Raw genomic sequence first — 72089 nt, forward strand, 5'->3', positions numbered from 1 at the left:
TCACTAAACTCTAGGCTTCTGGTCATTCCTAGGATATCTAAGTCCACTAAAGGAGGGAGGGCTTTTTCACATTTAGCTCCTAAACTCTGGAATAGTCTTCCTGATATTGTTCGAGGTTCAGACTCGCTGTCCCAGTTTAAAACTAGATTAAAGACGCATCTCTTTAGCCAAGCATTCACATTATAATTATCTTTTTATACAACAGTTAAACCGGATCAAAAGCATTAATATAATATTCTGAACAGCAGCTACGCTAATCATTTCCCATCTGCTTTTCTGTTGTTATCTCGGGACACTAGTCCCGAGGTAAATAGTTCATCAGCTCCAGTTTGTATCCAGCCTCTCATGGAGACTTCGGATGCCCCGACACCTGTGATGAGACGACTCGACGCCTGTGAAGAGACGACTCAACGCCAGCGTTGTTATGGCCTAAATTAATACACGATTGATTAACTTTTTCGAACATTATTCTTTAACATTGTCTTTCTAACATTTTTACTGTACATCTATGAAATGCACTTTCTGTAAAGCTGCTTTGAAACAATGTGTATTGTGAAAAGCGCTATACAAATAAATTTGAATTGAATTGAATTGAATTGAATATGTGACCCTGTCTGTGAAAACCCAGCTAAAGTCATTTTTTTGTCATTCGCTGTTTTATACATAAAATCATCCTACATAATGTAAAGAACATTCTGTGAAAATATAACCTTGATATCTTTAATATTGACTGAGTAAGATCATGTCAAAAGTTAGCTGAATTTCGGCCTCAGAAAATCATGATTTTGAGAAATTCCAAATATAAAATCAAGCTTATTTTTGAAACTGTAAAACATTTTAACCATTATTATTCTGATAATGTGACATATACCACATTAAAGCTAAGATTCTCCCATTTTCAGTGATATAGGACACATTTATGGGAAAATTCTTAGTTTTGTAAAACAAGGCTATTTATTATGATGTGCATGTCCAAAAAGCGTGAAACATTAAAACGAATGGGGGCACCACAAGAGCTTGATTTACCAAGTCAGTTCACTCTAATGATTTGTAGGCTATAACTTTATTAGTAAAATGAAATCTCAGTAGAAAATGTCATTAATAGGCCTATATATATCCATTAATATATAAAACATCCATAGAAAATCTCACTGTGTAACATTTGGAGTAAATCCAGGACTAGGCCTAATGCCCTAACAAGTTAACAGGTCAGTCTCAAACTTTGTGCAGATAGTTAGTCATAACTGTGAATCTTCACTTGTCTCACAATTCGATTAGATTATGATTCATTAGGATTTTTTTATGGCTAATTGTGCTTAATAACTCTTTTAGCCTACATAAAGCACGTCCTGCACTTTATGTTCTCATTCATGCATGTTCTATTCGTATAGGTTTACAAACCGAAACCAAAACATCAGACGCAAGAGCTTTGCTTCCGAAGGACACACGCAACTTTTTTATATTAATATATAATATGGGTTCTTTATTTAGCCTACAAAAAAAGTAGGCCTATATTAATCATTATTAATTAAACTATCAGCTGTTCTGTTCCTTGCACTTCACTTGCCGCGGCCGCCCTGTCAGAGAGCGAATTCATAAACCCAGCGCATCAGCATCAAAAAAACAAACTATTTAGACACTTAGCAGCCATTAAATGTCTTTAAAATAAGATGGATGTATAGGCAGAAGGTGGAGTTAGAAAACAAATAAACTGTTCCTGAAATTTCGGTGATGACACGAAGAAATCCACACAGAAATCGGAACCCGGCTTAAGTCGCCGTTTTCTTGCCTTTCCCGACACTGATCTGATCCTTGGTCGTGCGGATTGATATTATGGTCTGTTTGCACTTTGTAATTGTAAAAAATATGTTTCTGAACCGAATGATATAAGAATCAGCAGTTGTTTCTGCGTCGAAAGTAAACAAAGAGACGATTCAAATCAATATTTAAGAAGCCCACGTCCGGTATTTTTTGGTGCAAAATAATAAAACAGTAGACTCGTTCAAATCCATATTGACATACGCTGCTCTTGCTTTACCAGTCAGCAAAGGGATTAAATGCCAAACCCAATCGGTTTCAGTACACCTACAAGCAACAGCAATCCTTTCAAAAGTGACAAGGAAGTGCTCTACGTCATCAGTGTCACTCAGTTTCTCCAATCAAGGTATCTGAGATAATGGCCGGACTATATTGTCCTCAACCTGATTAACTTCCTGCTGACAAGCTGAAGCCACAGAGTGTCCATCTGAAGCTGAAGGATCCATTTTGGGCCTTTCACGGGCCTCCCGGTCATCATCAGGTAAGTGAAGATTAGGAGAAGTGCATGCTTGAACCTCCATTTGCAAAAGACTGAACTGGTGCTGGAGAGCCTTAAATCTTCTCTCCTGATCTGCATGCTCTTGCTGCTTTACAACCTCTCGGCCATCAGTCCTGGCCATATGGGCTCGAAGCAGCCATCTCAGTCACTAAAACTTCTGAAAACATCCCACCGCTGTCACCAAATGTGAGGGACGAGAAGTCAGGAACAAGGAACAGCTTTCCACTGAAAAATGGGTCTTTATTTGAACCCAAGAAAAAAACTTTACAAACGCATACATTTCTTAACACAAAAAAACTAACAGAAAATAAATTCAGACAGACAGAAAACAAAACCAACTAACTAAAACGTTTCGGTTACTAACGTAACCTCGGTTCCCTAAGATGAGGGAACGAGTATTGCGTTTTGCTAAAACGCTATTGGGGAATTCCTTTCCTCGAGATATTGAAGCAAATTTTTATCCAAAAATACCTTTTATACGCAGTGCAGCTGCACAACTCTCAGCAGGAAGCAGCTGCGTGCTGATTGGCTGTGCCGCTGCAACTGCAGCAACCTTAGCGAGACCGTGGGGCGGGACGGGACGGACCAATCAGGTCCTTCCAAATTCCCGCCACAAGGGGCAACAGAATTTGCATAGCCAAGGGTATATAAGACCCACTCTCGCAAGGTTAGTCAGGTTAATCGACTGAAGCGACTCCTGAGCAAGTGAGCAAGCACGGCAAGCAAAACGCAATACTCGTTCCCTCATCTTAGGGAACCGAGGTTACGTTAGTAACCGAAACGTTCCCTTACGAGAGTACTCTCGTATTGCGTTTTGCTAAAACGCTATGGGGGACCAATGCAAAACGCTGTGCTTGCTTAACGGCTCTAAAGCCGACGACACCAAACCCAGGCCAACCTAGGTGGGCCCGTAATATGATATCAATAATTCAGAATGAGCCAGACCTGAGTCGGGCCCTAATGAGAATGAACACGATATACGTGCAATAATAAGTATATACCAGCCATAGTCGGGTCAGGAATAATGAGTGGCCAGATAATTCGAGCCGTATAAGGAATATGCTTATGACTTATACAATATTCAACCCAGGCCGGACTTATCGAGCCTTACGGGGTTAAATCTGTTTACACAGCAAGAAGCCCAGCTTGTAAAGCCGGAACATCTAAATTATAGAATCTGATAAAAGTGGACGGGGAGGCCCAGCCTGCCGCCGCACAGATATCATTCAGAGAAATGCCAGTAGACCAAGCCCACGAAGAGGCCATGCCTCTAGTAGAATGGGCTTTAATGCCTAAGGGGCAGCTGAGATCTTTAGACTCATAGGCCAGTGAGATAGCATCCACTATCCACCGTGACAGGGTCTGCTTTGTAACCGCGTACCCTTGGGTGCGGCCGCCAAAGCATACAAAGAGCTGTTCAGTTTGCCTGTAAGCAGCGGAACGCTCTATGTATATTCTCAGCGCTCTGACAGGACAGAGCAAATTAGCATCTATTTCATCTAACTGTGATGAAAGTGCCGAAAGTGAAATGACCTGTGCTCTGAACGGAGTTGAAAGCACTTTAGGTACATATCCATGTCTTGGTTTGAGGACGACTTTGGAGTCGTTTGGCCCAAATTCCAGACACGAGGCGCTCACAGAGAGCGCGTGCAGATCACCCACTCGCTTAACTGATGCGATCGCTAGCAGAAAAGCGGTCTTTAGTGACAGGAGCTTTAAGCTCACTGAATGCAGAGGCTCAAATGCAGAGCTCTTCATGGCATCCAGGACCGTGGACAGGTCCCATATAGGGACTGAAGGGGGGCGAGGTGGGTGAAGCCTTCTAGCCCCTTTAAGGAAGCGAACAATGAGATCAATCTTTCCTAGCGACAGTCCGTTCACTTGAATGTGATACGCTGCTATAGCAGCCACATAAACTTTGAACGTGGAGGGGGAGCGACCCGCGTCCAGAAGCTCTTGTAAAAATGTAAGCACCTCTGACACTGCACAATCATGTGGGGTCAGACTTCGCGCTTTACACCAGTCTGAAAAGACTGACCATTTGCCTGAATAGAGCCGCCTAGTCGTGGGGGCTCTAGCTTCAGTAATAGTATTCATTACGCTTTCAGAAAGGTTCTCATGTACCCGTTGATGGGCCAAACATGAAGCGCCCATAGATCGGGACGGGGATGCCAGATCTGCCGTTCCGCCTGCATGAGGAGGTCTCTCCTCAGCGGGATCGGCCACGGAGCTGTATCTGACATCTGACTCAGCAGTGAGAACCAAGGTTGATTTCTCCAAAGCGGGGCTATTAAAAGCACAGCGCATTTGCTCTCCCTGATCCTCTCTATGACCTGAGGTAACATTGATATTGGGGGAAAAGCATAAAGAGGAAGGTTGGGCCATTCGTGGGCCAACGCATCTTCATGCTTGGAGAAATATATTTGGCATTGAGCATTGTCTTGTGAGGCGAAAAGATCCACTTTTGCCTCTCCAAACTTGCCCCAAATTGTCTGAATTATATTTGGGTGAAGAGACCACTCTGCTGGGGACACTTTGCCCCTGGACAGCATGTCCGGACCCAAATTCAGAATGCCTGGCACGTGAGTCGCTCTCAGCGAGCTCAGATTGTGCTCTGCCCATATTAGGGCTTCTTCCGCCATTGAGTGCAGATCGATAGATCTCAGACCGCCTTGGCGATTTATATAGGCTACCACCGACCTGCTGTCCGTTCGGATCAGGACATGGTGGTGTTTTATTTACGGAAGGAAAGCTCTTAGCGATATCGTGACCGCTTTCATCTCTAGACAGTTTATATGAAGGCTCTTCTCCGAGTCTGACCAGAGACCGGAGATCGGCCTGCCCTCGTGAAGGGCTAGGTTGGATGCATCTGTCGAGATAACTTTCCACTTCGTAACAGTGCCCAAACTCACGCCTGTCTTGTACCAGACGGGATTTTTCCAAGGAGCCAGAGCTAACACACAGCTGTGGTCTACCTTGATTTGCAATCGGCCCGAAAGCCATGCGTGAGCTGGAACGCGCGATTCAGCCAGCGCATGTGCAACAGACCCAGTCTGAGAACTGGCGCCGCCGAGGCCATGAAACCCAACATCCTCTGAAAGTGTTTGAGAGGAATGTGTGCACCGGACCTGAGGGAAACCGCTCGGTTCCGAACAGAGAGCGCGCGCTGTGACGTCAGCCGCGCGCTCATCTGCAGTGAGTCCAATACTGTTCCCAGAAACGAAACTTTCTGTGTGGGAGACAATAAACTCTTTGACACGTTGATTCTGAGTCCCAAGCATTGTAAATGGTTGAGAAGCCAAGATCTGTGGTTTAATAACTGTATCTCTGACTGAGCTATTATGAGCCAGTCGTCGAGATAGTTGAGAATTCTCATTCCCCGAAGCCTCAGCGGGGTTAGCGCCGCTTCCATGCACTTTGTAAACGTGCGGGGGGCTAGAGATAGACCAAAAGGTAGCACCTTGTATTGGTATGCTTTCCCCTCGAAGGCGAATCTCAAGAATGGCCTGTGATGGGGGGCTATTTGTATGTGGAAATAGGCATCCTCTAGATCCACAGTGAAAAACCAATCTCCCGGGCGAATGTGCGCGAGGATTTGTTTCATTCTCAACATTCTGAACGGGCGCTTCATAAGGGCTTTGTTCAGATGTCTGAGATCTAGGATGGGTCTTAGACCACCGTCCTTTTTTGGTACAAGGAAGTAACGGCTGTAAAAGCCAGAGTCGCTCTGTGAGGGGTGTACGGCTTCTACCGCTCCCTTTATTAACAGTTTTGATATCTCGGTTCGAAGCACGTGACTTTTGTCGCTTCTCACCGTTGTCTCTTCCACGGCGCGAAAGCGCGGTGGTCTGCGAGCAAACTGTAGTGAGTAACCTCGTTCTATTATGTTCAACACCCATTTCGAAATGCCGGGAATGGCCCGCCAGGCCTCGGCCTTCGAAGCCAGGGGCTGAATTAATCTGTGGGGCGAGTCGCTGAGTAACAGGGACTCGGTGGCCCGATAACCTTGCGCTAAGTTGGCGCTTATGAGGGAAATGTTTCCCGCCGCCTGAGTGCAGGGGGCCGGGGGACATAGAGTATTGGTGCTTGTGTACAGGCGAGCGCGTTTGAGTGCGGGCTCGTTGACTGTGAGAATAATGTTTCCAGCCACCTGAGTGCAGGGGGCTGGGGAACATGGGGGAGTGCTTGAGTGTAGGGGTACATGCTTTAATGCTGGCACACTGCCTACAGAGAAAAAGCTCTTTTTGTGACTCATATGGGTCGCCGTGAAAACGGCGTTTGTGTACAGGCGAGCGCGCTTGCTTGCGGGCTCGTTGGCTGTGAATGTGGCATTCCCAGCCGCCTTGAAGGGAGCTGGGGAACGTTTTAGAAGAGAGCGAGGCGGTGCACCGGCCGAAGCGGGCACTATCCGCCTTCTCTTCATACCTCTGGCTAGGACGGCTTCGGAGGCTCAGGTTTCGACACAGTGCTGGGTCGTGGACCTCGACGCTCCGGCGGTCTGCTGCGGCTCGTAGAGCGGGAACGCTGACCGGGCTTGGAAGCCGTGTGAGGCTGGCGAGCTGAAGGCGGCACCTTGGTGGGCTGGGCTGGTCCAGCTTTAGCGTGCCGGCTAGCGGAGGAGCTGGAACGCTTAGGCAGGAAATGTTGCATTGCCTGCGAAGCCTTCTGCGCCTCAGTGAAGCGCTCCGTGAACCCAACCACGGCGGAACCAAATAATCCTGAAGGCGAAATGGGCGCGTCCAGGAAAGCGGTCTTGTCCGCGTCCTTCATCTCGGTTAAGTTAAGCCACAAATGGCGCTCCAACACCGTCAGGCTGGCCATACATCTGCCGATCGCCTGAGCATTGGCCTTGGTGGCGCACAGGGCCAAGTCAGTGGCGCCGCGCAGATCCTTCAGAGCCTCGTTGTCAGGAACAGACTCGTCCAGGGAACGGAGGAGTTTGGCCTGGAAGACTTGAAGCACCGCCATAGAGTGTAGCGCTGACGCCGCCTGGCCGGCGGAGGCGAATGCTCGACCGGCGAGGCTGGACGTAGTGCGCCAGGCCTTGGAAGGGTGCACAGTCTTTGACTGCCATCCTCTGGCGGAGGGCGGGCAAAGGTGTGCAGCGACGGCTTCCTCGAGGGGAGGAAGGGCTTGATATCCTTTTTTCTGAGCATCATCGACTACCGAGAGCGCTGGAGAAAAGGAGGATTTGGCGCGAGAAGAAAATGGCGCCTTCCATGATTTTGTTAGCTCCTCGTGGACTTCTGGGAAGAAGGGAGCGGGTCTTTGAGCGGTCGGTTGACGGCGGTTTTCGAAAAACCACTCATCCAGTCGGCTTCTCGTGGGCTCCTCGGGCTGAGACCAGTCAATGCCGAGGTCGTCCACGGCCTTGGTGAGCAAGCGCATAAGCTCAGCACCGACTGAGGTTATAACGCCGCTAGCCGTCCGCGTCGAAGTGGCGTGCTCCGAGGCGGCATCCGACCACCCGCTTCCGGATGCAGCAAGGGAAAGGCTGTCATCCTCTTCCTCCTCCGGTCCGCCGAATGAAACAGCAGCAGCCGCCATGCGAGGGGAGCTGTGCTGTTCGTCGACGAACAACACGGGCGATGGCGAGGCACGCAGGGAAATGCCCGGTGTGTGCTCGTCAGAGCGCTCCGGTGGCCTCTGGTCGCGACGTTTTTTTCTTCCGTGGCTCGAGAGGCTGGGAGCAAGGGACGGGATCCGAGTCGAAGCTGGCGAGCCGAGCCCGAAGGGTCTGCAGCGTCAGCTCGTCGCACTCAGGGCAGCCGCCCTGGTTGAGTGCAGCCTGCGTGTGGTCTCGTCCGAGACATGACACGCAGATGATGTGCCGATCCTCGTCCGCGATAAAACCTCTGCACGAGGCGCAGGAACAAGACATTTGAAACAACGTCTCGGCTCTTTTTGAATGTGTAAAACACAGTAAGGTGTGAAAGGATATAGTGCCGGATGGCGCAGCTGGAAGGCAGGCTGAAGGCGGAGAATCCGACGTCCTCAGGCTGCAGTGTTCCGCTGGGTGCGTGTCGACGGCAGGCTTCGATCCAGAGCTCAACGATTGCTAGTCGCTGAAGAAGAATTAATCTGACTAACCTTGCGAGAGTGGGTCTTATATACCCTTGGCTATGCAAATTCTGTTGCCCCTTGTGGCGGGAATTTGGAAGGACCTGATTGGTCCGTCCCGCCCCACGGTCTCGCTATAGGTTGCTGCAGTTGCAGCGGCACTGCCAATCAGCACGCAGCTGCTTCCTGCTGAGAGTTGTGCAGCTGCACTGCGTATAAAAGGTATTTTTGGATAAAAATTTGCTTCAATATCTCGAGGAAAGGAATTCCCCCATAGCGTTTTAGCAAAACGCAATACGAGAGTACTCTCGTAAGGGAACTGACCTCCTCAAATGAACAAAAGCAGCAGCTTATACAGGAAAGGATGGGCCCATTACAAATTAAGAGTGAAACAATGAAACTTTACATTGAACATATCAAATCAAGTAAATCAAAATGTAACCAAACAAAGAGGCGAGGCGGGGTGGGGCGGAGGGTGTGTCAGTACTAGGGACCGCAATCGCGATTTGGTTTATGTGCGAATATGAAAGCATAAAGGCTGCGATTTTTATGAAATAAATATACACCCAGCGTGTTAGTGAAGAGCGGCTCTGTGATCAGTAGGAAACGCTGCTCCGTCTGAAAGCACTGCGAGTTTGAGTCGCTTATAATGTGCGTTTGACAAAAACAAAAAAGACAACATTTAATAACATGTTTTAACTCACTTCATATCGTCAGCCAAGTGTTTGAAATTTCCTTTTTGTGAGCTGACGTGGCTTCTTATCACAGAATGAGGCAGACAATTAATTATTTTGTAGTATTCTATACAGTAATGAAGTCTGTGTCGGTTAGCACTGCATAATAATATACTTTATTATTATGAAAATACCCAAGAAGGCTTGGAGAACTAACATACACCATATATTGTGGCAGTCTTCTTGTGTAATCAAAGCATTTCTATCTTCTTTTAATTCAAATACACAGCATTAACTTCACATTAGGGATTTCAGGAAAACTAACTTCATTATTACTTCTCTCTGTGGCAAATGTGGCATTTCTGCTCAAGGGCGCCCTCTGGCCTCCAGTATGAATGAAACATGAGTGTGTTTAACGCCCAGCAGTGCTCACTCCATCCTATTTTGGGTTAAAAAAATAGGAAAAATAATACTTATGTATATGACAATCCATATGTTTTTCTCCAGTGTACAGGAGTTTTTTTCCCCACAGTGGATGCATAAGAGACTCATATTTCATATTAAAGACATAGACTCGTTCTTGATTTTGACATAAATTAAGAAATTGATATCACAGATTTGTATAATAATAATAATAATTATAATAATAATAATTATAATAATAATTATTATTTTTGATAATAAATCCTTAGACATTTCTAGTGATTTTTAGTCATAGGCTGCCTGCATGTTAACAGGTAACCCTGCAGCTTTTTGTAAAATAAATAAATAAATATGCGATAGGAGTGTGTGTGTGTGTGTGTGTGTGTGTGTGTGTGTGTCCAGAAATGGGATGATAGTTTCATCCTTATATCTGTTATATAACACAATATTTTGTAGTGCAGAGATTGTTGGACACTGCCAACTAGCGGTCTGCATGTGGAATTGCACATTGACGCAGACAAAAACGCAGAAGTATAAATGAAAACCAACGCGCAACTTGCGCCGTAGAGGATACGGCGTAGGTCCGACGCAGAAGTATAAATCAGCCTTTAGTCAGTACTGTCAAAAGTGACAGTAAAGAGTTTTTCTTTTGAACTTTCTATTCATCAAATAATCCTGGAAAAAAATGTCACAACCATTTTCAACATTGATAATAATAAATGTTTCTTGAGCAGCAAATCAGCAATGACTTCTGAAGGATCACTTGACACAGAATACTGAAGTAATGATGCTGGAGATTTATCTTTGATCACAGGAATAAATTATAGTTTACAATATATTACAATAGAAAATGTTTCAGGTTATTTGACTGTAACCCTGTTTCCTGAAAAAGAGGGAACGAGATGCTGCGCTGATTCTAGCGCCATGGGAACACTTTGCGTGTGACCGGCTGTGTGTAAACGCGCCACTGAAAATGGTCTTGAACTTGAACTTCATTAATGCGCACTCGTCAGAGGCTACAAATTCCTTTCAGGTATCACTTTGTCTGAAGAGACGTCTAGACACATCCTCAGTTCGGCAATGAAACACAGCATCTTGTTCACGCTTTTTTCAGGGAACAGGTTTACAGTCAAGTAACCTGGGACATTCCCTGTCAAAAGCTTCCCTGTTAAAAGCTTCTCTCTATGCAAACTATAAAATCTTATGAATGTATGCAGAGAAGACCAGCCTGCCGCATCGTATACTTGTTGCAAGGGAGCGCCTCTTGCCAAAGCTTGGGAGGAAGCAACCCCCCTCAATAATGAGCCCTAATTCCTAGAGGACGTTGTGTCCAGACCCAGGGGGGCTGGGTGACTCAGAGAGAAGTAGAGGGGACATTGCGTGATGTCCCTTGAGAGGCATTTGTTTAGTAGAATCCTTTCTGAGATTTGTTTCATGGAAACTCGGGGTGGAGTTTCCATTCCCCATTCGGTACAGTCTCTGTGGACAGTAAAGCTGCTCCCACATTGAGATATCCAAGGATATAAATCTTCCCTGAGGGACAGGAACTTGTCCTGAGCCCAAAGCAGAATCTGCTGTGCTAGCCTGTTCAGGTGGCGTGAATGAAGACCGCCCTGGTGATTTATATAGGAGGCTGCCACAGTGTTGTTGACCCGCACTAGGACATGGTTGCCCCTTAGCTGCTGGAGGAAGTATTTCACCCTTTTGTGAGGGTGCTAGGAAGGAGCTGGATGATGTAGTTTTATGTACCCCATCCCAAGGGGGGCCACCCCACAGACCTGGGCGCAAAGCCACCAGGACTTCTTCTTGGAGATGATAGTCCTGACATCAGGTCTTTTATGAGGCTGCTGAGAGCAAGAAGCCAGTCCCGAATCTTGGCCACTGGCATGGGCCATCTCTTTAGTCGCACAGAGAGACAAATCCGTGGCTCGAAAAAGCTCAGAGAACAATTCTTCTTCGATCAAACCTCCCGCACTCAAATCCTTTAGCAGGCCTGGTATGCCTGTAACACCGTCATGGTGTGCAACACAAGTACCAGCCTGACCTGCTGCCTGAAATGCTTTCCCCACAAGGGGAGAGTTGTTTTCTTTTGTGATGATGCAGACTTAGGGGAGAGATAGCCCATGAGCATTTCTTCATTCTAAGGCATCAATGTATTATGGTATGCCTTCACACCCACAATAGCCGAATATGTTGACGTTGAAGGCACAAATACATGCAATGTGTAAGGTTTCCCCCATGAAAGAGATAACTCATTATCAGGGTCCTCAAAGAAAGGGAGAGACCGATGTTGAGGTCCCTCCTCCTGACCACTGGACTGAAACCTGTCCTCTAGTTTAGAGTGTTTGGGGGGTTCTTGTGTGGGGGGCTCTCCCGTGGCCAGTCTTGTTGTAATCTGGGCACTGCACAAGTCACCACCTCGAGTAGTTCCTCTTGCACTTTGTCATCACAGGAGGAATGCTCGGAGGCGGCGAACTCAAATTCCATGCCAATGGAAACAAGAGATTCACTGTCCTCCGTCCAAGCCGAAAAGGTGCCGGGGCACGCTTCAAGTTCAGGCAAAAGGACATCACGGACCCATCTCTCGCTCCTCAGCCAGATCGACACATGAGCCCCACAATCTCATTGTGGGTACTAACCCTCAGAAGTAAGCAAGGCGAGCACAAAGCATTTTAACTGTGATCGATTCACAGTGCAATCGCCATGCTCCAACTCAAGGGCAGCATGCTCTTCCCCTAAACAAACAAAGCAAAATTAGCGTGTGTTGTATACAGGCATGCGCCGTGAACACAGAGGCACACACCGTTTACCTTGGATGATGCTCATATTTCACAGGTCAGCAGCGACAAGATCTCAGAAGCAAATGCAGTGATAACAGCTTTATATGGGTCTGTACCAACAGATCCTCAGCACAGATCAGCCTCAACAAAAGAGCAGGTAAGCAACAGCTTAGATGAGCAAAAGAGCTCTAAACGGGTACCACCAACAAAAGCACTGACCAAGTCATCATCTTCTCCAAGGAAAATGACACCTGGAGAAATCACGTATGGAGGAAAAAATACTCCCCATGGCTGTACATCAATGAAAGCAAAATTGGATGTATTGCATGTAGAAATGTAAAATTAATGTATAAAAACAAAAAAGGTGTTCAATTGGAAGAGGAGTGAGCTTTAGGTCCAAGCAATGAATGTACGTGCCATGAGAAGAAAAAAAAATACAAACACCGGGATTGTCTGGCCCACCAGAGGGATCTAGAAATTGAAGCCCAGAAATAAAAAGACATTCTCCCCGCACTAACTAGAGAAGGTTAACAAAACTCTTGTCAGAGAAACAGCCAACAGTCTAAGAACAGTCTTTGTGGCAAAAGAGAGATTACCATTCAGCAAAATGAGCAGACTGGTTGTGCTACAAGAAGTCAGTGGAGCAAAAATGGGCCGTTCATACCAATCATATCATACTTGTATCGCCATGATTGAACACATTGCAACTAAAATGAAAAAGTCAATGATATCTGCATTAAAGTCCAATGATTCTTTTGTGAGTTTGACAGTTGATGGTTGATGGGAAAGTTTTTAAGGCGAGACACTACAGGTAAATAGGGATTTTTTTTTTTTTAATTACAAGATATCACTGTGAAACTTATCCAGTTTATTACTAGCATAAACATAAGGAAAAAATGTATTACAAGCTTTGTGTAAATTAATGTTTTAATATGCAAATAGGAGCCTTATATACTTAAATATACGCTCATTTGCATACATTTCCAAAAACAAAATCTGGAAATTGGAAAAGACCATGTTTCTGTCAGGACCGCTATCGTCAATGATGATTAGTACATTAGCATATATTAGCATATAGCATATACTATTTAGCATATAGTTTGGATTGCTGGTATGGTTCTGTTCTGGGCAAGAACTCCCTGCGCATCCATGCAGCCTAGCATGGATAAGAGCAGGGAGAGCAGCTATTACCCCCCCCCCCCCCTATCATCATTAATGTTTAAATGTACAAGTATTCAGGAATTTAGTCTGATTCAAGGGAAATCAGAATATCAAATCCTGACTGACAAGTGGAGTAGCTGGGGGTGGAGGAGGGTAAATGAGCTCTGGAGAAACGCGATAGCAGCTGAAATTACTGAGGAGCTATATATATGTATCTGGTGATAGACGTCGTATCCTTATAGGTAGACATGATCAGGTGACATACAGCTGATGCGAGTTGACTAACGTGATCTGCCAGAACTGATGCTATGCTTGATTTTAAATTCTTGGTTCTATTTGTTGACATTTTAGATGAGAGGGCTTTTACAGAGGGGATTCTGGATATCTTATTTTGTGCTTTAGTAAATTAGAGAATAGTGACAATAGTTTTAAATGTTTTTTGGAGTAAAGGGACCTATAGCTCATGATAGGAATGACATATCAACAAATCCCTCTGTAAAAGCCCTTCAGAATATAGTTAAGTATACGACTGCAAAAGTTGGTGCTTGTAGGTACTACTGAAGTGGATATATCTGACTCTGAGTGTGAGAAAAAAAATGGCCTACCACTTCAGCTCTGCAAGTGCATTATCAAAAGCCCGCCCACACTCTCACAGATGCAGAACAATTCATTATGTTGGTGTGAAATAAACAGTTATAGAAAGGTAGAAATTAAAGCTAAAGCTCCAATCTCCACACAAAAATCCAGAAAAAAGTCTGTTAGTGCCTTAGTGACAACTTCACTCAGAGAAGCCGTCAATCTCACCTGTCAATCATGACGTCACATCCCCCATTTTTATAGTATTAAATAACTAACTAAAACTAAACTTATTTAAAAAACTAACACTTGAAATGAAATCATTGTGATAAAAACTGCCTAAAATGACAGAAACCATCTTTAGGAAACAATAAAAAACAATCTTTAGTGTAATTTAATTGTTTAGTGTGTCTCGCGTCCATTGGATTAGGAGCTACACTGGGACCAACCACCGGGGGGCGATCGAGGCACGAAGGCTTTGTAAAATGAGACAATTTTTATCAATTTACTCCAATGTATGTGGGTAGAGCGCTCTTTTAAATTCAGATGTCTAATTCTCTAAAAAATTCTAAATATGCTGCAGAGCTGAAGTGGTTAAAGTTTTCTATTGTATAATTGCATACATTTCTATGAAACCCCCAACCTACAAACAAAATATATATTCATTAATCATTCAGTTCATTAATATCAGTAGTGTATAATATTTAAACACATGGTTATTGATAAATTAATAAATTATTAATAGCAATAGCCTAAGCTGAAGAGAACTGCCTTAACAAACACACATAACAGTCACAAAAACTGCAAAAGAACTGTCCCTGTTTGTTGTATATTTCCATCTATAACTATTTTAATCTAATTCTGACAGGGTTTCATCGTCTAATCTGTTTTTGTTTACTTTCTTTTTACTACCTCTTGCTACTTGGTCTTTTCTGTGAACGTTTATGAGCTGATTTCGGCGTTGCCGCTGTCTCTCAGGCGGAGAATACACAAGGAAGCGGCAGTGCGTATCACGTATGAAGAAATTCATATTGGCCAATCAGATGTGGTTTTCGCAAACTTTTGCAGTTGGTTAGTTCTAGAAAGGAAATGCCCATACTTGGATTAGACAGTGCTGTGTGTGAGACTGAGAGCTTTATAATGATAACAGGCATGACATGTTTCTGTGAATTGGAGACGGCACGGGAGCTCGTGTTAGAATAACTTTTGATGATTTTGGGTAGAAATCTTAAGGCACACGTTGACAAAATATAATGAAATAACCACCTTAATGTGTAATGAGGATTTTTTTTTTATTTTGACATGAAATCTTACATGTTAAGGGAGCAAACTGGCCCAAAATCTCAAAATTCCATGCAAGATCTCACCTCGTGGGGTCTCAATGATCCTAAGAAAGGTGAGAAATCAGCCCAGAACTACACGGGAGGAGCTGGTCAATGACCTGAAAAGAGCTGGGACCACCGTTTCCAAGGTTACTGTTGGTAATACACTAAGACGTCATGGTTTGAAATCATGCATTGCACGGAAGGTTCCCCTGCTTAAACCAGCACATGTCCAGGCCCGTCTTAAGTTTGCCAATGACCATTTGGATGATCCACAGGAGTCATGGGAGAAAGTCATGTGGTCAGATGAGACCAAAATATAACTTTTTGGTCATAATTCCACTAAACGTGTTTGGAGGAAGAAGAATGATGAGTACCATCCCAAGAACACCATCCCTACTGTGAAGCATGGGGGTGGTAGCATCATGCTTTGGGGGTGTTTTTCTGCACATGGGACAGGGCGACTGCACTGTATTAAGGAGAGGATGACCGGGGCCATGTATTGTGAGATTTTGGGGAACAACCTCCTTCCCTCAGTTAGAGCATTGAAGATGGGTCGAGGCTGGGTCTTCCAACATGACAATGACCCGAAGCACACAGCCAGGATAACCAAGGAGTGGCTCTGTAAGAAGCATATCAAGGTTCTGGCGTGGCCTAGCCAGTCTCCAGACCTAAACCCAATAGAGAATATTTGGAGGGAGCTCAAACTCCGTGTTTCTCAGCAACAGGCCAGAAGCCTGACTGATCTAGAGAAGATCTGTGTGGAGGAGTGGGCCAAAATACCTCCTGCAGTGTGTGCAAACCTGGTGAAAAACTACAGGAAACGTTTGACCTCTGTAATTGCAAACAAAGGCTACTGTACCAAATATTAACATTGATTTTCTCAGGTGTTCAAATACTTATTTGCAGCTGTATCATACAAATAAATAGTAAAAAAATCATACATTGTGATTTCTGGATTTTTTTTTTTAGATTATGTCTCTCACAGTGCACATGCACCTACGATGACAATTTCAGACCCCTCCATGATTTCTAAGTGGGAGAACTTGCAAAATAGCAGGGTGTTCAAATACTTATTTTCCTCACTGTATCTGAGTGTGTTGAAAAGGAATTTATGATGTTCGCTCGGCGGCTGCTATGACACTTGTTCACACTGCAGTGAGAGTACAGCGTTTCTGCTAAATAAAACCGGAAACCGAGGGTAACACAGATTTGACGCAATCGGCAGGCGACTCCCTCAAACGCATAGCTCACACATCCCGGTTCCTTGGTTAAAATAGCAATTTCTCATGATTTACAAATAGTTGGAAACATTTGGGATATTCTAAGTACTCAACTGAACAAAATATATAACACTGGCCTAGTGGTTTTTGGATATTTTACTGCAAAATCGTACATAGTTCACCTTTAAGTCAGCTGTCACTTTACTTGAAGCGAGGCCCTGGTGAGGCACGAGGCCCTGTGTGGTCGCACACTTGGCACAGCCCTTGCGACGGTACTGCCTGCACGGGTCCTGTTTGATAAACCTGCACCCACCCCACACCTGCTTTATTAACAGCACACCCGACCCCATATCCAACAGAAAACACTCATTTAATTCCGTACCCGGCCCGACTGACATGAAAACCGCGACCTGACCCGCACACGCATTAAATTTCCCACACGAAGTAGACAAGAAACATTTTTTTTTTCATGTAACGTTAGCAATAAACATTACGCATTATGAGTTAATCCAAGAACAATTAATAGACACGCAGCCCGTCATGTTAACAACGAGGAAAGAGAGAGAGAGAGAGAGAGAGAGAGAGAGAGAGAGAGAGAGAGAGAGAGAGAGAGAGAGAGAGAGAGAGAGAGAGAGAGAGAGAGAGATCTGTCGTGTAAACTATATTGCTACATTGTACATATATGTAGCCTATATATTTTCACTCTGCATTTAAACGCCCCTCTACTGAAACTCTGCAGTGTATATGTGACCATTGGTCCTATTTTTACCGGCATGAAAAATAGACAAAAAATTGTATTCATATTGTGAATAGATTAAATACAGAAAGATACTCCCTTTAATATAATCACTATAGCTGTCAATTAGATGCAGAGCGACTGGCAGTGCTTAAGAATATAGAATGTATGATTATGCACAATTAGCCCATAGGTTTGAAATTTAGATCTAATTATATAAATAATACAATCATTTATTATTTTTTATATATATTATTCAGTGAAACAATTATATATATATATATGCTTTTCTATGGCAGTGTGTGTGTGTGTGTGTGTGTGTGTGTGTGTGTGTGTGTGTGTGTGTGTGTGTGTGTGTGTGTGTGTGTGTGTGTGTGTGTGTGTGTGTGTGTGTGTGTGTGTGTGTGTGTGTGTGTGTGTGTGTGTGTGTGTGTGTGTGTGTGTGTGTGTGTGTGTGTGTGTGTACAATATACACATGAAGGCTTAATGCTGGTGGTCCCCCTCACAATGTTATTTATTGTCTTTAGGCCATAATAAGTCCATCTGGTTTTGATTGTGCTTCCAGAACCCCCTCTTACCCTGGAGAGAGATAAATCAAGAAAGGACTGATGGAAAAAGAGAAAGGGAGACAGTGGACAAAGTTCTCATTTCATTCTGGACACTCACATAATACCTGTGGAGCAGACACATGAAGAAACACCTGAACAGAAATAATATCATATGCTTTGGCCAAGTGACAGTTTGCACACTCATCACAATAAAACATTAACAGGACCAGGTTTGGATACACAAACTTTGCCTGGCCTCACAGATCTTTTCTCAGTTTTCCTTATAAAAAGTGTATCTGCAGAGGAATCTAGCTGAGTTCATCAATGCCAATAATGATGTTCAGACTATTTTTTTTTAATGTTTTCACAGAAATAATTATCTTTAATTGGCAAATGTGTCACCATATTACACATATAGACTGTATGGATATTCAGGAATTTAGGTGTTTCAATAAGACTACAAAATTAAACCATGCAGTCTGCATTTACAAAGAGAAAACATGGGTCATTCTAAAGAGCTCAGTGAATTCAAGCGTGGAACAGTGATATGATGAAATGGAGTGATATCGTGAAATGTCATCCCTGCTAGATATTCCATGGTCAACTGTAAGTGGTATTATTGGAATGTGGAAGCATTAAGGAACAGCAGCAATGAAGCGTAAGACCATTTAAAGTCACAGAGAGGGGTCACCAAGTGCTGAGGCATGGGTTTCCACGGCCGATCAGATGCATGCAAGCCTCACATTACCAAGTACATTGCCAAACATCAGATGAAGTGGTGTAAAGCATGCCATTGGAAACGTGTTCTGTTGAGTGATGAACCACACTTATCTGTTTGGCAGTGAAGGATGAGTCTAGGTTTGCTGGATGCCAGGAGAACATTACCTGTCTGACAGTATTTTGTCAATTGTAAACTTGTCAAACTTGTAGGAGGAGGGATAATGGTATGGGGCTGTTGTTCAGGGTTTTGGCTAGGCCCCTTACATCCAGACATCTAAGACATTTTGGACAATTCAATGTTCTCATCTTTGTGGGAACAGTACTGGGAATTTCCTTTTCTATTCCAGGATGACTGTGCCCCAGCAAGGACCATACAAATATGGTTGGATGAGTTTGGTGAGGAAGAACTTGACTGGCCTGCACAGAGCCCTGACCTCAACCCCATCAGACACCTTTGGGATGAACTGGAACAAGCCAGGCCTTCTTGTCCAACATCAGTGTCTGACCTCACATATGCTCTACTGGATGAATGGACAAAAGTCCCACAGAAACACTCCAAAATCTTGTGTAAAGCCTTCCCAGAAGCAATAAAAGGGGGGACCAACTACGTTTTAATGTATATGTATTTATAATACAATGTCATTAAAGTCTCTGTTGGTGTAATGGTCAGGAGTTCCAATACTCTTACCCATATAGTGTATATATTATAGTAGATATTTTTATAGACTGAGAGAAACGCACATGGAACAGCTTTCATCTACACTATATTGCATAAGTATTGTGACACCCCTCCAAATAATTGAATTCAGCTGTTCCAATCACTTCCATGGCCAAATGTGTATAAAATCAAGTACCTAGGCATGCAGACTACTTCCACAAACATTTGTGAAAGAAACGGTCGCTCACAGAAGCTCAGTGAATTCAAGCGTTGCCACCTGTGCAATAAGTCCATTCATGAAATTTCCTCACTACTAAATATTCCACGGTCAACTGTTAGTGGTATTATAACAAAATGGAAGCAAGTGGGAACAACAGCAACTCAGCCACGAAGTGGTAGGCTACGTAGAACCACAGAGCGGGGTCAGCATATTCTGAGGAGCACAGTGCACAGAAGTCACCAACTAGTCAATAGCTACAGACATCCAAACTTCATGTGGCCTTCAGATTAGCTCAAAAACAGTGTGTAGAGAGCTTCACGGAATGGGTTTCCATGGCCGAGCAGCTGCATCCAAGCCTTACAGCACCAAGTGCAATGCAAAGCGTTGGATGCAGTGGTGTAAAGCACGCTGCCACTGGACTCTAGAGCAGTGAAGACATGTTCTCTGGAGTGACACATCATGCTTCTCTGTCTGGCAATCCGATGGAGGAGTCTGGGTTTGGCGGTTGCCAGGAGAACAGTACTTTCCTGACTGCATTGTGCAAAAAAAAAAAAGTTTGATGGAGGGGGGATAATGGTGTGGGGTTGTTTTTCAGGGGTTGGGCTTGGCCCCTTAGTTCTAGTGAAAGGAACACTTAATGCTTCAGCATACCAAGACATTTTGGACAATTTCATGCTCTCAACTTTGTGGCAACAGTTTGGGAATGGCCCCTTCCTGTTCCAACATGACTGAGCACTAATGCTCAAAGCTAGGTCCATAAAGACATGGATGAGCGAGTTTGGTGTGGAGGAACTTGACTGGCCTGCACAGTCCTGACCTCAACCCGATAGAACACCTTTGGGATGAATTAGAGTGGAGACTGTGAGTCAGGCCTTCTCATCCAACATCAGTCCCTGACCTCACAAATGTACTTCTAGAAGAATGGTCAAAAATTCCCATAAACACATTCCTAAATCTTGTGGAAAGCCTTCCCAGAAGAGTTGAAGCTGTTATAGCTGCAAAAGGTGGGCCAACTCCATATTAAACCCTACAGATTAAGAATTGTATGTCATTTAAACTCATGTGCATGTAAAGGCAGGCATCCCAAAACTTGTGCCAATATAGTGTATGTTCCTAAAAGTACATTTACTTAAATGTACCTAAAAGTACATTTCAACAGTTTATTTTGAACCACAGAGTCAGGGTGAGAAAGAGTCTGAATATTTTGCTTGCACAACCCTATAACAGTCGGAACACATTGTCCAAGAGAAAGGACAAAGAATGTGGGAGTCATCTTATAATAAAAAAACACATGTGTTAGTTATGCATGGGAAAGGTATTTGCCTAAAATGAAATGGTCATACCTATTGGATAATATTCAGAGAAAGTCTCCTAATACCTCACATTTCAGACCAAAACACTTTGCATTACGTTTCTTTCTCATTCATTTCATATTTTGCAAATGTCACTATTCAAATGCTGATAAAAATTGTTTTAGGCCTGCAATATCGTTCTTGTAACTTCCCCCATCTGTGTACTGGTCAAAGCATTACATGCAGAAACCATAGTTATAGGATAAAAAAAGTGAAAAACTGTAACATAATTGTAATAAAATAATCAAATAAAATACTGTTGTAAGAAATTAACCAAAATATAAGAACAAGAAGTTATATAGCAATTGTGAAAAATAGAGTCTCATCTGTGATGCATTAAATAGCCTATGAGAAATAAAGAAATTACGTAAATATTTCTCATAAAGACTTGTGAATTTACCTATCATGTAGGAACTATAGCACAAACAACACAAAAAAAAGTTAGAAATACTGGTTATTTCTTGGCAGGCTCCCATAGACCTCAGTCTGAGTCTGGCCCATATTATAGCCAATATAATTTGTTACTAATCTGAATACATGGCCACAGGGGCGTATTTACCATTAGGCAAAGGCAGGCGACCGCCTGGGGCCCCCGAAAGCCAAGGGCCCACTTAAATGCTTGTTATATAGCCTACAATACACGTTCAGCGCGGATGCACCAGGGATGCACAAGCGGTTGCTGTGGTGTTCATTACCACGACAACCGCCTTTGCGTCCGCGTTGAACGTGCCTTATGATTTCCACAATTCCGAAAACGCGTACAGGATCACGGAATCCATTCATAAAAACGGAATGTCAAGGAATGAATGGCGCAGACGCGCGATTTCGTTATGTTATTTTTCTCATGTCTGCCCAGCTAGCAATTAGGATCGGGCCGCTTCCGTAAAACCTGCGGCGCTGTCGGCTGAGTCGCGGCATCGGCTGAGTTGTGGCAGCCGCAATTGGGCCACGTCATTTTGCCAACTGCAGACAGGCACTTGTTCACTTTTGGCTCAACAGAAAAAAAACGCCGGCCAAAATATTTTTCTACCGGCCAACATCAGTTTTAAGATGTCAAAATATTTTTCTACCTGCTATTTTTAAGGTGTATAGTTAAACTATAATCCTGTGTTTATCAAAAGCCCGCCCACACTCTCATGCAGAACAATTCATTATGTTGGTGTGAAATAAACAGTTATAGAAATGTAGAAATTAAAGTTAAAGCTCCAATCTCCTCCCCAAAATCCCGAAAAAACTAGTTAGAGACTAGTGACAGCTTCTCAGAGAAGCCGTCAATCTCAGCTGTCATGACGTCACACCCCCCGTTTTTATAGCATCAAATAACTCACTAAAACTAAGCTTATTTAAAAAACAAACACTTGAAATGAAATCATCGTAATAAAAACTGCCTAAAATGACAGAAAACATCTTTAAGAATTATTTGAAGTGTATTTGAATTGTTTAGTGTGTCTGGCGTCCATTCTAATACATGGAAGGGTGGGGTTTAGGAGCTATACTGGGACCGGCCACCGGGGGGCGATCGAGGCGCGGAAGCGTCAGTTTCTGACAGGAGCACTACAGGCTTGGAACTCAACGACTGACGTGAATCATCCCTTTTCGATCCTGCGCTATTACGGTGAACTGAGGTAAGTCTTGTGTTCCATATTTCCTTAAGAGAACATCAATATTTCACGCCAAGCATGGTTTCAATAGAGTTCTCTTAACATCCTATGAATTGTACGTATTTCGAACTGTTGCTGATTAAATGTTGATTATCGATCCGTTTAAATTTGTTGGTAACGTTAACGTTAGTTCAATTCGACATGTCCTTCCCTCCAGATGAAACGAAAAGAAATTATTCACAAATCTAATTATTAAAACAACAACAGAACACTTGTTTATCATGTCTGAGTAAAGTAGTGCAAGTTGAGGGTACGTTAATATGAAATTGGCTCCGACTTGACGCGAACGAAGCTAGCTAACACTATTTAGCACGTGGCAAACATTGACTAGCTTGGCAAAGAATTTGTCGCACTCGTAGCTGCACGATTATCCGGTTAAAATATTCTTAAATGACCATGATTAGGCCTATGTCTTTTATGCTCGTATTTCACATTGTGATCATGCATGGACAGTGCATATTTTGCCGCTGCCCATTGGCGTAGATTACGGGGACGAGATTTTAACAAACTAGTTCCCCACACTTTTAGCGGGTCGCCGGGATTCGAACTGGCACTAAAGACGGCAACCATTAAAGGGTAACTTCAGTGATTTAGCATTAGGCTTTGTATCAGTAGAAACCCGGTAGTTTATTCAAATTATGGTACTTTCCCCCCTCATATCCCCCTGAGACGAGAGAATTATGCAATTTTTTTTCTGGGAAAAATCCTCCGATGACGCAAATATAGTCATTTTGCGTCATCGGAGGATTTTTTGGCCAGATGCTAAAGACTAGCTACTAGATGGAGCTGTTCCGCATGTTATGTTCGTTATGACTGATTGGCGCATGATTGCGACAATATATATTTTGTGTTTTTCAAGCCATCTCAAGGTATTTATTGACAAAGTATATGAATAAATCAGTGCTAACTGACAGCCCTTTTAATGTTTTAGTATCTTCTGCTTACTAAGGCTGCATTTATTTAATCAAAAATGATTAAAACGGTAATATTGCGAAATATATTTACAAATATAAAAAGCTGTTAAATGTAATTTATTTATTCCTGTGATCAAAGTTGAATTTTTCATCATTACTCTAGTCTTCAGTGTCACATGATCCTTCACAAATCATTTGAGGATATGATTTGAAAACAGTTGCTTAAGTTGTGGAAACCATGATGCATTTTATTTTTCAGGATTTGATGAACAAAGTTCATTTTATTAAAACATAAAATAGAAATGTTTTGTAATAATGTCACTTGTGATCAATTTAATGCATGTTTGAATAATGTATTTTTTTTAATCTTGCCACAAATGTTTGAATAGTATCGAGGTTTCCACAAATGAAGCAGCACAACTGTTTTCAACACTAATAATTATAAATGTTTGTTAATAATCAAATCCTCATATTATAATTTCTGAAGGATCATGTGACACTGAAGACTGGAGTAATGATGATAATTTCAGCTCATCACAGGAATAAATTATAAATATTTTAACTCTTCACATAGATAACAGCTGCTTTACATTCGGATATTTCAGTTTTACTTTTTACTGCATTTTTTTTGTTGCACCTTGCAGACTTTTAAAAATGTATTAACAAATACTGATTCAATCCAATAATGAAACAAAGTCTTGATGAATAAGACGTTAGCTTATTCAATTCAAATTTTCTATTTAGTTCAAATTAATATCTTTTAAATGGACTAAATCTGAGACGCAAGGCAGTTAAATCTGTGTCTAACTTGCTGCAAGGTATTGATAATCTTGTTGAGGATGATCTGACTGATGACAACACTGTACATGACTTAGACGTTGTTGTAAACTGTGATGACACTTTTGTATATGTGTGATGAGATTAAAAAATAGTTTTCTTCTTTTCTTTTAGCACACCCCACCTGTACATGGCACACAGGACAGGTCTTGTGAGGAGGCTGTGCCCAAAGTTAGAAATTCTGTAGGTCTGTGGGCTTCTCCCCCTTCAGCGAACATCCCAGCAGCTAGTCCACCACCGTGGTCTTCAGTCTCCACTACCAACTACCCTAGTCAATGGGCTACACTTCCTACTGACACCCCAACCCATGCAGCAGCTGGCAGAAGTCAGTCATCAGGCCAAAATGGATATCAAGTAAGAGGGGCAAGAAAGCTATTCTATAGCTCATGGAAACAAAAATTCACTTTGGTATATGTGTGATGAGATTAAAACATCTTTTTCTTTTCTTTTAGAACACCCCACAAGTACATGACGCACACAACAGGTCTTCTCGGGAGGCTGTGCCTACAGGTAGGAATTCTACAAAGTGATCTTTTTCAGTTTACTCTTGACATATCTACGTACAATGTTTTGCTACTAATTTGATATGCCTGGTTTTTCTTGTTTTACAGCAATTGCCAAGGAGATCCTCATACAGAAAAAAAAAAAAAAAAATTCCAGCAGTCAAGCGGTTCCAGACATCATGCCAGACCCAACACATTTTGGGCTCCCACTTTCAACTATTGAGGAGCTACAACGTTTGGAAGAGACATTAAAAAATCCAGAGGAGAAGAAGAATTTGGTGAGTTAAATGATGCATTAATCAGAATTTCGTCATTAGAATCGTTTATAAATATGTTGGTATTAACAAAGTTTGTCACATGATCTTTCAGAAATCATTCTCGTATGCTGATTTGATGCTCAAACATTTACTATTTATTATCAGTGTTAAAAAAACATTTTTTGTTGCTTAATTTGTGGAAACAATGATAGACTAACAATCAAACATTTGTAGAAAGATTTAAAAGAGAGAAATTAATACTTTAATTCATCATTCATTAAAGTGATAAGTGACTTTAAAATGTTACAAAATGTATATTTAATCAATGCTTTAATACATGTAATATTTTTGATACATAGCCTACAAGTAAATGCTGTTCATTGAATTTTTTTCCCCAAAGAATCCTGAACAATAATATACATCCAAATTAAGTTTTGGTGGTTGCTGAGTAACATCATGGTCATGCTGCCCTCTTCTGTCTTTTGTTTTTCTCAGATGCAGTTAGCCGGAATGCCCTGACCAAAGACTCTACTGAAAAGGAAATTGAGCTCCTCATCACCAGGTGGCTGCAGCTAGCCTCTGATCGGGATGGTGGCCGAAGCAAGAGGGCGAACACAGGCAGACCACCTAGAGACAACTCAAACGGAGTGTGCCAGAATTAAATGTTTTAAAGTTAAATATTGTAAAATAGTAGCTATTTGAACTCCATGTTGAATTTACAATAATTCTGTGATTATCTCAATGTTATTAAAAAAAATATTTTTTTTTTGGTCTGAATCACAAGCCCCGTTTTTAAATAAAGCACACTTTACCTTTTTCAATAAAAAAATTCATTGAACATGAAAACTGTCTCTCTTGTGCTGTTTTATTTTCAGTTTATATTGCATAATGAACGGCTGCTCAGAAATGTAATTATTAACCTGACATGAGTGTAAATAATTAAAGTTTAAATACGGTAAGCCCGAACATGGAACTGGATAGGAGGGGGGGCTTTACGTCCTCACTCGGGGTTCCGCAATTGGGCCGCTTTAAAACCGAGGGCTCAGGCCGCTTTAAAACCAAGGGCTCGGGCCGCTTTAAAACCAAGGGCTCGGGCCGCTTTAAAGCCGACGGCTCGGGCCGCTTTAAAACCGAGCGCTCGCAGAGCAATCGGACCTAGATTCAAGCCGAGGAACGGCCGAGTGTTTTAGCCTTAATTGGGCCGCTTTCGGCCCGCACAATTTTTGCTACCTGGGTGTGAGTTTCGGTTTATTTATGAGACGCGCTCCAGTTCATGTCAAGGTTATTATAGTTTTGCAATTTTTATTAGTTTTTATTTTTATTTTGTTTTGACTTTTTGTTTTCAAATTCAGTTTAGTTTTAATTAGTTTTTAAAGTGGGTTTGCTAGTTTATTTTATTTTTTATTTTTTAAATGCCTAGTTTTAGTTTAGTTTTTATTAGTTTTAGTGTTAGTTTTAGTCTTTAGTTACTTTAGTTGCTTTTTTTGTAATTTGGGTTATTTGTCAGGGGCAAGATTCAAAAAGGTCAGAAAAAGTATTGTGTAATAATTACTCAACAAAAACATCATACAAAACATTTTAGAAAATATTCATTCAAAAATAAAACCAGTACATAAAATGTACATATGGGCACAAATATGTAAACAGTCTCAACACTTGCACAAATGTGCAAGTGTGCCAGTAAAAAATCTAAAGAGCCAACAGACTAAAGAAGACACCTGGACCGCATGTATTCAACCCATTTTTGAGCCACAACAAGACCTTTCTGTCAGATTGCCAGGGAGCTCAATCTGAGAAAAGAACATGACAAATAACACAAAAGAATTAAATACAGCTTTTCAATTTTTTTAGTGTGTGTGTGTGCCGTGAGTGAGTGTGTATGGGTGAGAAAGAGAGAGATGAAACTATAACTTTAAAGGAAGAATAACATTCTGCTGATGCTACGTCTAACAGCTCTGTAATGAATGACCAAACAAACCATATAACTGTGGTGGAAAAGTGTCTCCTGTCCTGCCCTCTGCTGGACACAAACGGGCACTGTGAAATGGGTCGAGGAGCGACTCCTTCACTTCATAAGGATTCAGTGTCTCTGAAAGCTTGTGTTACAATTCAACACAGACATGGAATCAACTCACATGAGACCAACCAGATGTCTTCACTGGAAGTGCGTGTTCGGCTCTTTGGTAGGTCTTGCTTTTATTTAGCATGCTTTCGTATGCTATATTACATTCTTAAAATGGTAGTTGATGGAGAATTCTTTGCCTCAGTCATTCAATAAGTTTCTACATTGGGCCTATTAATGAATATATAGACATATTACATAAATAAATAAATCAAATAAGAGCATTGCCTTTATCAGTCAAAAATAATATTACCTAAATAACAAAGTAAATTTTTTTTTAAATTAATTTAAATTGTTTACTCCCTGAAATAAGTTAACTACCTAACTTGAAAAGAGACTAAATCTTATCTGAATACATTTGTCTCATATCTCATTTACAAGACCAGCTGAATAAAGGAAAAGAAAGGCAAGACATTTTTATTTTATAATCTTTTTTTTTATTCTACGATATTCTTCATTCATGTTTACATGAAAAAGGCATTGTTATAAAACAAATTCCCTAAAACTAGACTTGCTTTTTAAATCTATTAAGATCGTTTTCATATTATTTTCAAAATAATTAATGTTCTAAAGTGCATATAATGCAATGTTACATACTCAACATTCAAAACATAGTGAAAAAACTATATTAATATATTTTAGCTTTAACATGATAATTTTTCTGTTTTCCGTTAAAATATCACAGCTTGCATCCCTTCGCATTCCTCTAGATAGAACATGTAACAGCTAAAACAACATTTGTGACAACAATATTGAGTCAATAATCTCTCATATTCCCTTATAATCCAGGTATATTTAAATTATTATATATAGGCATATTCAAAAATCTACATATCACTGAGGAAGCTTGAAATATAATAATGTTCCAGAGAAGGAGCATTATTGTGTTTTTTAGGGGGGAGGTAAAGTGTGCTGGTCAGAGAATGATTACGTAAACTGCTGAAATTCACAAGATGTGAATACCATAACTAAAAACCATAAATAAAAACTGTGTGTTGTTGAACTTACATTTATAATAGTCGAAAGCCGTTTTGTGTTTACTTTAATAAAAACTTCATGATTTAGATTGCTTTGTTTTTTGTGCATTTTTCTACAGCTAATTCCTAAAATAGTGTAGAACATGATCCTATATATATATATATATATATATATATATATATATATATATATATATATATATATATATATATATATATATATATATATATATATATATATATATATATATATATATATATATATATATGTATATATAGGCTTTTGAACTGAACTGCAGTGCCTCAAAACATGGGCAAATTTTGCTTTCTACTTAATTTTAAAATCAGCGTATGAACCTGGAATCACTAAGACTATGTATGGGATCAGATTCCAGCCTAAAGTTTTGCAGTCCTGCATCAAAAAATAATAAGCGTGAATCAAAATGTTAAAAACACATGTGAAAATATAACGCACAAAACTGAAAAATCAATGCAAAGTTAACCAGAAACACAAACAACGCTCAAAACTGAATAATGAATTCAAAATTATCTGAATCTCACACAAAATCATGTTTTCTGCTCTTATTTAAATTTTTTGTGTCTGTGCTCTTTTCTCATTTGCTCGTTTCCACATTCTGCGCTTGCGTTTCCAAATGGTTCCGTTAGAGTTTCATGTAAATTAGGGCGGGTCTTATCATCACCATTGGTCCACTAGTTCTAGATTGACAGCTCATCCTCTAGCCAATCAATCGAAGAGGGAAGTTTACGTCACTCCAATGCGACTTATGCCGCAGTTCAGCTGCTGTTGAGCTACGAGTATAACGCGTTCTCTATCACTGTATCTGCAAAGAAATGCATTATTGTATTGTTAGGAAAATAATATTAGGAATATATTATTTTGTATGATAGACGTTTTAGCGGGGTTTCTCACAATTTAAGCAATCAAATGAACGTGATCACTGACGCTTGGCTGGCCGTCCAACCAGCCGCTGTTGAGCTACGAGTGTAACTCATTCTCTATCATTATATATGCAAGGAAATACATTATTTTATTGTTATGAATATAATCTTAGGAATCTATTTTTGTATGATATATGTTTAAGGTGGGTTTCTCACAATAAAAGCAGTCAAATTAACTTGATTATGACTGGGTTCTTACTAATGCAGTAAACTGTTTGGCTGTGAGCGAAATGCATTCACTATAGGCCCACTGTCTGTGCAAGGAAATATAGTTGTTTACAATCATGAATATATTATTAAATATATTAATTTACACAATCAACATTTTAGAGAGGTTAATCAGAAATTGGTCAAATGATCATGACCCCAAATAGTAGGTTATTGCCAATCTCATTCCAAATAAATAATTTTTCGCAGCCAGTGGTGAAATGTAACCACATTTGAATAAGAAACAATATGAGTCTATAAAACACATCAAAACTCGACGAAGCACAACAAGCATGAGAACACTTTGACTGCACATCAAATATTTTACATTATTGATCCTTCTTGCAATCGCAATGGACTAGGGTTTTAAGGTTTAAGGTATTAAAGGTTTTATTTAACCTTTAAATAAAAAGGGTTATTGAGCTGTTTACACTATCATCTATAATAATAGAGCCTGCACAGCGACAGGAAATAAAAATGAACACAAAAACCAGCTTACCCCAGAGCATGTGAGCAAAGCGGTGTGGAGCTCCGGTTTAACAGCTAACAGCTAACCGGTAAAACCAAGTGCGCTCAAATCCCGCTCTGACATTACATTTCTCTGTAGCCTACTATAGGCTGCTTGTTGTAGACATTAAAATGCGTATTTAATTTCATATGTTCAAATAATATAATGTTTTTTTTATTTTATTTTTATCTATTGATTATGAAAGTGAACAGGATACACAACATGCGCAATGTGTCAGAAGACATGTGGGACAGAAATGATTTTGACAACTTCTTTAAGTTTCGTTTTGTTGAAAGCCTTTCTTTAAAGTTAATTTTGTTTTGTATAAATTGTATCTTAATTTTAATCAATGTTTTATCAACCATTTTCCTGGATTTAATAAATAATAAGCAAATATAGCAGAGTAAGCAGACAATGACATGGAGGCGCCAGCGCCGTGTGAACAACGGGTTAAATGAACGACTAGGCTACTAAAAAATCTTTTTTAGTTGGGGGCAGCCCTAGCTACTTATTTCAGATAGGCCTATATTCGAGCCAGCATGTCACAAAGGGCATTCTGGGTTGAGCGCGTGACGCTGAGCAGAATGAGCTTCAAAAATGAACGGGATCTTCAGAAAGGCGCTCTCCACTCTGGAGGAAAATGACCGCTCTTTCTACGCAAACTGGGCCACAGATGGTAAGCCCAATTACATTAACCCAAAACTAACTTAATTAAATAACTTTTTTTTTTTAATGATTAGAATAGACATTAAGAGAATAAATTGTAATGCAAGTACTTTTACTTTTAATACTTATAAAGTACATTTAAAATCAGGTAGCCTACTTTTTTTACTTGTCATTGTGGTAGGCTACTTCTACTTTTACTAAAGTAAATATGTCTCTGGTTATTTGTAGCCTACTTTTACTTCCACCACTGGTGATGGATAGAACGCGTTATACTCGTAGCTCAACAGCGGCTGGTTGGACGGCCAGCCCAGCGTTAATAAGTGATCACATTCATTTGACTGCTTTAATTGTGAGAAACCCCCCCTAAAACGTCTATCATACAAAATAATATATTCCTAAGATTATATTCATAGCAATACAATAATGTATTTCCTTGCAGATATAGTGATAAAGAACACATTATACTCGTAGCTCAACAGCGGATTTAAGCATATTATTTTTATTTCGTGACTGCGTTGTTTGTGATTCTAACTTTGCTTTGATTTTTCAGTTTTGTGCCTTATATTTTCACATGTGTTTTTAACATTTTGATTCACGCTTATTATTTTTTGATGCGTGACTGCAAAACATTAGGCGTGAATCTGATCCCATAATTATGGAGCCACTATCTAAATCTAAATCCACCTTCTCTTCATTTCAAATTCTGGGATAGCATCAATTTCATGGCAGTAGTGAAATGGCAGTTTATGAAATACATCTGTATATAATATAATGTCCAGTAATCCTCATGGTTCCACAGCAGGCTTGGTCCCTCTAAAAGCAGAAGCAGAAAAAAGTGGTCAAATATCATAATATCGCTTCCAGACAAAAAAATAGCAACCATTTAACGATATATTCCCTAGACTATGCTATATTGACAAAGGACTTACATTAGCTCTCTGGAGGCAGACAAGAGTTTCTGCGCGAACGGCACATATTTTTCTGTTAAGAAAACCAAGTCACTCTTAGAAGCCCAAAGAAATCACATGACACCATTACAATGTCTTCAATGAAACGCAGACTGGACTGTACCTTTTCATGCAGGCGGAAGTGGACAGATGGATCCGACAGCCAGGGGTGCTTCAATGCTTCTGTTGCTCCTATTCTCCAACTACTCCAACGCAGAAAGAACATCCATGGACATAAAAACAAGTGTTTAGGTTTCAATGCATGAACTACTGCCATTATCTTATGAGACAGTGGTTCTGAACTAGCTGAATGCAATCCAAAATGGGTCACAGGTATGTTATGACATGATCAGAGGGAATAAAAATTCAACTTAATGCAACTAACCATATAACCATGCATAGTTAGGATGCGGTCACATGTACACTCTAAAAAAAAAGGCTCGTAATCATAGGGGAACCTTTTTTAGTGCTATATAGCACCAATTTTGGTGCTTCAGTGGTTCTTCAGCGGTTCTTCAGAGGTGCTATATAGCACCTTAGTCAAATAGTTTTTGTGCGCAAAAAAAAAATCAAAATAACACCTTTATCCAACTTGTTCTCGACTTCCGTGTGTGCCTCCACGACGCATGCGCGAGAATATGGCGTAGCGCCGGCATTCGGGAATCCATGAAATACACACTTTAACCCCATTTTGAGAACTACGCCGAGACCTAAAGCACGATCAATGTAGAATTCAACAGCTTAGACACGCGCGTCTTCCTCTGCTCGTAAACAAATCGCTTCTGGGTCATATGTCCGAACGCCGGATCTGCGTCATATTCTCGCGCATGCGTCGTGGAGGCATACACGGAAGTCGAGAACAAGTTGGTTAAAGGTGTTATTTTGATTTTTTTTTGCGCACAAAAACTATTGTCGTCGCATCGTAAACTTATTGTAGAGCCACTGTGGTGAGATAGACTTTGTAACGACGTTTTAAGTGCCTTTCATGGATCTTGGAAGTGTCAATGTACTGAATGCCAATGGAGGCCTGTCTGAAGCCTTTCTCAGCCATCAGCTTTCAACTAAAATATCTTCATTTGTGTTCCGAATATGAATGGAGGTCTTACGAGTGTCCAACGACATGAGGGTGAGTAATTAATGACAGAATTTTCATTTTTGGGTGAACTAACCCTTTAAGGGCACCGACCGAATTATATCAGTACTACCAAGTACCGATTCACATTAAATAAATCAGTGGCAAATTTTGGTACCTGAGAACGTATCTGGGCGCGAGAGTAAGGTACGTTAGAGAAAGAGACAGAGAGTCACCCCTGTAACTTATTTAAACACAACACACTAATGGCTAACCGAAAACGTTCTGAAGTGTGGTTACACACTTGCAGCCAGTGCCAAAGTTTAGGGCCCTATAATTTCCGCGATGCAGAAAACACGGACGGAATCCAGTCATAAAAACGGAATTTACTGTATAACTTTTACTTAAATTTGCCACATTTTTGATTCATAAATAAAAAGCAGGTCAGTCAAATCATCATATCACATCATCAAAACTATCGGCATATCATAAACACACAAAAATTCAAAGGTCTTCTCTCTCTCTTTGATTTTTATGGCGGGTCACAACCAACCTACTGTACTGGGGTGTGCAACTCAAAGGTCTTCACGGCAACCCGTCAAAATAAAGGTTTGGTTTAACTTGACAAATATATTACTGTTGTACAGTAGAATTTAAATACGTAATATCAATGTAATAATAATACTAACACTAATAATAATAAATTATCAAAACTTTTTAAGGAATAATCAAAATTTTTCGTCCATGTTTTAATTTCATCAGTACAAAGCTCAGTTGTGCAGCATGTCGTTTGACAAAAAAAAAAAATTCATATGATTAAAAGATAAATTAAATTAATGTTTTGTCATTTGATTACCAGAAAATACACAACACAGAATTTGTGGGGGGAAAAACATTTCATATGTTGAAATGGAATTTAAAAAAAATTTTAATGGTTGTTAATTAAACCAATAAAATGGAATCCAGAAAACTTAAACAGAAATTTGCAGAGATTTGGTAAAAAATAAAATGGAATTTGAGGGGGAAAAAACATATTCCATAGGGCCCTGAACATGTAATTTTCATTAAACTTTTAATACATGTTTGTTAAATTGTATACATTTTATTATTTCAATTAATTAGACATGCTTTTTGATTACTAAACTAAACCAAGGTAAACATGCCTAAAGTACCGAAGAAAGATACCGTTGGGTACCGGTTAAAATGTGAACGGTACCCAGAACTACACATTGGCAAAACAAAAGTGATTAATGCATTAAAAAATATTCTTACATATAGCCCCTTTAATATGTGTATGACTCTCTTGTATACCTTTTATCTACCACGAGCAGTTTGGAAATGAAATCCTTTGCTTCTTTGGAGACTTCTGAGAATTCAACCTCCTCAAAGTTCCACTGGCAGGCCAAAATGTTATTTAGCGTCTCATTCTCATCGTCCCCGAGGAAGGGTGACAAACCACTGAGCCTATTAAAAACAATTTATACACTGAAACGGTGCAGGATTTACTTTTAAACTTTTTACACTAATGCACAAAAATACAAATAAATGGAAAGTAACACATTGAATTAACCATAAACTTTTAAAGTAGAAAGACTGAAATAATATTTTATTGTAAAATGTACTCCAAAGATCTTCATTTACAACTTTACATAAAAAAGTGAATCATTTAAAAATAAAATGAAGGGGAAGTTTTGTTAAAGTGCTACTTTTAATCGAGCTAGAACATTTTCAGAGTGTACCTGACAGCACATGCAACTTACAGCATGTATGCGATGACGCCCAGACTCCACATGTCCGTGTTGAACGACACAAAATCATAGTTGATGACTTCAGGCGAGAGAAACTCTGGAGTGCCGAAATTCACTCGTAACTTCTCCCTGGGCTGATACCTGAAGAGAATGAATGTTTGACACTATATACTATCCATGATGCTAAACATATTTTTATAACAAAGGCAACAGTGCTGTGACCATACTTACTTCCTCGCAAGTCCAAAGTCGATGATCTTGACTTTATTAGTTACTCTGCTGACACAAAGAATGTTCTCTGGCTGTTGGCCACAAGAAACAACATGGGTTATAAAGGTTACTGTGGTTATTTGTTTTAAAACTAAGAGGAATGTTGGCTGCTTCCCTCCTCTGAGGGTCATATTTCAAGATTTAAGTGTTTTTATTGTTGTATTGCTTTGTATCTGTGACACCTTTAGGTCCAGATGGAGGATGTACATTTTGTGCATGTATCGCAAGCCTTCACAGATCTGCCTGATGAACATCACTGTGTCAAGCTCCATCAACTTGTAGTTCTCATCAATGATTCTGTCGAAGAGTTCTCCACCATCAACACTGTTCAGGAAAAGGACCGCCATAGAATTAGATTTTCAATCCTTACTTTTTTAAACTACTGTAGTTTGCAAAGCTACTTAGCATTAGTTAAAGTATTAAGCTACTCATTCTTTATTATTACAACAAGTGTGTGACATTAACTTTTTTGCTCACCAGCTACTGTGGCCTGTGGTTTTCCAAGGTTACAAGCCACTCAGCATTTTCACTGGCCACAATTTTAACATTGATACCATGGGGGAAAACCGCCATATAGATATTTTTTATATTATCTCATCATTTGGAAGCAGGTATATTAGGCTGCTGTCACTTTAAGACCTGGCGCACAGATCAAATATACTGTTACACATGCATTTTCTTTTTCAACTGTTTACGTTCACTTATGCTCACTCACCAAGACTGGCATTTTGACATTATTTTGTGTGTGTTTGACTGTTTAAGCGCAATAAGCAGCGAAAAATAACTGAATTTAGTACTGAGAGGCGGCTTTATGTGCCGCACTTTGGCAGTGAGCACAAAATCTGCGGGAATGTCGAATGCCGAAATTCAGGCCCTGTAACAAGGCAAGGCAAGTTTATTTATATAGCACATTTCATACACAATGGTAATTCAAAGTGCTTTACATAGAAAATGTATTAAAATAGCGATAGCATAATCACAACATACGCATAAGAAATAAAAATAACAATAATATTTAACTAAAGGCTGGCTAAATTCGGGGCTCCTCTGTCTGAACAGCAACAATATTCCCCTGGAGAAAATGAAATGAGTGAGTGAGGGGAGGCGGGATTGTGTGTCACTTTGTCATAGAGAAGAGAGAGAAAGCGCAGCTGGTATTCTGCTGAATTGTTGAAGTATTAGAAGTGTTTCAGATATATTTCTGTATCGATATGTATCGAAAAATCTATATGTTTAACAACACTACATTATAACACTACAACAGTACTTGGTTTATTATATCAGATGCCTTTTAAAAGACTACAACTGAAAAATCGATATATTATATATAAAATTCAACCCGCCAAGTGACTGCATCACTGTTTTTTATCTGTATAGAGGGGATGGGAAGGGAAGGAGGCCTTCACAGGGGAGAGTCTAGTTGACACAGTCTCTGCCGACAGTTCAGGGCTGCGTTGTGGTCACGTCTAGGAGCAAATTAGCATTAACACTATAAATGACTATAAATTCCCTTGTTTGAGGTGTACCATAAAGCTTACATAATAAAATGTTGGCAATGTATATGTAACTCTCCATCATTATTTATTTGCAAAATGACTATCACTTTCTTCAAATCTGCCAGTTACGGAGTGGTTCGGGTAAGCAGATCCACAGCAGCTTCGGCGCCTACGCTCTGTTGTTGTGTATCGTCATCATTGTCCCGCGTTCTCTTTGGTTTGCTGGCATATGGGAGATTTCATGCGCAGGGTAAACTGTGAGCGGATCGCTCGCCCAAGAGGAAAAATGAGCTGTTACTGTCAGATCTCGATCACCGAAAATCACAATGTATTTTATACAAAACTTAATAGACTAAATCAAGTGAAAAAAGTCATAAATGAAACTATTTTCATAGTATTTTGTTTTATCCATAAGGACATTTTGTCACAATCACCAGTGAGAGTGCCCCTGATTACCACCTGAGGGCACTCCACCCCGGACTTGTCACTTCATCATAAACTACATTACCCATAATCCTTTGCCCGGACTCATCTTCACTCATTGTTTGCACCTGTGTCACATTACCCCATTACCCCAGCCTATATAAACCATGTTCACTCTGTCCATCATGGCTAAGTCTTGTTTGTTGTTAACTGCATTTCTGAGCGTTTTCCCTGGTTTCATGTCTGTCGGGTTTTTGGATTTCTTGCCTGTCTCCCGGATTACCCTTTTGCCTGTCTCTCCTGCCTTGTTTACCTGTTTGGACTGCTTGCCTGTGTATGACCTTTTGCTTGTTTTTGACTACGATTGTGGATTAGCCTCTCAATAAAGCTGCGTTTGGATCCTCAACCTTCTGACTCAGAGCAGTACGTTACACATTTATTTGAACGAAAACGTATAAACCTTAAATACTGTGTATTTAAAGTCATTCATTTGCAATATTTCAACACATATATATATATATATATATATTTTTTTTTTCTATTATACTTACATTTATTCTAATTATATTTTACTTATATTTTATTTATAATAGGCTACTAATATTGATTATTTTATACATATTTAGAAAAAAACACACACTGGCATACATTTAAACTTACACCTGCCATGGGTTTCTTATTTGTCATCTCTGATTTAGATGCGTGTCCTCAGCCGATGCACCATTTAGTTTCTGCGACGTAGTTAGTGCCCACCTAGCGGAATTACAAAAATACAGCATATTTTGTCCCTTTCGCGCGTCACACCTGATTTAACTCAAACACAACTCAACAGCTTTTACGGGTGCTTGTGATGGCATCAAGAGGTAACTTTAGGCTACTTTCAATAAAAGGTCGAACATTTAGGAAAACTGTAGCTGTGTTGCTGTGTGTCATGAGAGTAATCAACTAAGTAGCTAACACTCTGTATAGAGCGAACACGAAACTCATCCAATGTATCTGCACCAGGTGTATTTTTGACATAACGCGCACCCAGCATACCCGGATAAAAAAGTCACTGCTCGCCACTGCTATATATGTTTATTTTCCCACTGCTCAAAATCATATAGTCTAGCAAAGGTCTATAGTTGATAATTTCTTATGATTGACACACTGCATTCAGGCCAGTGAAAATCCCACCAAACCAACTCAATTTTGTTTCAATTCCATGTAATAAGAACCAGCCAATAAGAATGCACCAATAAAAAGTACATACTATTCAAGTACAAGGATAATGTCGTTCCTGGACTCATAGGCTGCGTAAAGCTGGATCAAGTTGGCATGGTCGAGCTGGTTCATAACCTGAATCTCATTCTTCACCACCTCCTGTCAGATAAAGCAAATTAAGCTATTATTTTACAACTGAGCTCTATGTGCAAACCTAAAAGGGCATTTCCTTTACATTTGAAAAAATGCTTTGTACCTTTTCTTTTTGACTCCTAGCTTTGATTATCTTGGCAGCCAAAGTAAGTCCAGAGGAATTTTCAATGCATTTATGCACCTGACCAAATCGACCTCTGCAAAGAGAAAAAAGCAGTAATCAATGACAATTAAGACACCTATAAGAATCCACATTTTGAGAATCACATTTATCCCCCCACTATAAAGAAACAGTGAAATTGACATTAGTTCTAAGATAAGAGATCTTGCAGTATTTGAGCGCATATATATACATATATATATATATATATATATATATATATATATATATATATATATATATATATATATATATTATACATCTGCAGTGACATTCAAGTGTGGCTTAAGTGTCCAAAGGCTTTTAGAAGCCACTGAATATGCAAAACGACATTTTAAAAGACTTAAAGTCGCAGACCAGTAAAGACTTCAGGGACACTTTTTTAATGCAGCGGGTGTCATATTTTTCAGATAGTATTCCATTAACAACAAGAAGAACATTCCCTTTGAAGAGATGGATTAACACCTAGTGATTAGTTTCCAGCTGGCGTGGAGGTACAATTACACATACCCTGAAATCGCTATGTAAAAATAACTGGCTTGACTCTGAAGTTATGAATTCGGGTGTGTGGAGACTGACTGCAATGTTACGCAATTAGCCTTTGAGGGGATTAGCAGACTACACTGCCTGAATTTACACCGTCTCTAAAACATTCTGTTCTGAGAAATTAATTCCAACTGCAAGAAAATACTTTTACAGACCCTCCGAGAACCTCCTGTCGGTTGATAGTGTAGAAGTTGTTAATCTGGTTGGGTTTGGCAGACACAACACGGTGTTTGAAGGGTGATGCTGGAGGTGGGGTGCAATCTGCAGGACAGGAGAAGATGGAGAAGAATGAATAGAAATGTTTGGAAAAGCATAGAGGTTAAACAGTTGACACATGTTGGGGAGCAGCTTCCATAAACACAACATATGAGATGCTTAACTAGATTTCAGGACTTCCTTGGTCAAACAGCGATAACTGATTATTTACGTTTATCAGCGATTGGCAGAAATGTTGGGATCCCCTTGTGACTTAAAGGGTTAGTTCACCCAAAAATGAAAATTAGCCCATGATTTACTCACCCTCAAATCATCCTAGGTGTATATGACATTTTTCTTATAGACGAATAAAATGTTATATAAAAAAAGTCCTGGCTAATCCAAGTATTATAATGGCAGTGAATTGTTGCCTCGTTTTTTTAGTCCATAAAAGTGCATCTATACATCATATAACTGCTCCACACAGCTCCAGGGGGGGTTAATAAAGGCCTTCTGAAGCGAAGTGGTGCGTTTGTGTAAGAAAAATATCCATATTTAAATCTAAAATAACTAACTTCCGGCGGACTGCCGTACGCATCGATTTCGAGAAATCATGAAAAATCGAGAAAAAGGGCTTTAACGCAAATAAATGTGGTGTCACATGACAGAATTAGCCTATAAAGTGTCCGCTCCCGTTAAAGCACAGTTTCTCTTTAGTTCAAAGTTGCATTTATTGTATTCATATTATTAAATTGTATATTTGTATATTGTATTACTATTGGTAAGAATAAGACGTGTTACCTCTCAACACACATTCATCCTTATTTTTGTAATATCTGATAAAAGTTAATCAGAAAAATAGCTGCACCCGTTTCTGAATATTGCTTGATCAAGTATTGATCTAAATAGTACGGGGAAAAAAACCCATGACACTTGTTAATAAAAATGATTTTTGTATAGGGCCTACAATAATAATAAAGTTATATATAAAATATAGCATCTTGAAAATCTCGGCAGCTTGTCAAAAATAAAAATGGGGTGTCCGTCAAACGAAGGAAGGCTGTTGGAGTTTCCAATACTGACATAAAGGTAAAATACTCAATGGGCCCTATCATACACCCGGCGCAAAAGTGTTTTTTGCCAGTTTAAGCCCGACGCAGTTATCATTTTCACATCCAGCGCCACGTTAAACAGCAAATGCACTCGCGCCCATCTTTTTGCCCATGGGTGTGCTGGTCTGAAAACGAGGTGTGTACAGGTGCATTGTTGGCGCATTGCTATTTTGAGGAACTGAAAACAACTACGCCATTGACCAACAAAAACCTGGTCTAAAATCAAAACTGCAGTATTTTTTATGTTATTTAAAGGGCGCGTTAGTAATTTGCGCCTATAGGCGGGTACACAACACGCGAACACTCTGCTTATTACACCCACAGGGACGCGCAGCAGCACACAAACATATTAAAAATAAAAGGAGTCCTCTCTGGAGAAGCGCTCAGTCTTTCCACTCACAAGTTCCGCAATGTAAATAGCGAATCCGCCAAGGTGAAAGAGTAACTGGCTTTTAAAGGGAATGAGAGATGAGACTCTGATTGGTTTATTGCACGTTACCCCCAAAACACACCCATTACATTTCCGTCGTTAAACTAGCAAAAGTGGATTTGAGCACACCCTAAGTGCATCTGCACCGTGCACTTCAGACCATGAACTCAGATAGTTAAAATAGGGCCCGACATGTTACTTCTGTATCTGAATAAATTAAATGAATCCATAAAATCATGGCTACTTGACAAATTAAAATCACAAACATGATACTTGTTAATAAAATAATTTTATAAATACAATTTATTAATATGTAAAATAATTTTTATCTCAATTAAATCCCAAAAAACTAATTTTAGAATTGTTAAGACAGCAGCTCTATAGATTTAAAACGGTTAAATATAGGCTACACAAATAAAAACCTTAGGTTAAAGCTGCATCTGTCTCTGAGAGAAAAAAAAATTGCAGTGATTTGATGTTTTTGATCGATTTGATGTTATTGAACTCTGAAACCAGAATGAGTAAGGTGAAGAATGAGTAGGTGTGTCCAAACATCTAAATGGCATCAGCCATTGAAAAAGCCATCCGGTCGACCACAGATAAGCCGCGTTTCCACCACAGGAACTTTCCCCAGGAACTAGGAACTTTGGGGTGGAACTCGAGGTGTTTCGACCACAGGAACCAGGGTCTTAATGAAGTTCCGGGCAAATATTTCCCCCTCCAAGCGGCCCTGCTCGCGAGGTAGTACTTTTTCAAAGTTCCGGAACTTTTGGGGGTGGGACTTGGCCGTTGAACATGCTGATCGGTTGAACTTATTTCAACCGGCATTTTAACCAGAGTCTTGCGATGTTCACTCTGTGTTCAGTAAATATCAGTCTTGCTCTTTCTGTCCGATTGCGTGCGTTGTCTCAGCAATCGCACGGTCAATGTCCGTAATAGCTGATAATAACATGCGTTGTCTTATTTTAAATCTAGCTTTCAGAATACGCTTTAGTATCAGTGCTCGTCTCTTTTCCGACATTTTGTTAATTACATATTTAGTAAACCAATAAATAACCAGCAAAAGCAGCGCTGCTTGCATCTCCTCCATACTTGTTATTGTTGCAGACAGTTATCACACAAAAATTATTATTGTCCTGGTTGCTGACAGCCGCGCGCAGTCCCATGTCATGACTAATTTGCCTAATCTTCACGGTACTTTAGACCGCAGTGGAAACGCAGACAGTAGCAGGTCTGGGGGAAAAAGATTTTCCTGGTACAAATTGTTCCGGGTAATTTCGGTGGAAACGGGGCTATAGCTAGCTAGCCTAGCATAAATCAGCCTTAACCAGCAAGGAACCAACAGGATACTGTTTGAAGTTAGTATTTTCAGTAGAGATATCACTGTGATGTCTTAAGCCAAGTTCACACTGTGCTATTTTGCCCATGGCAAAATACATTTTGTAAATCCTAAAAGATTGCTGGATCCTTGGCCAAAATCCTTGGTCTCTGATCGCTAGTTTGACATGTTCGCCGCCATTTTACCTCTGATGAAATTCAGTGTCATAAGATCTGAAGACCAAAATCTGAAGTCTGTGATCACTAGTTTGATATGTTCGGCGCAATTTTACCTTCTGTCAGTGTCATAAGATTTGACGCACAGTCCTGCAGCATGGCTTCACCTACAATGACATTTACAATTTGTGAGAGCACAACAAACCACTTGCTTTCTTTTCAGGACAAGCCATGAGCAAAATTAACCGTAGAGATTGTATTTCTTTGCTATCCACCATTTCAATCCCGCATGTAAGCTCACAGTCACAGAACGTGTCACGGATTGATGATATAAAACTCAGGATGAGTCTTCTTGTGTGCATCCATTTATAACACTTTTTGACTGTAGTACAGTCAGACATGAAATTACAACTGAGATCCCACAGTGGGACATGGCTTACAGCGAGGATCATGTTCATACAGCCTGACATGGACTAATATAAATCGTACAGTCTGCACCTGGCTTTAGATCATCAAAACATGATATGACCATGTGTTTGTATTATCAACTCAATATTATTAATTGCAGGGTAATTTTACTATCATTGATATACTATTATAGTTTTTGTTACCATTTTTTAATTATTAGTTATGATTAATAAAAAGTACTGCCTTGGCAACTGCTGAAACTTTTTTTTTATTATGTTGTTATTTTGATTTTATTGTTTTGTTTTATTTCAGTGAAGGTTTATTTTATTTCAAGTAATGATGTTTTTTATGGTTTTCGTTCATGATAATAACCCTGGTAAATGTTGTAGCAAACTGGTTAATAGGAAATTAATGGTGAATTATGCGATTATAAGATATATTCCATTATTTTTGTATCAGTTTGCACAAATTAACCACTGAGAATGTTACCGATGAAGAAGTGATCGTCATCTTTATCCTCATCCTCATAGCTCTCTTTCTTCAGCTTGCTGAAATCCAACTCGATTTCCACACCATCAGCTTTGAAAACTCCACGGAGATCCTCAGGTTGCTGTGGCTTCTGCTCGCCATGGTCTTGCCCATCTTCAACCCTGCTCTTCTTGTGGTCCTCCAAACCCAGATCTTCTTCTGTTACGCGTCGTTTGCTGCTGGGATTCACCTCATCCACCTGCTCAGACTCACTGCTGAAACAACAGAAATAGAAATGATGGTGAACACATCCGGTCTCATTCACCATAGCCTTGCAGTTTGTGCCTGTCTGAATATTTTCACACAGAAATCAGGCAACTTTTTCTCGATCAAAGACTCCTGGGGGTCTTCGAATCATGTTATGTGTTCAGATAAGTTATTTAGAAATACTAATATTAACTAAATAAGTGACCAGCACTTTCAGAGTAACACAAATGATGCTCTATAGCTTGATCTGGGTTAGGCGCTGCAAAAACATAGTTCAGCCAATCACATGTAGTCTAGGCCTACTGTATATTAAAGGGGTTTTGAGAATGGCACCATTTAAAAAAATCTTGCTGTTGTCAGAACCATAGTCTCATGGGCAATGCTCCGACACTCTTATTTGCAAGCATAACAGAGGCCAGCTAGTAAAGAGCTGTGCAGATAAAACCTCACTCCCCTGGCCTCAAGAGGAGCACTAGAGTCTGCGGGCTCTTTAGCGTGCCCAATTCCCGTGCCGGAGACGCTGGTTCGAATCCCACTCAGTGCGGGTCGAGTAGGACTGTTTACACAAGAGCATCACTGACATTGGGTAATAGAGTCTGGCTCACATTTATCCTTCTAATTAATCTAAAAAGGTGTTCGATAAAGATTCATGTCTGGAATTTGTGCAGGCCAGTCAAGTTCTGAATAAACCATTTACTGTATGGACCTCGCCTCGTGCACAGAGGCATTGTCATGCCAGAAAAGAAAAGCGTTGCAACAAAATTAAAAAGCAACAAAATTCTCTAGAACAGTGTTTCCCATGCCACTGACAGATTGTCTGGTGTGCCATGGAAAATTATCAAATTCCACAAACATTATAAAAATAAATGCTACAAATAAGAATATTGTTGCTGTCGGGTGGAAACCTCATCTAAGTCCTCTAAGTCCGTTTGACGTTTTTCTTTAAAATAAGCATTTTTGTCAGGCTTCTATGTATAGGTTTCTACCCAAGTACTGGAACTTCTGAATGGGCTGAGGCTGGGATTTAGTGGGTTTGAAGTGTAAGTATTTTATGAACGTACACTATATGCGAAGAGCATTCACTCAGTATCGTTATCTTATTTTTGACCAAAGTGGCTTTTAGAGGCTTTTGCATCTGAACTCTTCATGTCTTAAACCAGATGCTAATTTTCACTGCTCTTGGTAGATTGTGTTGGTCATTATGGAAATGATCCGGCTCTGTCAGTGTTATTTAATTTGTGTGTCATCAGTAGATAAGTAGATCATGCACAGAACTTTCCACATCCCATTGGAATTGAGCTCTCACGCCAATTTGCCCTGTTTAGTAAATCTGCCCCCATGTCTATAATGGCTAATATATTTTTTATTTAAAGAGCTTAGAATAGTCTTAGTCTGGTTTTTGCCATCTTGTTGAAGCAAATATACTGATCTCTGTCATTCGCTGATCAAAAACTCAATAACTCATAACAGATGATCATAACTCCATTTGAGGTTGATTTTCATAAAATTGTATTATAATGACACATGCAAGTGTCTGACCATATATGAAGCCACAATACCAGCTCTGAACCAACTCTTATGTAAAAAATATGAGGTTTCCGTCTGATAGTGACAATATGTAAATGTGTTGTTTTATCATCACCAACAACATCATAGCAACTTATATTAACTTATTGTGTTTCTACCTGACTTAAGCTCAAGTTTCACCTTAATTGTGAGTACTATTAATATTATATACAGTTTTAATATGCCATGTTGCCAATGCATGTTTGTGACATTTTTTTATATTTTAGTGCTTAGTGGTGTGCCTTGGGATTTTTTACTTATCAAAACTGTGCCGCAAAAAAAAAAAAAATTAAATAATACCTTTGGGAAACACTGCTCTAGAACACAGTAGAATTGGGGTTTGTAGTTATTTGAATTATTGTAATACCCAGACATGTTAGACTCACCTTTGCACTGAGTTCTCAGTTGGTGTAGGCGGCTCTGTGTCAGTAATGTCAGGTACTGAAGGACCCTCAGTAGTCATCTGGTCCTCTGTACCCTCTTCCTCCTGGTCTTTGAGTATGTCAGTGGCCTTTAGGGGCATCTCCTTAGGCTCTTCTTCTGCTAATTGTTGTGTTTCACCTTGGATCTCTTCTATCTTTGGCTCTGTGTCTTTCATCTCATCTTCTTTTAGCTCCGGAGTGACTTCTTTCTGCTCCGATGTGACCTCTTCTTTTGAATTCTCCTCTTCTTCAGGTTCAAGTGTCTTGGCTTCCTCCAGGATAATGTCCTGCAGAATGGGAGCATCCGAGCCATCCTCAGATTTCTGCATGTCAATTTCCTGATGTTGGGATGCTTCAGAGCGTTCTGCATTCTCTTGATTTAGTTTCTGAACCTCTTCAAGCAACAGTGCCTGTTTCCTCAAAGAGATTGTATCAACTGCAATATGAACATAATAAAGGAAAAGTGAAAAATGTGGTGTTAAATGTGTCACAAATGTATTTGCAATTCTGCTGTATTTACCAGTTGAATCAGGTGGTTTCTTCTTCTTTTGTGCTTTGAGGCCTTTGAAGCTCAGATGAAACCTCCCATCTTTAGATTTGTGATCTTTTTGCTTTGGAGAAAAATGGATATATAGCAAATAAATAAGATGAGAAAATTAGTTTGTTTTTCTCATCAACAAAACAGTAATGTGTACCGAATTTGTGCAATTCTTTCAGGGTCGCTAATAATTTGTGTAAAATGCATGGTTCATGAACCTACAAAGTTAGTATATTTGAAGCCAATATTTTGATCCAATATTCTTGAGCTTGTAAGTAGACTCATGATGTTGTGCTCAGATTCCAGAGTCCCTTTAGAGCTTTTAGTAGAGGTAGTTTTCTGTTACAGACACAATATGAGTGGGATGGGTTGTTAGGAAGCACAGATAGCCTGGGATAGCCAAAGGTTACGTGAAAATAAAATCTTGGCTTCTCTTTGTGCAATGATGCAGGAAGCAACTATACAACTATGAATACAGTAAAGTACAGTGGTAAATGAACAATAAAATGAATTTAAGAAACATATAATAAATACATTATTCAAGATAATTAGAAATGGGACATTTATGCACAACATGTCATTTAAACAGTAGTTAGTGTTAGGGCATAAAAGTGCTGGCTTCAATTCACTGTCATATGAAATACTAATAAGAAAGGCATAGATTACATGGTTCCGCTAATGTGGCGCCATCAGTTGAAGTCTTTCCCTTACATAGCTTGGCTGATGATGTGTGGGGTATTTGCAGATTCTAGTTGAAACTATATAGGCCAACACACAAATCCAGCTGACTTCATATATTTCCTTTTTCTAGTTAATGTTCTCCTTTCCAATCACTCACATCACAAAGACCAATTTAGTCATGTGCTTCAAAGTTAATCTAACTTCAGTGACTGGTATAATGGCCACTCCATTGAGCTACATTTTAAAGACCTTTCAAAATGGCACCATACCTTCTATGTCTCCTTGAGAAAGCTGGCATGTAATAAATGGAAATCATAACATTGCTTTTTTCACTATAATGATGATGATAATATTTTCTTCATGAAATGCCACTATATCACCTATTTGTACAGACTCAGACAATCAAGCAAATCTTCCATTGGCTACTGGGAATTTAACTCACCTTGGTAAGGACAGGCTCACTGTTATCTGACGCCTGGTATTTGACGTTCAGTTTGATTTTACTATCCTTGGACTTGAGGGCGGAAGCCGCTTTGCTTTTTCGAGATGCCGGCCCTTTGAACATAATATCCATGATTTTGGAAGTTTTTACTGTTTCTCCAATAAAGCTGACAACCTGTTGAATGCTCACCACCAGTCTCTCCATTCCCTCCAGCTTTTGGGTTTGCTGTTCTGAGCGTTGATTTACAGCCAACATGATGCTGTTCATTTCTTGGCACATTTCCTTCATCTCATTTGCTGGTCCTGTACGGATAACAGGAGGAACATGGATTTCCTCCTTTTCCACTTTCAGTGTTTCTACGTCTTTCTCAATTCCATCAATGTCTTGAGACATGCCATCGAGTCGGCTAAGCACTTTTTCCTGGATGCTTATGAGCCTATCCATTTTGCTGCTCAAGGACTCAATCCTGACCTGGAGCAGGTCAATACCTGTACTACAGTCAGTAGAACTCATGATAGCATTAAAGATCTCAACTAAAACCAACCAGACTTCTGGACAACCTAACAGAGATTCACCTGCAGAAGATCTGGGTATTCAAAAAGACATCAATAATCCAACAATAAGCCAAGCAGAAAACTTAGACGAGACCAAAGCTGGACAAAAACGAGACATTTTAAATCCCCCAATAACAAGTTCATCTGTCCATCTCTTCCTCTCCATTGAACACTCTATGTACCTCTACAAAGGGGAGGTCATAGTAAGAATGGTGTGAGCCGTTCTCAGTAAATGTAACTGGTATGGGGGGTTTTACGTCAGCAGCTCCCGGGGAGGGGCTATGTTTGGCTCAGGAATTGCTGTGTGACATCTTAGAAGCTTTGAGTGCTAAAGCCATGGCAGATGCTTCCCTGCCAGGTGTCAAAGGGGCCCCGGAGACATGAAATGAAAATGAATGGAAAGAAATTTGAGGACTGACTTCTCTTTCACCTTGAGAAGTTCGATCAGAGACGTCATGTCATTTAAGATTTCACGTTGATGGAACTTCCCTGAAATTCCAGGGGCTCGTATTCTGCAGGAATGATGCCAAGAGTTTGGGAAGTCAAAAGCACACGAAGAGGTCAATCAAAAAATGATGGGAAAAACTCAACCCTGAGGGAACATGGACAAAAATATGAGATGGGAGGTAAAATGCTTTTGCATTCTCTCCCAAAAGTAAGTTCCTCCGAGAAATGTTGTTCACTCAGAAAAGTATTGAGTTAATCCGAGAAATGTTGCAGTATCTCTCAAAAGTATTGCATTCCCCCATTTGCTTTCTCTTGCAAAACTTTTGCGTTCTCCTGAGGAAAGATGTGTGCCCTCACAAAAGAACTGAATTATTTCAGCCACAAAAGTTGTGTGAGAGAATTTCTTGGGGAAAGCAAAAGTTTTACAAAAAAAGAGTGCAAAACCGCTGAAATATATATTTTTCTTTTTTTTTAATAAGATCATGTATCCTCTTATGTGCAGACCAACTGGTGAATGGTGTCACACTACTACTGGACAAGAAGAGTCGAAAGACGTTTAACTCTATCTCGACTGAAACTATAGCTAGTGCTAGTGTTCTGACCTATTCATCCTTTCCTAAAGGTTTCCAGGTTGGTGCAACAAAACTAGCCCAAAGGCCAATCAAAAATAGCCCAATGCAATTTTCTCTGTCAGTGGGCGGGGTACAGAAACAAAACTCAACCCAGGGCCAGGGTTTTAAAAAAGTAAAAGCTTACTCATGCACAGTTAAGACAGTTACAGATCAATTTTAACTTAGAGGATGAAATATGAAGCCCCCTTTCACCCTCCCAAACTCTGCCCCATAATACAGTTCACCTGACCTAGTTGTAGTGTGGTAGTCCCGTGTGCAAAATCAGTGTTCATTTTCTATATTTCTCAAATGCCATTCTTACCAGACTAAAATGTCTCTTCCCAGAATAGAAGTGTTGGGCAAGCTACTTGGAAAATGTAGTGAGCTAAGCTAGCAGTTACTCTACATTAAATTAAGCTTCACTACACTGAAGCTACCCCCTGGGAAATGTAGCAAGCTAAGCTACAGCAACATGGCAAAAGTAGTTTACTACATCCAAGCTTTTTTTTTTTTTGGACCATCTTTTTGGATATCTTTATCTAATCAATGCTATCTCAGTGATCAATAAAAGTCAACAGATAGGCTGGCACACTTTTTCAGTTCAATTGTTTGATCAACAAATGTCCCAAACCAATAAAAATAAAATTAAAAAGTGATCTACACAATAACAAAACCAGGTGTCGAGAGTGTGTGTATGTTCATCTGTATGTGTATGTATGCGTATGCACACATTGGCAGGACAAACTTTAAGTTAATTTAAGGCCCCGTACACACAGAGCCAGAACCTTCCCTATCCCATCTTTTTTTTTTCCTCGTTTCAAGAAATATCTGCATACACACAGAACCTCTGAAATTGAATCAAAACAATGTAGTATACATGCCAAGCCAGTATGTGGCACTGTAATTCTGCCACAGAAATACACTAGAAACGGAGAAGACGAGTTGTGGCTAGAAAGGGTACAGCAATGGTAGGAAGTGAGGAAAAATCTCACAATAAAATAACAATAAATAAATGTGCTACTTACCAGATGTGTTTTATTAACGCCTAAACCTACCCCAACCCTAAACTTACCCTTACAATAATGCAAATAAATGAATTAAATGACGCAATATTGATGTGCGCATGCCCAGTGCCCGTAGTTGTATCCCATTCTTGTCTTTCCCGTGCGGGACGTGGTGTGATGACATCACCGTTCCACAAAATATACAGATTGGCTGTACACACAATAACGCATGGATGTCGGTTTTCAGATTTCCACTCTGGGACCCGGTTTCAAAAAATAGTGGTTTAATGCTCCCAAAACGCCGAATCCGTGTGGACAAAACGCTGATAAGGTACAAAATTTTTACGTATACAGCTAAAAGCGTCTCCATGTGGATGGGGCCTAAAACTCAACTCAGCTCAAAATACAGTAGCAAAATAATTCAGACCTGCCCCAAACCATATATCAAAAAAACACACAAATATGTATTTATATTTAATGACATTGTGAGTGAGTGAGTGAGTGAGTAAGTGAGTTCTTTCTTTATCGAAACATGTTTTTGCCACCACATATCAAGAAGTGGCCAGGCTGGACCCCGATCATTTTAATAAGAGGTGTTTATTCACGCGACACAATAGAGGCTTTTCAAAATTTGCATCAAGATCACTGTTTCTCTTTTGTGGCTGCGCGGACGATGTGCGTACAACAGTGCATAACATGCGCGAGTGAATTGAGTGCTTGAAAACAAAAGTCCACTAGATTTGGACTTGAGCGCACACGCCAAACCCGTCTTTCCACACTCACGGCCAAATTAATACTTTCAAAGGCTTGTGCGTGCATTTGTGAATAAAAGTGAAGAATACCCGCGACTTTAGCAGTTGTATTTCCAATTTGAGCTTTATCTTCAGAAATGCTTGGGAAAATGTAGCTTGTGGGGGCGCTACCGCACTACTAGAGCAACAAAAGAGCTTCACTTCTGAAAAGCTATTTGATTCCGAAAACAGCGACACTACCACCACACTATTGAAAAATGTAGTTAAACTAGTAGCGTCACTACTTGTAGTGACACTACTGCCCAACACTGAGCATTAGAACACTCAGAGGTGCCGCCCCAACACCATAGTCATCGTCACAGGCATCATTTGACCCAATGCCCTCTAATAGCGCCAATGGATATCAGAAAGGCTAACCAACACAAATAAATTTGTAGTCTAGGAGGCAAATATGCTGAAATTAACAGATTTCAGAAATTAACAGATATTTACACAATATTTACTCAAAATGTAATAAATATTTTAAAAAAGAAAATGTGAATTGGCCATTGACCAGCCTGTTGGTATTTTGGAACTAATACAAGGGGACTAAATCTTGACACTTTTGTTAATCAGCCAAGCAGCCACAATAATTGAAACTACTTTTAATAGTTCACTTTGCAACTCTCTAGGGTGTATGTTTGAACCATGGCAAGTCTCAAAAGAAGGAGACTTCCGTTGTATATTTTCATAATGTACTGGCAGTGGACATCTGAGCTGTGCTGTGAAAAACGGGATCAAAGTGAGACCTCATTTGCAACCGGGTGTGCATCACCTGTCCTTGGAAACCAACAGATGACAGAGTAGAAATGCAGACGGCATTCATTCCATGTTGTCTAAGAAAAAAATAGATATGGTGTGACAATGCAGCACAAATGTGTTCAAGGGCAATTCGAGGAATCAAAATGCAATCAATCGACAATTGGCTTTATAAAAATGATTAGATTAATGTACCCTTGTATAGGAACCTGGACACAATGTTAGGGCAAACTAACATATCTAGGTCACAGCTCACCACTGAATTAAAAATGAAGAAATGTTCAGTATAATTGGTAGACTGATTTCATCATTAAATGAGAGACTGCCACAAAACAATCACTTTCTTATTGAATCACGGGAAGGACAAACATGGCAAGGGAAAGCTACTGTTTTCAAAAAATATTGGTTACAGAATTCATGTTGGTGCTGTTAGGGTACTCAATGTGCATACAGGCAAGGACGCCACTGTTCCAGTGTGAGTTTGATTGACAGCAAAGTATTTGATATGCGCAGCCCATCAGCACATCCAAGAAAAACACATCAGCTATCTTAGCCAGAGTATAAATTTGGACAGTCGGAGTCAGAGTAACACAAAACGGCAGAAGACCATACCATTACAAGACAACAAAACTGTGAGACTGATGAGAAAACAGGAGCTAGCGCAAGACCTCGCTTGAGTTTATATTACTAGCAGTTTACAATGAAACTTGATAGATGGGCGGTAATACAGCCATACTGAGAATTAAGCCAAGTCTTACTGTGCAGTGCTGCAGTGAGCAAGTGACAAACACGGCTGCACAGCTGCCCAAGATGACATACCCTGCATTCAGGCCATTCATTAACTGATATGAAAGCTAAATAACACGTTGTGCAGTAATGCATACACTGCTACTGAGATTGAGGCATACTGTGTCACCTCTTGGACAAGGTGAGACAAATGTTTTGAAGCCTAAACTAATTCAATGCACTGGCTGAAATTCCCAAAGAGGTCCAAGCACAAATTGTTCTTTTGGCAAGATGAGAAGTTTAAGTTGTGTAAATAGATACACACAAGAGGGCTATCGCTACAGGGCGATGGAAGCACATGAAGACCCAGTGTTGGAAAACAAATTTTTAATAGAAACTTGGGTTTGAATATCGTATGTCACATGTTTTCGTATGTCACCCATCAGACAACATCAATGTTAAATGTCCTTCTGAAAACCTGATTAAGAAGACCATTCCTATTCATGTTTTGACCGTTACCATTATTGTACAGACTATGCAAAACAGTATAATCATGAATGCTTCCAAGGTATACCAAGGCCAATATTGAACCGGTATACCAATATTAAAACCCATTTTTATATGGCCCTCCGATACATTTTGATGAAATTGTTTCATAAGTGTGCTAAGTACTCATTGCTAAGTTTGACTAATTTGTGGTCGTCAAATAGCTTATTGTGGTACACATGAATTGTAGAGGGGCATGTTTGGCTAGAAACCCAGTGTTCCTACACTATATAATTATATTCTTTCTTCTGTGAAATACATAATATTTTCAGTTGTTTTGTCCAAACACTGACATTCAATGGTAGCCTGGATGCCAGCCGAACTTAGCCCCGCCCACAACATTTGAGGTCGGGGAGTTCAGTCTGGACTTGATCCGTTGTGGAGAACTATGCCTGAACAGGAGCTGTTTGGACCAATGAAATTGTCAGGGCGGGCTTTAGACGATGGTGGACAGATGATAAACAGTAACGTAAGCATCCGCGTCACCAAAGAGCGCTTGGTTGAATTTGTTTACTAAGCGGATAACTTGTTCGTATATGCATTCACCTTCACTATTTCTGTCAGAAATGATGATCGTTTTGGTAAGTACTCTGTGTTCCCTTAAATTCTTTTTTACAGCACCGGCAAATACTTCTTCCAGCATGCATGCAGACAGGGTTGCCAAGTTTTCACAACAAAACCCGCCCAATTGTTAAAAAAATGGCGTTTTTGGGGGTACAATCTGTTTTTTTGGCAGGGTTGCCTGCTAAAATTCGCATTCCTGAGTCTAAATAACACATAATTGGGGTCGCTTCAACCTGCGGACATGGAAAAACAGCCTGCGGGAAAACCAGGGACTTGGCAACACTGTGTGCAGTTGAGTTCTGTTGACATTGATCCATTGTCTGTGGTAATGCAGTTTTTTTCCCGCATTACCACCCCCATGTTTACAAAGCGCTCATTTGAAGACTAATACAAACAGACAATTTTTACAACCGTTATTGGTTAGCGAGGACTAATACAAACGCCAATTGGTTATTGGCTATCAAGCTTGCCTTAGAGAAGTGGAGACAATGGCTGGAGGGAGCTCGTCACCCTTTCATTATTCTTCATACGATTCCAATTAACTAACGTTATGCGTCGCTCCGTTGCTCTGAGTGGTTGTAGGTCTATCCAATTGAGGTCTTTCCTGGTTCAGTTGAAACACCCCATAATCACAGCCCAACGGAGCAGTATCAGACTCATATTCTGACTAGAATTGAGTATGACAACGTCACGCTAATTCATTGGGGTTTCTACCTCCAAAAGGTACATAAAAGTAGAGGAAAAAGTAACAATACACCAGTGGTTTAAGAAGTGATACAATTAGTGGTCGACAGATAAATCGCCATGGCCGATATATCGGCCAATATTTGGCATTGGCTGATACGTTTTTCTGATTGGCTGATGTGTTAGAAGCAGGACTTTTATTTTGACGGCGTGCCAGACTTACATTTTTGCGGGTGGCTCTGAAAACGCCAGTGCCTGAGAACAGCCGCACCATTCTTAGCAGCGCCGTTCTTCTCTGTTTTCATTCGTTTACGGCCTCTGTTAAACAGTCATACAAAAGGCTATAATACTTTCTCATTTACCATCAACATTCATCTAATACGGATCTATATTGTTAAAACAAATTTCTGAATATCCAATAAACATTTAATTTCACAATCCTTTCAGATTTAATTGAATCCAGCCGTGAGATCTTCTGAAGTAGCCTGCCTTAATGTGTTTCGTGCGTGATGGTCGCTCCGTGCGAAGTGATTGCGGACAAGAGTTAAGCTTCACTGGAGACGTTACAAACTTTAAACCCTTGATTTTAAAATATATTCAATTTACCACTATGTTATATTAATATAATTTACACAGTGTTGTACATAAAATTTGTGCTACCTTGTCTGTATTTGAAACAAATACTTGCGCACAAACTTATCAGATTACTGAGTGCCCGGTTATGCCAAGTTCAGACTGCACGATTTTCGAACACGTCAGATCACTGCTCTTTTCACACTGCATGACTATCTGGGCCAGCATTCAGTCACTGCTGTGTTCACACTGCACAATGAATCGGTGACAGGGGGTTTCGAACTGCATGACTGTACAAGAGGAATAATCGCAGACAGCTCTGTCCCGTCCGCAAATTACGTTTCACAACAAAGCACACGCGAGAAGTGAGAAGGAAAAAATGCGAGATCACAGGTGCGTCAGACTGGAGTTCTCGCGCGAGACTGGAATTGTTATTAAAAATATAGACTGCTGTGCAGAAACTTGCGGTCCAAATTGTCTGTGCACTAATTTGCAGCAAAATAAATTAAAAATAAAAAAGATTATGGTGGAAGAAATGGTTGGGTAGACAGGTAGCAAGGATTGTGTTCTGCAAAGAGAGTTTGAGGTAAATAAATAAATATTGCAATGTGCTGCTGTTGCGGCTGATCAAGCACATGTTTGTGCTTTGTTTCTGTTTGATATAACTGTACATATATCTATTACAATACTTATATTATGGTCTATAACTCCTCCCTGAGCCTCCCGCTGTCCTGTATCTTGCTCTCTCATTGGCTGTTGGTCACCGATGTATTTTTCAGTCATAACACATTTCACACAGCAGGAGTTTGAATCGCCGACAGGTCCAGATATTTAGCATGCCAAATCTCATCGGCGATTCTACCTGATCGCGCCTTTGATCATTTACACTGCGTGATTGCAACATGACATCATGACTTTGTGTAAACATACACGCCACTTTCTAAAGCCTAATGGCGTGTTATCTGTACGCATTTTGAGCTATCCGCGTGTATGTCTACGCCATGTGATTCTGCGTGTATGTGTACGCCGAAACTAATGCAGAATGTTTCTTGTGATGGGTAGGTTTAGGGGCAGGGGCAGTGTAGGGGGATAGAATGAAACGGCGTTGATAAACACGATAAAAAACGATTATGCGTCTTGATAGCACGCCAAAATGTCATACATACGCCATTTCATGAGATCAGTCTGGTGATTGTCACTCACGTGCACAAGCACCGATTTGCCTATGATGTCGGACATTTGTCGGTGATTTCGCAAACCCTGTCGACGAGTCAAAATCGGGGCTAAAATCGGGCAGTGTGAACTAGGCTTTAGCCTACAGCAGGGATCCTCAAATCTGGCCCACGAGATCCACTTTCCTGCAGAGTTTAGCTCTAACCCTAATCAAACACACCTGAACATGCTAATCAATGTCTTCAGGATCATTAGAAAATCACAGGTAGGTGAGTTTGATCAGGGTTGCAGCTAAACTCTGCGGCGCATTGGCCCTCCAGGGCAAGATTTGAGGAACCCTGGCCTACAGTGTATTTTTATTCATATTTTTGAAACAATTACTTTATTTGTGAAAAATACTGTAATATGATTGCAGAATCAAGAGGTTGCCATCTAATAAGCATGTTTATTTTAATGATTTATAAAAAAAAAATCTTCATAGTTCTAATTTATTAAATATTAATTAAAGTAAATATAAATTAGGTATATTATATATCAACTTTATATTGGCCATCGGTCATCCTGCTCTCTAAGATATCAGCATCGGCCATCAAAAGACCAATATCGGTCGACCACTAGATAGAATCACTTTGTATGATGAAAAGAGGTACATTTAAGCAGTTACTCACTCTCCAATTGAATATTCTCTCTCAAATCTGTGTACTAATTTAGCTTATTTTAAACTTGGCATTGTGTACAAAGGATATGGTTGGCTCTTATGACAAATTGCTTGTGATATTCCTTATTTGTAAGTCGCTTTGGATATAATCATCTGAATAAAAATAAATGTTAAGTCACGTAACATGCAAGAATGTGGTTTGAATATTTAAAATCAGGCTCTACATACAGTACGAGTTGATCAATGATGAAGTGATTTGAAAGTGAATAACCAGTTACATTTTACTTTGTTTATACTACAATGTGATCTTATCGCTTGAGAAGATTGCTCTTTATGCTACCTTTATGTCCTTTTTGATGCTTCAAACTTTTGGAGCCCATCAAATTTCATAATAACGACAAAAACAGCGTAAACATTCTTTAAATACTGTATTTTCTTGTCCCACATGAGGAAAAGAAAACAAGTTTAAAACTTGTGAGGGTGAATACATGTACTGTATGTATATGGAAAGAGAGAAGAACAGTTTGTATGTTGTTTATAATCCTTGATCTATGAATTACAGAGAGTTCTAAAGAGAGCGAGAAATAGACACAAATAAACACAGAGTGTGAGACTGAGTTCAGTGTGACGTCCCAACACCCATTCAGCAGGAGAGCCTTGAGCAGCCCCCTCCATCCAGCCAGAACACTTTGTCCCAGGACATTTGGGGGTAGTTTGCAACCCCCTGGCCCTCAGTTCCAGTATCAGTTTGCCTGCCAACCACTCAACTTTCCAGTGACGAAACCAAGACATGACACGTGCCCAGAGCATATGTAACATACAAGCTGTGCTTAGTGCTAGTGTAGTAGTCTGAAGCTCATGTGGATACAGTACACATGCAACCTCTGGATGTTTTTTTCTAGAAGAATGGAATTTAATATCAAATAAGGGGAGAAGAACTGTCTTTGCCTGTTGTGGAATCGTTTGAATAGCACAGTAGTTAAATAGCTTGAGCTAATTGACTTTTAGTGCCTCAGCACATTTGTTCTGTCGTGATTTGGAGTGGACATTTTTCCGCAGAAAATATCTAACATTTGGATGAAAACCCCAAAGATTTGATGAGTAGCTAATGTAAGGACTTGTGGCTTGTAACTGCATTGCAATAAAAACAATGTTTAATGGTTCTGAATATTATATTTTATTAGTCTGTTCAGTTATTGCTTCAACTGTCCAGTTTATAATAGTTTATTTTAGCTAAAGTTTTAAATTTAGTGTGTAATGTTGCTGTTTGAGCATGAAAAAGGTCTGCAAAGTTACAAAGCACAGAGTCACTCCAAAGGAAGTTATTCTATATCAGTGCGCACTGTTTCTGAACCCTCTGAAATGCCTCAATTTTAGTCTTGAGGGTTTTTTTCCGGGAAGGAACACGTCACAATATTCCTCATTTAAATAATTCCCGCCCAAAGCATAAGAAAAATAAAGGGGTGGGGCCAGGTTGAGTGAGTTACTTTGTTGAAAATCGCGGTTATGGTAAGTGGAGTGACATTTCCTCAAAGTGCTTATCCAATCACAACACACTGGTCCAGCCAACCAATCAGAGCACGACTGGAAAAATCTTCTTTCTTAGGAGAGCTAATCAAAGCAGCCGACTAACTGGCAACAAAACCTCCTTGTGGACTAATACAAACCTGTGTACTCTGACTCCTGCACATTGCATAAAGCCAGCCATTCAGACTGAACCTGTTGATTTTTGCCATTTTTGTGTGCAATATTTTTTATTGTATTATTACAAGTTGCAAGTACACAATAAACACCTCAAAATGGCATACAAAACATAATGCAAATATGCTACAATGTATTACTGTCAGGAAACATACATTGAACAGAATGGTAAGTGAATCCAGTTTAAAAAAAAAAAACATTTTACACAGTTGGTACAGGAAGAGCAGGTGGGTAATAACTAACTGAAATAGTTTGTGGGTTATGATGTGAAAATGAAAGTCCTTTTTCTTACAGATGGCTGATGGAGAGCTTGCAGATGAAGCACACACCTCAGTCGACTGGCATTGGAGCAATGAGCATGTAAGTATAGCAGATGAATACACACTTGGAAGCAGACGTGGAAACACAAGGGAATAAACACAAGGATATCGCCGAGTTGGGTCCGTGTCCTTATTCAAAGCCAGATGAATACTGAACTGAGGTGTGTGCTTATAAGTGGTGACGGATGAGAAAAGATTGACAGGCTCTGTGGGAGAAACAGAAACAGGTGGGTAGTGAGGCTTTAGAAGAGATACGTGAAATGATGGGTGAATCCTGTTGTGTGCTGATAACTTTAACTCATAAGTGACTCGGTTAATTTGCCTTACGACCTGGAAAATGTCAATGTACTTGGGACTCTGAGCAGTCGGATGGCCCGTGTTGAGAGCCACACTAGTTGTCCGGGCTGGTAAGTGCAAGTGTTGCTTCTCCGGACATAAGCTTGGCTTTTAAGATGGCGCACTGCCCGCTAAAGGTGGTGGTGAGCTTCGTCCCAAACCCTCTCGCTCTTCTGAAACCAGTGATTGATGGATGAGACCTCAGAAGGCTAGCCTGCCCAAGAGAATAATGGTGGCTGAAATCTGAGTATGCAGTGGAATGTTGTGAGACCTGTTGCTGGCTGGCGAAGAGAATTTTGGGCATATTCGGCCCAGGCGAGAAACTTGTACCAGGAGTCATTGTGACCTTGGCAGTTAATTCTCAGGAAGTGGCTTATCTCCTGAATTGTCCTCTCCATCTGTCTGTTAGACTGCGGATGGTAGTGGATATGAGGCTTACAGTCACACCTAAGAGGAAAAAGAAAGCCTTCCACACACAATAAATTGGGGCCCACAGTCCGAGACAATGTATTTCTAGGATACCATAATTACGAAATTCTTAATTAAACATGGCCTCTGCTGTCTCCGATGGCGGTTGGTAGTCCCTTGAGTGAAATGAGTTTTCAGGCTTTAGAAAACTGGTCTAGGATAACCAGTATGCAGGTCTGTGATAAAATCCACTCCCAGGTGTGACCAGGGATGTCAAGGAACAGGCAGCAGAAGTAGTGTCCCAGATGGCAGATGACAAGGAACCTTGGAGATTGTGCACTCCTGACAACCTTGGCTGAATCTTTGAATGTCATTTGCCATGTCAGGCCACCAGTAGCAGTCTTGAAGCAGCCAGAGGGTTTGTGTGATCCCCGGGAGGCCAGTGCCCAAAGAGGAGTATGTGGATTGAATGGAAGATATCCAGTGGACTTTGGGAACATAGTTACAGTCTGGAGGGCACCCCAGCAGAGCATGGTGCAATTTGCTCATCAAGACTCCAAAGTTCATCAAGGATGGGAGTTACTATCATGGAGGAGGGAAGCACTAGCGCTGGATGATCAGCAGTGTCAGAGGGAGCATCTGCTCTGACATTCTTAGATGGTAAGAGATTGAAAATTGGAATCGTATGAAGAATAATGAAAGGGTGACGAGCTCCCTCCAGCCATTGTCTCTTCTCTAAGGCAAGCTTGATGGCCAATAACCAATTGGCGTTTGTATTAATCCTCGCTAACCAATAACAGTTGTAAAAATTGTCTGTTTGTATTAGTCTTCACATGAGCGCTTTGTAAACATGGGGGTGGTAATGCGGAAAAAAAACTGTGCATTACCACAGACAATGGATCAAACATCGTAAAAGCAGCCGCCCTGAACAACTGGACAAGACTTCAATGTTTTGGCCATAGGCTACATCTGGCTATAGGTGAGCGGTGCATTACAATAAAAAACACAGTAAAATGTTCATATATTAATTTAAATCTGAAAAAATGTGTCCTTATGGGTTTTTTTTAAATTATTATTAAATAATGACCTATGACAGAAAACAGAATAAAATATGTCAGAAAGGACAACACAGTCACTGTCAAGGCCAAACTGAAGAATATGGTAAGTATGGTAAGTATATGGTAAGTATATCTTTACATGATTCACAATACACTTTATTGTCGCATGGAGTCAGAAATTAAATTACATTAGGCTACATTATCACTGCCAAGTTCCCCATCAAAAAGGGTTTTCAGCACAGGGTGAACATTGTAACATGCCTGCGTTCCTCCTTGATGCCTCAAAATGTTGATAGGTTAGTGTTCTTGGTAAAGAACCTAAAAAGGCTCTTGGCCAGTTGGAGTGTCCAAAAAGCAGGTGATATTTATTACTTATTTATATTATTACTGTTAACATTCTATTGTTTATGTTCAACAGCTTACAGCTTTTAAGTTATTTACTTTAACCCTTAAATGCATACCTTGGGTCTTTAGCGACCTGGGACGTCGTTCACTACCCTCCTCCTAATTCATTTATTTACAACCAATTTATTTTTTTGTAAAAATTGTATAGGGTCAGTAACGACCCGAGGTGTGTAAGATTGTACGTATATATATCTTTTATGCACAATAATAATTGAATCTTTAATGATGGAATAAGTGCAATTCACCTTTATTCCACAAGGTGGCAATGTCTGATACACAATGATGAAGTGACTTTTCACTCATAGTTACAGCAGACTGAAAACTAAACAATAATCTGCAAAACTTGAAAAAGCTCAGCGATTTACTGCAGAGCAAGTAATGAATGCAATCAAATATTAGTGTCACTGTCACTTGATGGGGAATCTTGTGAAGAAGCTGTCAGTGATCAAAATATTGATTTTGAAGATGTTGAAAATTATCATTTTGATAATATGTGTGAGATCGCGAATATGAGCCAGATGCTGAATGTACTGGGAAATGAGCTCTGATGAGGACAAGGATGATGGTATAAAACATCTGCTCAAACTGAACCCTTCCAAGCTCCAAAAGGTAACAAAATATGCTTTATTTTATTCTTCTGTAATTGTTACACCAATATCAGGAGAGTTTTATATTATTGCAGCAGGTAGAGATCCATTCGTGTTAGATTTAAATCCGGGTCGCTAAAGACCCAAATATGTAACAATGATTGCATTTAAAGGTTAAAGGGGTCTAAAATAAGAAAAAGAGAAAATATAATTTTAAGTCCAGCACATTATTATAACTGAAATTCCTGTGTAGACAGCACTTTTATTTTACTTGAGTGCAATAAATGTTTTGGTTGAAAAAATGAGAATTGTGTGAGAGAATATTGATTCACATTTTAGCAAGAATCGTGCAGCCTTAGTCAGGGTCTTCAGTTCTTGCATGGCATGATTTGCATCTGGGGCCAGATTTAACAAAAATGTGAGTGGCGCAGTGAGGGTGCAGTAGTTATTGATAAAGCAGTGGTAGAAGGCGAATCCGAGAAATCTTTGGAGTTCTTCCACAGGAGTTCTTCAATCACCTTGACTGTGGTGGGAGTTGGCCAGGATTTGACTGCAGCAAACTTTCCCTCGTCCATCTTGACACCATCTTGGCTGATCTTATATCAAAGGAAGTGGATCGATCTCTGGTGGAAACTGCATTTCTCATCTTTTCAGAAGAGGTGGTATTACCTGAGCCTCTGGATGACCTCCGAAACGTGTTGGCGATGTTCGCCAGGCTCCAGGAGTAGATCAGGATATCATCTATGTAAACCACCACAAAGTAGTTCAGGAAAACCCAGAGCATCTCATTCATGATATCCTAGAATACGGAGGGGGTGTTAACCAGGCCATATGGCATAATCCGACATTCACAGTGCCCTGATGGTGTAATGAAGATGGTCTTCCACTCGTCCACCTTGCGTATCCAGAGGTCCAGCTTGGTGAAGACGGAGGTCCCTCCAATCTGAATTTAATTGTGATCTTGTTGAGTGACCCGTAATCTATGCAGGGCCACAAGCCTCCATTCTTTCTTGGCCACAAAGAAAAAAAATTGATAAGTTGTTGGACAAGGAGAAGGGCAGATTCCTCCATGGCCTTCTGTTCTGGGATGGAGAGTGGATAGACTCGTACAGAGGGCACTGGCTCACCCGGTTCCAGGTCGATGGCACTGGCTCACCCGGTTCCAGGTCGATGGCACAGGCCCATGGTTAGTGCATTGTTTATTTGGAGGCACATTTTGGTCAAAAGACATCAGGTAAGTATACACACTTGGAAGCTGACTTGGAAACACAAGAGAATAAACAAGGATATACTTCTTGGAATTGTTACAGGGAACTTGGAATCACATGGAGATCTCTGAGTTGGGTCTGTGTCCTTATTCAAGGCCAGATGAAGACTGAACTGTGGTGTGTGCTTAAAAGTGGTGACTGATGATGTGAGTAATGATTGACAGGTGCTGGTGATTAGTATTGCGGTGACAGGGATCGTTGTGTGGCGGTGAGAGAGCCTGGTTATCCCATGACAATTACATTGCCCAATGTTTGGAACAACTCCTTGTAGCACGTTCCATTTCACTGGCTAAATGACTGGAATATAAAGAATCCCTCTAGACAATTCTCGATGTAATTGTCATCTTAAGCCTATTTCTAAAATATCTAAATCTACTTAAGATGTACTGTATAGCTTTGTTGCATTCCTCAATTTGCTTAGAATAAAAACTTCTGTTATCTGAATAAATGTAAATACCATTTTGTTTAGGGCTGGGCGATATATCGCATGGCATTGTTAGGCGCATCTCGGCAGTAAAGCCGGTTCCTTGATTAGTAGTAAATCCCCATCACCTGCTTTCAGATAGAGCGGCATTTACTACACAGAGCCGTAGTTCACTGACAAGCTGAGCCATATCGCATTAATTATCGCAGGCGATACGTCCGTGATAATTAATGCGATATGGCTCAGCTTGTCAGTGAACTACGGCTCTGTGTAGTAAATGCCGCTCTATCTGAAAGCAGGTGATGGCGATTTACTACTAATCAAGGAACCGGCTTTACTGCCGAGATGCGCCTAACAATGTCATGCGATATATCGCCCAGCCCTAATTTTGTTTACTATAAAAATCATACTGTGGAATGCTGCATCTGTGACTCTGCGGTTTGTGGTTGGTGCAAATGGTTGTGTACATCGGAATAGGTGACTATTTCAAATTCAGCCTCATGACAATATAGGGGGGCCATCCCATTTATCCTAGTTGCAGACAATGAGCATACCAACTGTGTGACAGCACTAAATCACCTGACACTACATAGCTCACTCTCCCTTTGGTGGCCCTGGGAGAAAAAATACAATTCAATACGATTCAATGACAAATACATTTTAACAGTTACTTGTCACCACCTACTGGCATAACAATTTATATGAAGCATCAAGCTACTTTCAGAAGGTGATTTGCTCTATTTCGATCGCTGCCGTAGAAATCAGAGTATATCCGAACGATAAACTTTCATACCAGTACTTCTGTATCATTTAAAAATTTGTAACACGAAAATAACGATAATGTGTGTTTGAAAATACTTTCATATCTAGATAAGGTTTTTCAGGTTTGAAAACGCATCGCACTGCTTTTTTTGTTGACGTTTTTTCATTTAGAAAATAGCAGAGGGGCCCGGGGCGCACATACAGCGCGCATAATGCTCACTGTCAACAGAAAACCATTCAAAAAAGGCGCCTCTCACTGCAAAAACGTGTTCTGTGTGATCAGGGCCTAACTTGTTTCTCTGAGACAGCGGCAGCTCAAAAGCATTTTTGTAATGTTCTGGTATGATTTTGTCAAAGGTTTAATAGACACAAGCAGATCGTTATCATTTATGAATAAGATTGCATGGGTGTTTAAAGGTGCACTGTGTACATTTTAGTGGTATCTAGTGGTGATGTTGCGAATTGCAACCGCCCACTACTAACCCCTCCCTTTCAAAGCACATAGAGAAGCTACACAGGACAAAGATTTCAGCAGAGAGTAGCTAGCGCTCTGTAGAGCAGTTTAGGGCTACTGTAGAAACATGGTGGTGCAAAATGGCGACTTCACTGTTAAGGAACCCGCGGTGTATGTAGATAGAAAAGGTTCATTCTAAGGTAATAAAACATAACGGTTCATTATGTAAGGCCTTTATACACCACTGAAAACGTAGTTATGTTTATTATATTGCATTTATATCAATAGATCCTCATAAATATTACACACTGCACCTTTAAATTGAGATCGCAATCTTAACTGCGAAGCTCTAACTATGAGTAATTGATGATGAGTAATCTTACCAAACAGTAGTTTGCAACTCCCCTTTTTGAATAAGTAGCCTACACTCTAAAAAAAACAAGTTTCTATATGGCACCAAAAATGGTTCTTGGCTCGTAATCATAGGGGAACCTTTTTTAGTGCTATATAGCACCAATCTTGGTGCTTCGGTGGTTCTTCAGCGGTTCTTCAGAGGTACTTTATAGCACCTTAGTCAAAGAACCGGTGAAGAACCTCTGAAGAACTGCTGAAGAACCACTGAAGGACCTAAATTGGTGTATATAGCACTAAAAAAGGTTCCCTTATGATTACGAGCCAAGAACCATTTTTGGTACCATATAGAACCTTTTTTTTTTACAGTGTACATTCAAGAAATTAACTAAAACTTGACTTCAGTAGTCAATGAAAGTCTTAATTTGTTCTGTAACTGTTTACTGATTGAGTCTGATGTTAACCGATGAATGTGCTTGAAATAAAGGCGCTAACAAATGGGCTATCAGATACTCAGATCACAAGGATCAATGGATTACACATGACTCCAGCTCATAGTCAAATGAAACAAGAGACTATTCCGACCTTACCACATGGCATTTGTCAACATGTAAAGTCTTAAAGCAGCGTGACTAAATGCATCAGGTGCTGACAACTTCTTTACGTCACTGCTGCTCAACTCTGAATCTCTCTGTGAAACAGGTGAATGAGTTTATGCAACTATTATGCATCTAGTCTGTGATGAATTGACTTGCAGCATTGCTTGGTGTGCACTGCCAAATGCTTACATTGTTTCCAGAGGCATGACTACACTTGATGTGTTTAAATATAGCATTGTATCATTTAGAAAAGTGTATTTTGTACTAATGTCTGTTGATAAATTAAATATTGTATGAATTAATTGTTAATTATTTACAAAGAATCAAGTCTGTACTTGAGAAATGAAAAGTCTTTGAAAAATTTGTATATCTGCACTCATTCTTTATGGCTCGCTCAATTATCACTGCATCAAGTGTTTTATCACAAGTAAGAAGTGATTTGAATTACTTTTCTCATCTGCCCAATGGCACAATGTTTATAAAGCAGAGTTAGGAACTCCTTGAAAGGAGCAAATCAGTTGCTTACTTGATTCGCTTCAGCAGCTGCAAATGCATCAGATTACAAATTACAGATATACAATGAACAGAAAGTAAAGTTGTTCTTATCACTTTTCAGCTTTTACAGTTTGCCATCAATTGGTGAAAGAAAATAAACAAATAAACTAACAAAAAAAATACATTTACCTGTTTGTTGATGGAAGAGGAGGATCTGGCTTTGCTCCGGTATGAGAGTAAGTCCCAGATTTTATACCAAAGATACGATGCCATAAAACACACACTGCCAACAATCCAAATGTCTCTGCCCTTGAAGAAACAAGACATTGTAACTGACTATTTGTTATTTCTTCTCATAGAACTGTTATGGGAAACTAGGTGGCTAGGCTAAGCATAGAACGTGGCGTTTGCAGTGCGAGGGTCTCCTTTAAATCAACGCCCCCTTTTTGTTTCACATGCCTTTGTATTCTGCCTACCTTCTGTGACTACTGGAAGGAGCATCGGGACAAACCCATCTGTCTCTTGTGACATGGGAGTGACAGGTGGAGAGATAAGGCTATTTGAATTGGGCTACTCTCTTTTCACTGTCACTCACCATCCTTGTGATATCTAAACAACTGTTATGTAATAACCTCATGCTTGACAAGGCAGCCAGTTTCCCTACTTGAGACACCAATGCTACAGTTAACTGGATAAGAAAGTGCATATGAAGCGTCATATTTCAGCTCCTTCAACAGAAACATATTTTTATCATTCACAAAAGTATTCTCTCACATTCATTCTGTGAACACCAAATATACACCGAATGCAGTTCTTTGTTTGGACACATGTCTGGCTATGGAATTTTAATGTCATACAAATACAAATCATACAGAGACATCCTTAAGCTATAATAAGTTATGTTTGTCTTTTAGTTATTTGTGGGCCAATCAGACTTCCAAATTAATCTCACTTGATGGTCCGTCTGAAGCATTTTGTACACAGGTCTTTACTGAACATTAAGGAATTCACAGTGCACAGGGTTTTATAAGTCTTCAACAAAACAGCGTTTTGTTCACCAGTTGCTATGACACAATAAGGTGAAGTACTATCTGCTGGTTCATGGTGTTACATTTTTGAAAAGTATAAGTAAGTTAAAGAAAAAAAAAATCTAAACAAAGATCCCTGTGTTATGTTAGATTTCTTTTTGTGATTTCTACATCATAAAAATCCTTCAGTGGTGGAGGAAGTACTGAATCTCAGTATTTAAGTCAAAGTACAAATAACCAGAGATACTTTAGTAAAAGTAGAACACCACAATGACAACCCTACTTAAGTAAAAAGTACCTGATTTTAAATGTACTTTAAGTATTTAAAAGTAACTTGCATAACAATTTATTCTCTTAACGTCTATATTCTAATAATAATAAAAAATATTTTTTTTAAAACAGTAAGGGCTGTGGCATTTTAATTAAGTTCGTTTTGGGTTAATGTAATTGTGCTTACCATCTGTGGCCCAGTTTACATTCTGACTTACAATTTTGGTTATCTATCAGGGTGATCTGCAGAGTTAAATATCATTATTCTGAAGCAATATTCTCACTTGTGTTCAATCAGCTTTGACATATATTTTTACCTTTTATAAAGGCCATTTTTTTCCTAATTGTATTAAATATAGGCTATGCTTCAGCTTTCCTTTTATATTCTTAAATTTGATCAATAAATGAAATTAGAATAAGACACTATACCAATCAAATTAAATCATTTACACTGAAAAATTACAACTGCTTTAAATGTTGCAGTTGTTATTTTATATAATAAAATATGTTATGTTATTTAAATCGTTTTTTTAATACAAATCAGAAATGTTGGAAAGGATTTTTAAACATGAAACTAAACTGCCGGTAGGTGGCGACAGGTCTTAATGAGTGAGTCATTGAGTCGATTCGTTCAAGCGGCTGATTTGTTCAGGAATGAGGCAGTCGTTTATGAACGGGTCATTGAATCTTTGATTCAACCGATTCATTCAAAACGCTGAATTATTCAGTAACACACTGTTGCTGTGAGAGGCATTATGGTTCCGATGTTATCTTGGAAATATTTTCGCTGCTGAAATAGAACAAAAACAGTCAATATTGCATCTAAAATGTAAGTGACTTAATGTTAATTGATTGTTTATGGAACTGTCATATGAAATCAGTGTCACATTTTCAGTCGTGATGGTATTCAGGAAAACAGCACTCTTGGTCGCGTGATGTTTTTTAACTGTGTTCTGCCCTTCAGGCATTTAAGTTTAATTTTTATGCATTTAATTTAGTATACTTTCAGTTTCATGCAGACTCTTATTTTGACGTTTGTTTACTGAGTTAAAACCGGAAGTAGGAAATCGCGTGAGAAACGGCAGACTGGTAAAAAATGCAGACGTTCATTGTGCCAGGGAAAATGCATACTGCCCGTTGATTCCCCAGCAGAAGCATCGCTTTTTCACTCTCTCATCTCTTATCTCTCATCACTCATCTGATATGTATGGATTCAGTACAATGTGAAGAAAATAAATCTGCATACAAAGAACTAAGGATTTCTTCATGTTCATGAATAGAGAGAGTTTAGCTCACTGTTTAGTTGGAGTTGCTACACCTCAATGAGAACAGTACAGTGAAAAAGCGTAATCCAGCTGAAGTTTCAACGTCTTGAGAAGCAAGTTAGTAAAATGGAATTAGAAAGGACTGACAATGCATCTGCGCACACAAGAAAATCAAAGAGCTCTCACTCATCGGCATCGAGTGCTGCAGTAAGGGCGCGCGCTAAAGCAGAGGCGGCGAAGGCACGAGCAGCGTTTGCTGAGAAGGAAGCAGAGCTAAAGGTACAAAGGGCAGAAAAGGAAGCAGAGCTACAATTAGGAAAAGCAAAGCTGGAAGCTGAACTAGGTGCACTTGAACTTCAAAGAGAGGCGGCTGCAGCCATTGCCCAAGCCGAGGCATTAGAAGCGGCCGAACTAGATCTAGAAGATTCAATCAAGACTGATGTATCTTCTCAAGCAAATTTACAAAACGAAATTGTAACACGCACTGAAGAATATATTGAAGCGCAAGCTGCACATAGCGTAGCACGACATCAAGCATCTGCCCATGCAAAATTACCTGAGGCAGCATTGTCAGAAGGGAGCTACATCACATGGAATCCTCTACCAGAACGCAAATTACAGTTACAGGAAGGGCAAGAAGAGGTTGAAACTCATAACAGACCATCTGAGCATAACGCAGCTCCGAAAAGGCCATTTTTCAGCAATCATGCTAAATTCAGGGATGTAACCCACATCAGCACACCACTTAATGGAGGTCATACAGGTCTGGTAAGATATGATGGACATCATACAACACCTGCTAGTGACAGTAGATACCCCGTAAAATCCAAGACAATACATCATCCTCTCAAATCACCACTTAAGGCAACAGCTCCATCATATGTGCCTGTGTATGCACCATCCATCCCAAGCGTGACACCTGAAACAGAACACCTGGCACGTTACCTGGCTCGGCGTGATTTAGTAAGTACAAGTCTCTGCCAATTCGATGATAAACCTGAAAATTATTTAGCATGGCAATCATCATTCAGTAATGCTACTACGGGCTTAGGACTCACCTCCACTGAAATGTTAGATTTGCTGATTAAATGGCTCGGACCAGAGTCTGTGAAGCACATCAAAAGGATTCGCTCTGTGCATGTCGGCAACCCAGATGTAGCACTTAAAAAGGCCTGGGATCGCCTCCAAGAGTGCTACGCTGCACCTTAAGTAATGGAGAAGTCTCTTTTTAAGAGATTGGATGAATTCCCAAGAATATCAACCAAAGATTACGGGAAGCTGAGAGACCTAGGCGATCTTCTTATGGAACTCCAGGGTGCCAGAGAAGAAGGTTACCTCACAGGATTGGCCTATCTGGATACGGCCAGGGGCATTGGGCCCATAGTGGAGAAACTCCCTCACGGGCTACAGGAGAAATGGCTCTCAGTCGGAAAAGATTTAAAGAAGATAACAATGGCTATTTCCCCCCATTCGATTACTTTGCCGATTTCATCTGCCACGAAGCACGACGGAGGAATGATCCCAGTTTCATCCTTCTATCCTCCAGCAACATCGGACTGAAGTCAGACAAAGTAGTCTCAAATAATTATGGAAGAAAAATATCCGTTCATAAGACAGACATCTCTTCGGGCAAAGACCCACCTGCGAACTCACCGGAGAGAAAGCTCGGTGGGTCAGAGAAAAACTGTCCCATTCACGACAAACCACATTCTCTAAGGAAATGCAGAGTGTTTAGAAGGAAGACGCTTGAAGAAAGAAAGAGCATTCTCAAGGAGAATGGAATTTGTTTCAAGTGCTGCACATCAGCTAGTCATCTTGCAAGAGACTGTAAGACAACAGTAAAGTGCATGGAGTGCGACAGCGACCGACATCATGCTGCAATGCATCCAGGTCCACCACCTCAAGTCTACAGAAGGCCTACACCCCCACCAGACAATGGCGGGGAGGAAAAGGAACATGCTAGCGACAGTACAACCATCTCCTCACACTGCACACAGGTATGTGGTCCAGAGCGAACGGCAAGATCCTGCTCGAAGATCTGTCTGGTGCGAATATACCCTCAAGGTCAACGTGAAAAGGCAACCAAGATGTACGTAATTTTGGATGATCAAAGTAACCGTTCATTGGTGCGATCAGATTTCTTCGAGCTTTTCAACATCAAGGGCCAACCATTCCCCTACTCACTGAAGACCTGTGCCGGATTGGTTGAGACATCAGGCAGAAAGGCAGAGGGTTTCCAGGTTGAATCGCTTGATGGGCAGACTAGCCTATTGCTACCACCGCTAATTGAGTGTAATGACATTCTCAATGATCGCTCTGAAATACCGACACCTGATGCAGCCCGTCATCATCCACACCTACGAAGTATAGCAGCACACATACCAGAACTCGACCCCAAGGCGGAAATCCTCATCTTGCTAGGCAGAGACATTGTGAGAGTCCATAAAGTCAGACGGCAAGTGAGCGGACCTCACAACGCCCCCTTTGCACAAAGATTGGATTTGGGATGGGTCCTGATAGGAGACGTGTGCCTAGGGAATGCACATAAACCAGCTGTGAGCACGTTCAAGACATGTGTGCTAGACAATGGCCGACCCTCCATTCTAAGACCATGTGAAAGCTTCATGAAGCTGACCGAAGATGTGTCCCATGGCAGGGAGCAGAAGAACAAACCACACAAGGCATCGTTGGAGGCCCTTGGACTACAGGTTTTCAACGAGACTGAGTCCGATAACAAACCCGCCCCATCCATGGAGGACACAATCTTTTTGGAAATCATGGACCAAGAAATGTATAGAGACAAGTCAAACAACTGGGTCGCTCCTCTCCCCTTTAGAGTTCCCCGTCAACGTTTGTCCAACAATCGTGAACAGGTGTTCACTCGCTTCACCTCCCTGGAGAAAACGCTGCAGAGGAAAACTGAGATGAGAGACCAGTTTCTAGAATTCATGAAGAAAATATTTGACAATAAACATGCAGAAGTGGCTCCTCCTCTGGAGGAGAATGAAGAGTGTTGGTACCTGCCTACTTTCGGAGTCTACCACCCGCAAAAGCCTGGAAGCATCCGCGTGGTGTTTGACTCCAGCGCAAAGTACTTCGGCACATCTCTAAATGGTGTTCTTCTATCAGGCCCAGACCTCAATAACTCACTCATTGGGGTGTTGATCCGTTTTCGCAAGGAACAGGTAGCAGTGATCGCTGACATACAGCAGATGTTCCACTGCTTTCTTGTCCGCAGAGACCACAGGAACTACCTGAGGTTTTTGTGGTACAGAGACAATGATATGTCTAAGGACATCATCGACTACAGGATGAGGGTCCATGTTTTCGGCAACAGTCCGTCACCATCTGTAGCCATCTACGGACTAAGGAGAGCCATCCATGAAGGTGCACTCAAACATGGAAAAGACACGGTCCAGTTTGTCGAACGCCATTTTTACGTAGATGATGGGCTCATCAGTGTGCCAACTGAAGCTGAAGCCATCAGTCTCCTACAGAGAACGCAGACCTCTCTCAGTGAGTCAAACCTGAGGCTTCACAAGTTTGCCTCAAACAGTGAAGCCGTCCTTCAGGCCTTTGCACCAGAGGACAGAGCAGTTAAGAAAGACCTCGACCTTAGTGGTGAAGCTACAACAGTGCAACGCAGTTTGGGACTGCTGTGGGAGACAACGGAAGACACTTTCACATTCACAGTCTCAGAGCACAAGAAACCCTTCACTCGCAGGGGAGTCCTGTCAACAGTGAATAGCGTCTTTGATCCTTTAGGCATGGTTGCACCGGTGACTATTGAAGGCAAAAGTCTCTTGAGGGAACTCAGTGTTAACACATGTGACTGGGATGCTCCTCTTCCAGAACAAAAGCTGAAGCAATGGGAAGTATGGAGTGAGTCACTGCATGACCTAAGCAAGCTGCACATCCCACGTTCATACACTGCAACGTCACTTTCCAATGCTGTACACACAGAGCTATGTGTGTTCTCTGATGCGTCCACAAAGGCCATTGGAGTGGTTGCATATCTCAGGACCATTCAAGCTGAGGGACAAGTTGAAGTAGGATTCATTTTAGGGAAGGCTAAGCTGGCCCCACAGTCCGAACCTACCATTCCTCGGTTGGAATTGTGTGCCGCTGTATTAGCCGTGGAAGTCGCCGAACTCATCCAAGATGAACTGGACCTGAAGCTTGATGCAATCAAGTTCTATTGTGACAGCAAGGTCGTGCTTGGATACATTCACAATCAGACAAAACGCTTCTACGTCTACGTTCATAATCGAGTCAGACGAATTTGTCAGTCCACAAGACCTAACCAATGGTTTTATGTCAACACAGAGGACAACCCGGCTGACCACGCATCCAGGTCAGTTCCTGCGTCCCAACTGACAAAGACTAAGTGGTTCACTGGACCAGCCTTTTTACACCAGCCAAATTCATCTGACATGGATACAGGCAGGACGTTTGAACTTGTTAACCCAGAATCAGACATGGAAATACGACCTGAAGTGAGTAGTTTTCTTACTCAGATACGAAACCGAGGCCTTACCACCACACGGTTTCAGCGCTTTTCATGCATGCGCTCCCTCACCAGGGCTATTGCCCTACTCATCCACATAGCCAGAACTTACAGACACAACAACTCCAGTGAATGTAAAGGATGGCACCACTGCAACCTCCCACGCACACCGGATGAGTTGTCGCAGGTGAGACACATCATCATCAGAGCCGCACAGGAAGATGTCTTTGCAAAAGAGCTCACAGCACTTGAGTTTGGACAAGCTGTAACCAAGGACAGTTCCCTTCACAAGCTCAGACCTGTTCTTGTAGGTCATCTGATTTGTGTTGGTGGCAGAT

General features: G+C 40.5%; 1 protein-coding gene across 6 annotated transcripts; it reads right to left on the bottom strand.

The window, feature by feature from the left end:
* Window positions 1-29903: 29903 nt before the first annotated feature.
* mylk4a (myosin light chain kinase family, member 4a) lies at window positions 29904-47207 on the bottom strand. 6 transcript variants are annotated; one of them, XR_013816718.1, is made up of 16 exons: window positions 46424-47207; window positions 45283-45373; window positions 44727-45198; window positions 42529-42782; window positions 41748-41798; window positions 38556-38661; window positions 37798-37891; window positions 37591-37700; window positions 34602-34743; window positions 34381-34451; window positions 34162-34290; window positions 33713-33865; window positions 31454-31532; window positions 31312-31363; window positions 30860-31195; window positions 29905-30672 (listed from the first exon to the last, which is right to left on the bottom strand). XR_013816718.1 is itself a non-coding variant. In XM_079819529.1 (15 exons), the coding sequence occupies exons 1-14, from the start codon at window positions 46934-46936 to the stop codon at window positions 31313-31315; spliced, it is 2316 nt and encodes a 771-aa protein (XP_079675655.1). In that variant the 5' UTR covers window positions 46937-47207; the 3' UTR covers window positions 29904-31195; window position 31312. The 6 variants fall into 6 exon arrangements, 3 of the variants coding, with proteins under 3 accessions (XP_079675655.1, XP_079675656.1, XP_079675657.1); XR_013816716.1 differs by lacking the exon at window positions 41748-41798 and having other exon boundaries at window positions 29904-30654; window positions 30848-31195; XR_013816717.1 differs by lacking the exon at window positions 41748-41798 and having other exon boundaries at window positions 29904-30654; window positions 30848-31195; window positions 42529-42779; window positions 46424-47204.
* Between the last annotated feature and the right edge of the window lie 24882 nt (window positions 47208-72089).

This window comes from Gobio gobio (assembly GCF_949357685.1).
Source record: "Gobio gobio genome assembly, chromosome: 6".
In the NCBI taxonomy this organism is placed as follows: domain Eukaryota; kingdom Metazoa; phylum Chordata; class Actinopteri; order Cypriniformes; family Gobionidae; genus Gobio; species Gobio gobio.

Coding starts and splice junctions, on each gene's coding strand:
- mylk4a (XM_079819529.1), bottom strand. CDS start 46,936: ATGAGTTCTACTGACTGTAGTACAGGTATTGACCTGCTCCAGGTCAGG. Junction 45,374..46,423: donor GTGAGCCTGTCCTTACCAAG/GTGAGTTAAATT, acceptor TTTTCTCCAAAG/CAAAAAGATCACAAATCTAA. Junction 37,701..37,797: donor CTAGGAGTCAAAAAGAAAAG/GTACAAAGCATT, acceptor TTTATCTGACAG/GAGGTGGTGAAGAATGAGAT.